The sequence below is a fragment of the Halichoerus grypus genome, chromosome 3, assembly GCF_964656455.1.
Source record: "Halichoerus grypus chromosome 3, mHalGry1.hap1.1, whole genome shotgun sequence".
Classification (NCBI taxonomy): Eukaryota; Metazoa; Chordata; class Mammalia; order Carnivora; family Phocidae; genus Halichoerus; species Halichoerus grypus.
In genome coordinates, this window is record NC_135714.1 from 117,331,949 (window position 1) to 117,404,037 (window position 72,089).

The 72,089-nt window shown below is 35.9% G+C and overlaps 1 protein-coding gene across 2 annotated transcripts; it reads right to left on the minus strand.

Annotated features, from left to right (window-relative positions):
- Nucleotides 1-13,374: 13,374 nt before the first annotated feature.
- Nucleotides 13,375-27,079, minus strand: PCDH18 (protocadherin 18). 2 transcript variants are annotated; one of them, XM_036100874.2, is made up of 4 exons: nt 24,080-27,079; nt 23,162-23,247; nt 22,909-23,072; nt 13,375-15,341 (listed from the first exon to the last, which is right to left on the minus strand). In XM_036100874.2, exons 1-4 carry the CDS (start codon nt 26,564-26,566, stop codon nt 14,674-14,676), a joined length of 3,405 nt encoding a protein of 1,134 aa, XP_035956767.1. In that variant the 5' UTR covers nt 26,567-27,079; the 3' UTR covers nt 13,375-14,673. The 2 variants fall into 2 exon arrangements, with proteins under 2 accessions (XP_035956767.1, XP_035956766.1); XM_036100873.2 differs by having other exon boundaries at nt 23,162-23,250.
- Between the last annotated feature and the right edge of the window lie 45,010 nt (nt 27,080-72,089).

Here is a 72,089-nt window from a genome sequence, read left to right on the forward strand (position 1 = left end):
CAGAAATCTCAGGGATTTATGGTGAGAATTCAAAAGAAAATAAAATATGAACAGGCAAAACGCAGGAGCAAACATAGATCCACATGTATACAAAACCATCAAGGAAATGAATCCTCATTGGATTTATCAACTAATGAATCAGACGCTGCTGAAAACACAATAACTGACATGGAGGATAGGATTGGAACAAACAAACAAACAAAAAACACAGATGAATGACAAGATGACAAAAGTTTTTTAAAAATAGAGAATAATGAATGATAGGAAAGAAAGGCATATGGTATTTCATTTCGAAAAGTTGGTGTCCCAAAAGAATACAAAATAATTACTAGACAAGAAAGCAGTACAACTATTCAGAAGTATAATAAAACAAAACCTTCCCAAATAAAATAAAAATAATATAAACTACAAAAATAAAAGATGTGAATATATAAAGAAAAGACCCCTATCACAAGAGAAATTGACACAGAACAATCATTATATGAACACTGAAATATAGTCTAGTAGATTTCACTACACTTTGAATAAACAGGAAAAAAAATATTTTGGAATCCAAGCAAAAAAGATCAAGTCATCTCTAAAGGGAACAAAATTATTCTGGGCTCCTGATGCCTTGTTGCATCATCCACCACCGGAAGCAGGACAGCAGTGTGTACAAAGCCTTGGAAGTAGGAATGGGTAATCTAAATATTCTACGTAAAATTTATTTAAGCATCAAGGACACTATGGCAAAAGAACTAACAATGGGCATTAAATTAATTTACCTAAAAAGCCAGGATAAAAACAATTGTGGCAAATATGATTATACATAAAATGAAAATATTACATGCCCTGAAAATGTAGGGATGACATGGCTAAAATTATAGTAGAAGGAAAACGATGGGAACTATGGTGAATAGGATGACTGTTTCATGTTTCATAAATACAAGTTAAATGATACCATTTAATGGTATAAATAAAGTTACATGTGTATTTTAATGCATAAAAATAATCAAGATAGGGAAATACAGGGAATAAAAAGAGAGGGAAAAGGAAATAGAAACACTGAATAATGCCTTAGCCTGTAGTAGGAAGTTAGTAGACATTGTCTAAAAAGGAGATTAAATTAAAAAAAATAAGAAAAAAATGAAACTAATATCAAAATCACAAAAGGAAACAATATATAGGATAATCTAAACATAGAATTTGAATAGCCATGGCAAAAACATATGTCAAACCACTAACTGTAGGGGTGCCTGGGTGGCTCAGTCGTTAAGCGTCTGCCTTTGGCTCAGGTCATGATCCCAGGGTCCTGGGATCGAGCCCCATATCAGGCTCCCTGCTCAGCGGGAAGCCTGCTTCTCCCTCCCCCACTCCCCCTGCTTGTGTTCCCTCTCTCGCTGTGTCTCTCTCTGTCAAATAAATAAATAAATAAATCTTTAAAAAAAAAAACATAACTGTAATTTAACTACACTTATTTATTAAAAGAATAACATTTTCGGGCACCTGGGTGGCTCAGTCGGTTAAGTGTCTGCCTTCAGCTCAGGTCATGATCCCAGGACCTTGGGAGAGACCCCCACAATGGGTTCCCGGCTAAGCATGGAGCCTGCTTCTCCCTCTGCCCCCTGCTCTTGCTCTCTCGTTATCTCTCTCTCTCAAATAAATAAAATCTTAAAAAAAAAAAAGAATAACATTTTCGTGTTGGACTACAAAGCACAATATTCTGTAAAAAACATTCTTAACACAAAGATATTTATATCGACTAAAAATTAATAAATGGGTAAAGGCATACCAGCCAATTATCTATGCACCAAAAAATCAAATTGGAAATGATTTAGAAAATTACATCAATTAAAATTTACATTTCTAAACTTAAGAAAAACACAGCTAAAATAGTGCACAGAGGAAACATAATACATAATATCAAAAGCAGCATGCAATCAGTTTTGAATGTTTGAAAAAAGATAAAACAATGGTAAGGAAAGAAGCAAAAAACAACAAAAAAAATAAATTTAAGCAGTTAAATGTTAGAACCAATAAATCAAGCCTATTGCTCTTTTTCATGAATAAAATTGATAACATGCATAAACAGGGCAGTTTTCTAACCTTATCAGTGACAATAAAGAAATAACAACAAACATTGTAGAAATTAATAGAATTCTAAACAACTAATCTTTTCAAATCTTTTCAAATTAGTTCAACAACATGAATGAAATGAATGCTTTTCTTGGAAAATAAAACCTACCAAAACTAACCAGAAAAAGTGCCTCTAGACAACTACATACATGATTCACCATTCAAGAAATAAAGTTGCCAAATAGCCATTATCCAGATGGTTTCACAAGGCAATTCTTCCAAAACTTCAAGTAATAAATAACTGCAATTAAACTTCAATTGTTCAGACCACAGGAAAAAAAGAAAAGAAAATTTCCTATCTCTTTTAGAATGTATGTATCACATTGATACCAAAATCCCATTTAAGATACACAAAAGCAAACCGCAGACCTTTCAAACATATTAAAATAAAGACATTTTAAAAATAAGTAGCAAAATTCAGCTGTTTATTTAATAAATAGTAAAGCAAGTGCAGTTTATTCCTGGAATGTTCATGTGGTTAAATATTAGGACAGCTATAAATATAAATCAATATATTTAGTGAGTCAAAAGAGACAGTCATATAAATCTCATTAGAGGTAAAAATTTTTAGTAAAATCCAACATCTATTATTGATTTAAAAGTCTTAATAATATAGGATAATTTTTATATGATGATGTCATATGTATATGCAAAAATAGTATATATATGCCAATTGAGGAAACATTAGAAGCATTCTCTTTAAAATCAGTAATAAAGTAACAAAATTTGTTATCAATATTTTGATTATAAATTTTTCTGGAGGTATTAGCCAATGATATTGGAGAATACATTGGGGGATGAATTTAGAAACAAAACTGGAAAGGAGAATTTACAATTATCAGTACTTGAGAATAATATTTTTTTTCCCCCTTGGAAAATCTAAAAGGACCAATTAGAAGACTATTATATGCAATAATTGTCTTACATTATTATAAATAATAAGACAAAACAGTTACAGGGCTCGGTATAAAATTGATACATAGGAATAAATGGGATTCTCATGGACAATAACTAGATAGAAGAGTAAAACATCAAAAAATAAAATATGAAACTTAACAAGAAACATATAAAATCTTATTTGAAGAAAACTACCCATGCCACTGAGAAACATAAACGAAGGCTTTAGCAGAAGGAAAGACACTTTTTTTTTTTTTTTTTTAGATTTTATTTATTTGTCAGAGAGAGAGAAAGCTAGAGAGAGAGAGCATGAGCAGAGGGAGGGGCAGAGGAGGAAGCGGGATCCCCACTGAGCAGGGAGCCTGATGTGGGACTCAATGCCAGGACCCTGGGATCATGACCTGAGCTGAAGGCAGAGGCTTAACCGACTGAGCCACCCAGGCGTCCCAAAAGACGCATTCTTAGAAAAGAATATGTGACACCATAAGTTCTTATGGTCTTATGGTCCAGTTTTCCCTGAAATTAATCTATAAATTTAATGTTATCCTAGTAAAAATACCAACAGAATATTTTTGGAAACTAGACAAATTGATTCCAAAGTTAAAATAGGAATAAAATTGCCAGAAATGTCCTGAAAATAGAGAGACGGAAAGAGAAAGAGGGATTATATTTTTCTAGCTCTATCATTTTAAACTTATAATAATTAAAACAGCATGATACTGAATAGAAAGGCAATTTCTGTACTGTTAAGCACTACACGCATTGATATTTTTATGTTATTGCTATTAGTTTTTCAAAATCTGAAACTAGTCAATCGCTCACCATCGTATGACTCATTTTTATGAGTTTTAGTCAAAAAGATTGTTCAAATGAAAAACACAGTTGAGAGCTTGATAGAAAAATATAAACTATACAAATTGAAGGAGAACATTTATCAGCAGCAGCTTTTTGCCTGAACTAGAATCAAATAAAATGAGGAAAGTGTGAAGAGTCAAGAAGAGATGTGATGAAATCAAATTTTCTTTTCATAGACAGGGGTGATACTCAGGATATGACATCCTGAACAGTGGTTCACTTTTTGAAGGCATGTTAGCAGGAAAAGAAAATTGAAAAGCACTCAGAATAAAAATTAATTTAAGAAACGTTGTTCTATCATGGACTAAACTGGATTATTCCGAGTTATATTCAAAACCACCATCTGGGGCGCCTGGGTGGCTCAGTCGTTAAGCGTCTACCTTCGGCTCAAGTCATGATCCCAGGACCCTGGGATCGAGCCCCGCATCGGGTTCCCTGCTCCGCAGGAAGCATGCTTCTCCCTCACCCACTCCCCCCTGCTTGTGTTCCCTCTCTTGCTGTGTCTCTCTCTGTCAAATAAATAAATAAAATATTAAAAAAAAAACCACCATCAAAAATATGTGCAATTAGTGCATTTGGATATTTTCACTGAAATTCAGAGAGTTAAATATCAGTAGAGATTTTTCGCACTAAATGAGCAGGAAGCATCTCTTCACATTAAAAGAAATTATGTAGTTGAGAGATTCTTTCTACTGAAGGCCAGATATTCTGTAAATCTGTTGCATTATATGTTCCTTTGTCTGGGACATTAGTTTAACGTATGGCATGTCTTTGCTTTTATGAGACTGCATGCATTATAATAAAAATGAAGGATATGGAAGAGATTATGCTTTTGTTTGGTTTTGCCAGTTTATTTGCTTCTTTGTTGTCACAATAGAGCTAATGCTGTGAATCACAAACCTTCAACAATGACTTACTCAATAGGAGAGGAAGTGGTCTGCAAACCACTTTTCAGTGGTGAGTGGCATTGTCATTAATTTCATGTGTATCCCCTAATCCTCTGGGGGATGCGGAGTGCATGGTGTAGGCTCTAAACTGACAAGCTGGGTCTATCTCTCATTCTGACAGCTTCTCTGGCTGTTTCATTGTTATAATTTTGGAGCAACAATCTTGTTACTTGCTGCTCAAAATCTTCATGAGATAGTTCTGGGTAAGTCTCATGTTTCTCTTATATTATAGCTGCCATGAAATGTTCCAAATGTACTTTCAGAAAACTTGGTAAGAATTCTATCTGTTAAATACATTATATACGCATACACAATATACTTGGTGGGGAGGGATATACCTACTTTTTCTCAATATTTGCTACCCTGGTGATGCACATAGATTTTGTGTGACAATCTGGGTTTCTGTCAAAATAAACAAAAAACCATAAGGTTTTTTCCTAAATGTGGGAGGGCTCCTTAAATGAAGTTTGATCTTCATTGTTCATGATGATTTCTTCAGCACTGCTGTCCTTGTCACAGCTGATGGTATAGAGATTAAGATGATTAGGTCTAATAGATCCTCTCTACCCTAAGAAACCTTAAGTTATAACAAGTACTTAAGTCATGGAACTGAGTACTGCCAATGCAACATTGTATAGAGTATCCTGCTGGGGACTTTCTACAAACTGACTTGTTGAATTAGAGAATATTTGATTGGATTCAGTGAGAAGTTTCCATATTCTTCTTAATTTTTGCTTCTTAGCCATATTTTTTAATTGTGATTTTTTTTTCAATTTTATTGAGGTATAATTTGAAAACAATAAAATGCACAGATGTTAAATGTACATTTAGATGAGTTTTGACAAAAGTAATCTACTACCCCCATTCAGAATAGAGAACATTTTCTTTACCATAAAGATTTTCCTCACTTGCTTTGCGGGCAGTCTCCACCAGCAACCCTCCCCACCCTCCTAATCAGGGAAGTAGTTTTTTGATATCTATCAGAATTTGGGAAAGAGTTCATATTTATTTTGAAGAAAGGTTGATTCTGTTAATAACTATATCCACTAACCCTTCCCATCACACTCCCTGCCCTCACCCCCAGCCATTAAGGATCACTATGTAAAGAGGAGCGCCTGGGTGTCTCAGTGGGTTAAGTGGTTTTGGCTCAGGTCATGATCTCACGGGTTGTGAGATAGAACCTGGGTCTGGTTCCCTGCTCAGTGTGGCGTCTGCTTGAGGATTCTCTCTCTCCCTCTCCTTCTGCCCCTCCCTCCATCCACGCACGTACACAGTCTCTCTCTCTAAAATAAATAAATCTTTAAAAAAGGATTACTGTGTAAGATTTAAATGCTGTTTTGTTTTATTATTTTATTTTACTTATTCATAAATTATCTTTGACAGGCCAAAAACAGTACTAGTCTCTGGAGACACAAAAGTAAATCAAAAATAAAAATCTACACTCCCTCTGTCAAGGCATTGAGATTCTACTGCAGGGATTAGAGGAATAAACTGGAAATTATCACAAAAATTATATGAATGACAAGTAGCGACATTCTGAGAGTGAAGAATTCCTAAAGATTGTGTGGTAGGCACTGTGCTGCTCATCAAAATACAGCGGGCAGCATTTAGTAGCCTCACTACGTAGCCATATGACTGTTTCTAGCCAATGATCTCTCAGTGGAAGTGACATATGACACTTTCAGGCTTGGTCCCTAATGACCTCTTCAGTGTACTACTCCATGGCTATTTCCTGTGTGTCTGGCTGGAAAGGAGATCCTTCCCCAGGTAACCCTGGAAATGATGGGTTAATGATGATAGTGTCTCCATGAGACTGGTCCTCAAATGAATTTCACTTAAGACTGTTTTATAAGAAGAAAGAAACTTCTGCTATATTTGAAAAGTTATTCATTTTGATTTTATTTTTGTAACTGTTCATCTTCCACAACTAAAAGTAACACTATAAATGATAGTTTCTCTTTCTCATATAAAATTATTTTTCATTACTATCCATCTGGTAAAATCACTTATTTAATTCTTCATATCTGCACTTGAGTTGATGAGCTCTCCTATAGAAAAATGACACAAGGAAATGGATTGTTCCTGTTTTAAATTCTTCTGTGTTTTCCTCATCTAATTTAAAGTTCATTATTTGTTTCAATTGAGGTGAATAGTGTTCTTATTATCAACATTGTAGTACAAGCGTGAAGACCCAATGGCTCATTTGTCATGTGACTTATTTCAAGTTATTCTGACAGAAAGAAGTAGCTCTGGAACATCAACTTTGAGATTTTGATTGCACCACCTGATCTAGAAAAAAATGCCCAAGGAAAAGGGCAAAATATCCCAAAATATCTAAGTGGTCCTGTGAAAAGTGAAAAATAAATAGACATCTGAAGTCATATCTAGTGTCAGTTTTTCTTGATTTCCAGTTCCTGCTGTGGGCAGAAAACACTGGATTTTATTTTATTTTATACTGCCTAAGTTTTTTGAGGCTTAATACCTAAGCATGGTTGGGTAATAACTCAGATTTTTATGGTAATAATGCAATATTTTTTTTCAGTCTTTCCCCCTGGGTAGCATTTGGGTTCAGGAAAAAATGTATAATCAACCATGTACTCAACAAATATTTATTGAGCATCTATAATGGTCCAGGTGCTGTTTCAGGCACTGGGGATGTACAGGTAAACAAAGCAGTGCCTCCGGTCATTTCACTGTCCTCTTGCTTATTACAGTGGATGGGAAGTATCTGCCTACAGGCTTTGGTCTTCATTTCTTCTCCCTCCACCCCACACTCTTTTTTTTTTTTTTTTTTTAAAGATTTTATTTATTTTTCAACAGAGGGAGAGAGACAGCGAGAGAGGGAACACAAGCAGGGGGAGTGGGAGAGGGAGAAGCAGGCTCCCCACTGAGCAGGGAGCCCGATGTGGGACTCGATCCCAGGACCCTGGGATCATGACCTGAGCCGAAGGCAGACGCTTAACGACTGAGCCACCCAGGCGCCCCACCCCACACTCTTTAAGACTTGATTATTTTAGAGCAATTTTAGATTGACAGCAAAAATGAGAGAAAAAAACAGAGATTTCCCCATGAACCCATACATGCAAAACCTCCCCCATTAGCAACATCCCCCACCAGAGTGGTACATTTGTTGCAATTGGTGAACCTACATTGACACATCAGAATTACCCAAAGTCTATTGTTTAAATTACTGTTCACCCTCTGTGCTTTACATTCTAGGGATTTGGACAAATGGGTAATGACATATGTGCATCAGTAAGGTATCATACAGAGTATTCTCACTGCTCTAATAATTCTCTGTGCTCTGCCTGTTCATCCCTCTCCCCACCCCGGCCTGATCCCTGATGAACACTGATCTTTTTATTTTCTCCATTATTTTGCCTTTTCCAGAATGTCTTATAGTTGGAATCATACAGTGGGTAGCCTTTCCAGATTGGCTGCTTTCATGTAGTAATATGCATTTAAGACTCCTCCATGTCTTCCCATGGCTTGATAGCTCATTTCTTTTTAGCACTAAACACTATTCCATTATCTAGATGGGACCCAGTATACATTTATTCATTCACTGACTGAAAGACATCTTAGTTGCTTCCAAGTATTAACAACTATGAATAAAGTTATTATAAACATCTTTCTGCAGGTTTTTGTGTGGATATGTTTTTAAAGCCCTTGGGTAAATACCAAGAAGCATGATTGTTGGATCATATGGTACAATTATGTTTTTTAAAGAAATCTTCAAACTATCTTCCAAAGTGCCTGTACCATTTTGCATTCTCATCAGCAGCATAGGAAGAGTTCTCGTATCTCTACACCCTTGCCAGCCTTTGGTATTGGATTTTGGCCTTTCTAATAGGTGTGTAGCAGTTTCCATCTCCTTTTTTGTCTTTTTTATTCATCGATTTATTTCAAATATCTAGAACAGTGTCTGATACATGGTATGTACACAATGATTGCTTGCTGACTGATTAAAGGAATGATTTGTATGCTGCCCCTCTGCTCAGTTGTCATCCAAGAAGAAAGTGAGGAGAAAGGAAAGGGAGAAAAGGCAGTGAAGAACTGAGTCAATTGTAGCAGTTGGTCCTTTGTAGACTTTTCCTACAATGACCCTGTGTTGTCAGATGATCTTCTTGTGTATTTGCCACCCTACACCCAGCAATTACCAAAATTCTGCAGAGGAAGTTCATGCAATCCACATGCACAGTCTCCGGGCATGAGTTTGCAGAACAGATCCAAATCACAACTCAGGGACAGGAAAATATTTTTCTAGTCAGAATTCATAAAATATTCTTAATTGCATTTTTTGGATGTTGCATCTCATGGAACAAGATCCACTGGAAATTGTGTAGATTTTTTGGAACCTAAAACTCTGGCTAACAAAAAGATCTACTTCCAAAGAAGCTATGTCTCTTCTGTCTAGAATATTGTGTGGTTAGTTCTTTTAGGCTGCAGATTTAACCTTTTAATAAAACAAGAATGTACCTGGCCTTTTAGAAAGCGTTCCTTCATTTAGATAAAAGCACTTTGAAATGTAGTACAGTTATACTCTCAGCCCCTCCCCGATTTGGGTAAGAAAGGAAATTGGAATCTTCTGCAGGCCAGCCAAAGGTAGTAAGGACGAAGGATGCTATGTCAGAGGCATGCACACCTTGACCTTGGCACCAGTTTTTCCACATCTGCCCTCCTGTGTGGGGAAAGTCCGGGAAAGGAGAAACATCTTCTCCCAAAGTTGTGCTTTGTTCTACAGGTTCTTTTAAAGATCACCGGAGGTGAGACTATAGAAAATGCTAACATCTGAGATTTTGCCTTTCTCAATTTATTCACCTTTAGGGCTCTATGCTCTCAACAGTTGCCTGAGTTATCTTTCTTTTTCGTGGCAATGGGTCTTTCTTACTTTCACATTTCTTTCCTTACACTTAACTTTGGCTCATACTAAGATTCCAAGCTTACCTTTCCTGGCCCAATCCTTAATACATAAAAAGAAGGGTTTTATATTTAGAAAAAAAAATTCCTCCTCAATAAATTAAGTTTTCTAAACTAATGTCTCCCTAGGCACTCAAACACATTTAATTTAAAACAGAACAACAGAAATGACCCCTTCATTCTTAACTGTATAAATTTACCCTTCCATTAAAATAGTGAGTTAAAGGAGCAAGGTTTACTGAGAATGAAAAGGTATTAGTTTCATATCTCAAAAATATGATCCCTGTTATATTAATAACAAAGAAAAGATGTGGAAAAATTTGATAAAATCTAAGTGGTTATATAAAGAGCTATATGCATGCAAAAATTTGGAAAAGATTGCTATAAAATGTGGACAGTAGGGTAAATTATCAAGGAAGAGTACCATAAAAAAAATAAATTGAAAAGATAAAATCTGAAAAAGCAAACAAGAATTAGGAGCAACTTGCAGAAGTCATAAAAGGAAATAGAAAACTATTATTTTAAAGTGCCAGAGTAGGATGTTATTGCAATTTTAAAAGTCAAGAAGCATGTAAATTTTGGTAGCAATTTTTGCAATGCCAAATCCTCATAAAATTCTTTTAACAGTTCCACAAGTTGTATAAGTTAGCGTATAATAAAAATATAAATTAATTAGAAGCATATACTATCACTTTCAGGTCTGTTATACAGTGTCTACCTATTCAATATATATCGAATATACATATATACATATATATGGGTTTAGAGTATATTAAAGGTCCTATTATTTCTGGTATACAGATTGTATATACTTGACTATGACTCCAGTTACACAGATGAAGACTGAACCACAACTTGGGCAATAAAGGTTTTTCAATTGCAATCTAGTACCTTCGATATCATTTACTTATTTCAAAAAAGTGACATATTGTTTGTTCTGGGAACTAAACTGAATGAGATGAATCTTCAATGGCTCAAATAGCTTCATTTATCAAATTAAAACTTTATGTAACCACATAAAGTTATTTCTATCCTTCACAGTTGGAAACATCCTGATACATTAAAAATGATTACAATCAGTAAGGTAACTCATACTTTCACAATATATAAGACAGCTTCTACATATAAGATAGCTTTGTTTTATGAATTTAACTTGCAATTGAGGAAATCAATATGCTGGGTCTTTTAAAATGCCTGTACTCTTTTTAAGACTCAACATATATCTTTAAAACTTTTGTATGGTTTGAATTTAATTTTACAAAGCAATATTTATTGCCTTTCAGAGTTCAGCGCATCCCCAATCTTTGATACTGTGATGATACATTCACAATATATTCAGTTGAAACGGGAACACCAAACCTTTTCACTAGTTTGGCTAATTACCTGAACTGTGTTCTACCAGTTTTATGATTTCGTGGGGGATTGAAAATTGCTATGTCAAGGAATACCTTTTTCACCCACACAACTAATTTGTAAATAGATTCACAATGTTTGAATTTTATTTTATTTTATTTATTTTTTTTAAGATTTTATTTATTTATTTGACAGAGAGAGACACAGCGAGAGAGGGAACACAAGCAGGGGGAGTGGGAGAGGGAGAAGCAGGCTTCCCGCTGAGCAGGGAGCCCGATGCGGGACTCGATCCCAGGACCCTGGGATCATGACCTGAGCTGAAGGCAGACACTTAACGACTGAGCCACCCAGGCGCCCCTCACAATGTTTGAATTTTAATGTGTCAATAATTCAAACTCAGTTTTGAAAATTTTCGGACATTAGCTGGTATCGAAACAATGAAACAAGGATTCTAAGATGATTTTCACAAATGAGACTTCTTCAGTAACTCCGGTAAGAGTAGTTTAACCATTTTTTGCCTGAATAGTTATCTATTGGCAAGTGGTAAATTTGATAGATGTATGACAGAAGGAGAAAGAAATTAAATGATTAATAAAGTCATAAGTCTCATCTGCTAAATACCAAGAAAGAAAGAAATGATAAATGAATAACAATGTTAATAACTTATAAGAATTTGAAGAAAGCCAATTCTAATCATCCTATAAATAAACATTTAAAAGGAAGATTTATTAAGCAACAGATTCAGTATTGAATTACATTTTTGGAAGATGATCCTATTAATAGAAGATTATCACTGGGGTGCCTGGGTGGCTCAGCCGGTTAAGCGTTTGACTTTGGCTCAGGTCAGGATCTCGGCTGGGATCTTGGGATCAAGCCCCAAGTCAGACGTCAGGCTCCCTGCTCAGTGGGGGATCAGTTTGTCCCTCTCCCTCTGTTTCTGCTCTCTCTCTCTCTCTCACTGAAGAACATTTAAAGGAACTGAATGGGGACAAAGGGATTAAGAAATCATGATTGGAGAAAAGAACCTCCTTGATTTAAGTGCTTTTCAGTTGTTTCAGTCTGAGGAGGGGCATGGTATCAAAGAAGAGAAAATGTAAATTGATGAAAGGTTAAATTGCTGTGATAGCACCAGAGAGTCGAGCTTTCACTGAGATTATTATTTTTTTTTTTTTTTAAAGATTTTATTTATTTATTTGACAGAGAGAGACACAGCGAGAGAGGGAACACAAGCAGGGGGAATGGGAGAGGGAGAAGCAGGCTTCCCGCGGAGCAAGGAGCCCGATGCGGGGCTCGATCCCAGGACCCTGGGATCATGACCTGAGCCGAAGGCAGACGCTTAACGACTGAGCCACCCAGGCGCCCCTCACTGAGATTATATTATCTGTGAAAGGAACAGGAGCGAAAAGTGAAAATCTTGCACTAATATCCCCTTTACCTGTGGGTCTGGAAAGCCATAATAAGTGGAAAAGGCTGGAGAGGCAAGGAGTCTGAAACATGGAAGCTTTACTATACAGACAATACACAAAAGTTTTGTATTTAGTATAATTTTGCATTTTATTTACTTCACATTATTTAAACATTGATTTCCAGCTTTGCTTCCTAATTACTAGTGGTGCTTTAAATTAAGAACAGCGCTCTTATGAAATTTTTTTTCTTAATGATAATATGTACTGAAAGGAAGTGAATTTGAAAAAAAAATGTTTTTAAATGTGATTAGCATTTGTGTGGGTAATCTACTGAAAAATAAATGGAAATTTCCCTTGTAACTGCAATCCTTCCTATAAAGGAAAATGTGCCCTTTAGAAGACATAACACATCTATTTGATGTGGTGCTCATTTGAGATTTAAAATATATGAGTTTAGCCTCTTTTAGGCTATTTAACTTTCTTCATATTTCAATTCCCTGCTAGTAAACCAAGGAAGATAATATTTTCACCTCTTGGAAACATTGTAAGGCACATTTTTTTGGACCCAACTTAATACAAAATGTTCTGAGAAAGAATTTTTTTTTTTAATTTGAAAAATGTTCAAGCGTTACTATTTGATTATTCTTTTTTTCTTTACACTTCAAATTCATTTAAATTCTTTAATCTACTGGGAATATGGTAGACTTCTTTCATCCCCATTACAGGCCTCAAATTCATTCCTTTTCCATTGTGTTTTTCTTGTTTGCCAAGCCAGCTGAATGTTCCCTCTTTATCATTCAAGACTCAAAACTGAATTATCCTCTCATGAAGGATATACTTCATGCAAAGCTTTTGAACATATATGTAGAACAGGACTCTGATTTATGGACAGTTCTTTAGCTTTACTTTAATTTTCCTTTTATTTTCATTGACAGCAAAATTTTCTGGAGAGTATAATCAAGATAGTGTATTCATAGAAATAACATTAATAGAAGCTTGGTCATAAATGAAAACAGTCATAATAAAGATCTTCTTTACCAAAGCATTCCACACAGAGAGATAACAGCACTATAATTAAAGAATTTGTTGTTTGTCACACAACAAATACAACAGAATTGCAATAACAAAATCATAATTTTATAAATGGTCTTATACTAAAAATAAAAGCAAAATATGAGATCATGCACTGGAGACAAAAGCTAAAAGTGAATAGTTATAGCAAAAACATTGCAAAAGATAAAAATGTTCAAGTATTGTGAGAGGAGAGGGAAGATTCAAATAAAACAGTTTCAGAATAAATCAATTACATTTACGACCCTAGGAGGGACACCGACATAATGGTTTTCATCCACTAATACTTTCTGCTGTTAGAATACATACTGTTACCCATTTAAAGGACAGATTCCATTTCCTTGGAGCGTGTCTACTGTTACAAGGATGGAATGAAATTCATTGTTTACCTTGATTACAAATAGACAATAATACTTCAGGAGAAATATTCTCAAGAAAGGGCCAGTGTGACGCCCCAGAATAGTAGGGCCCTGGGGGTTAGGAAGCATGGACTCTAGCCCTAGTTTCATCATTGTCTGTGAAAGGTACTTCCCAGTCCTGAAATGAAATTTCACCTCATGTTTCAATTTTGCTGTAATTGAACTATCAGAACTAGCAGAGAGCAGTAAAAATAATGATAATAATAAAATAGTTTAATATTTTTATTGATGCTTAATTTTATTTTTTAAGCATTGAAAAAAGAAACTGGATCACTTAACGAAACTAAGAGTCGTACAATGCTTTAGTGGGGTTGTTCCTACAGCATAGCAATTTCTTCCCCAACATAACTAATCTACACAGTGCCTTTATACTTTGTGGTTCACTACTATATCCTATTTGAACAGTGGCTAGTTTCTACATGATTAGGAAAGACATGTTTGTCATGGGAGTAAAAAAATAAAATTTGTCTGTTAAATTACACATAAATATAAGGTACAAATGTATTTTTAAAATACAGATTAAAATAATCACACTTGCATTGTGTACATACGAAAATACAGTATTTAATATTCAATATACACAGACACATTTATGATAAATGCAACTATTTGGCAATGCCAGTTCTTTCAGGGTTTTCTCTGTTCCCTATTTCCACATATACGGAAACAAAAATGCTTCGCTACAATCTCCTAGCTCTGGCGGACATCTTGAAGCAGTTTGTTAATCTCAGCCACTAGCTCACTGGCATCCATGAGTTCGTGTTTCCCGTCGTTGAGGTGGTTGAGCACATTGTCAAAATCATCTTCTTCATAATTTTCGGGGATCTCCTCCATGGCCGGCAGCCATTTCGAAGAAGGCTGCACGCTGGAGTGAGTTCCAAGTGGGGGACCAGAGTTGTTGGTGGGATTCTGAAAATGTGTACTGGCTGCCCAGGCGGCCACGCCTTGCGGGTAACCCGCCGTCTTGGCTGGCAAAGGTCCCTTGCGGCGTTCCAGGGAGTTGGACCGATCCACCTCGCTGCACTCAGCATAGGTGTCCAGGGAAGGGGGTAAGAGGCGCTGGAACACGCTGCTCATTTCCGAGAGCAGAGACGATGTGCTGGTATCCCCGGAGTCCTCCTCGTTTGGGGAGTCCTTCCCAAAGGTGGAAAAACTCTTCTTCTTCTCACCTGAATCTGCAGGCTGGGCGTCCTCCTCAAGACTCTGATGCGGATGCTGCTGCTGGGGTTGCGCTGGGAATTCCTCCCCCGGAATGAACATGTTACTCCGATAGTCGGAGGATGGCGAGGGCAGCGGTGGCATCCAGCACTGGTCAGAGTGTCCCAGGACCCTGCACTCCTCCGTGCAAAGCCTCATAGCTACCCCAAGGGAAACAATAGGGATTCATGATCATACTTAGCATAACTCAAAATGATAGAAAAAAAATGTAATTTCATTTTTTTAAAAAATAGAACGAGACAGTTTTAAACTATGACCACGATACTTAACCCATTATTTTACACAGTAAATGGACTACACTTACGGATTTAATTTGAGTATCAGTTTCATGGGCTTTTTTTTTCCTGTTTATCAAATAAGGAAAGGAGGGGTTATGACTCACACACTTCTCAGGAATATTATTTCTGTTACTCAGGTAATGAGAAAATGGTTTTATAACTTATACATGAGGATGACTGAAAAAGAGCAAAGGTATGGGCGATGAAATATTTGCCGAACATAAATTCTCAAAAACCCAGGGCTGTAAGGTGAAATCCATAATTTTAGAATGCCACCAGATAATTTTTGTAATACCTATGAGTAGCTTTCTAGATATTGAGGTCTACCTGACTAACTTTACCTTTAATGGAAGCATTGGAAATATAATAAGCTATCAGGTCATTATCCTTATTAATCTCTCTCCAAAGTATTCTGGATTTATTGATTTGTTACTTAAAATAGCAGTGCAAATTATCCTCAACTAATTAATTAATCCATTGGTTATCTCTTCCAGTTGTTATAATGCCCTATTGGAATGTGAGTGGCCACACTCATAGAAAATAATAGATGATATTAGAAAAGCAGAAAATAAAGAGGAGAACAATTTCTAAATTTGCCAAATACAATAACTAAACTACATAACAACAAAGGAATGCAAAAATGTAAAATATACTCCACAAACCATCTATCTCTTTCAGTGACAATATGGTCTGTTTGGTATAATGACCTTATTTTAGAGCAAGTGATAGAATGCAGAAAATGCAAAGTAATTATCTTACATTTGAATGAAAACTGGATTGATATCAACCATTCCTATCTATTCAGAGCTAATTCTCTAGATCTGGCCACTGAGGAAAGACTTCTCTTCTTCCCAAGTTATTGTGAAAAAGGATGATTCTTGAACAATGTCAAATCCTTTATAAGGGGAAGCAAGTAGTCTATTGTATTTATTGCTGTATCCCCAGCACCAGGTAAAGTGTCTGCATAGAATAAGCATTCACTATATATTTTCTAAACATCAGAAAAATGCAAATCAAAACCAAAATGAGATATCACTTCAAATCTGTCAGGATGGCTGTTATATTAAAAAAAAAAACCCACAAAAAAACCCCACAAAAAAAACAAGTGTTGGCAAATGTGGAGAAATTAGAATATTTGTACACTGTTGCTAAGAACACAAAGTGGTGCAGCCACTATGGAAAACAATATGGAAATTCCCCCCCAAAATAAAAATATAACTACCATAGGGGCACCTGGGTGGCTCAGTCGGTTAAGCGGCTGCCTTCAGCTTAGGTCATGATCCCAGGGTCCTGGATTTGAGCCCCATGTCAGGTTCCTTGCTCGGCGGAGAGCCTGCTTCTCCCTCTCCCTCTGCCTGCCTGCCGCTCCCCCTGCTTGTGCTTTCTCTCTCACTCACTATCTCTCTCTCTGTGTCAAATAAATAAAATCTTAAAATATATATATATGTATATATATATATATATATATATATATATATACATATAACTACCATATTATCCAGCAATCCCACTTCTGGGTATTTATTCAAAAGAATTGAAATCAAGATCTCAAAGAGATATTAGCACTCCCCTGTTCCCTGCAGCACTATTCACAATACCCAGATGTGAAAACAACCTGAATGCCCACCAACAGATGAATGGATAGAGAAAATGTAGTATATGCATACAATGGAATATTATTTAGCCTTAAAATAGGAAGAAAAGTCTACATTATGTGAAAACATGGATGAACCTTGAGGACATTATACTTAGTGAAATAAGCCAGGACAAATACTGCATGATCCTATGTATATAAGGTATCTAAAATGAACAAACTCATAGAATCCAAGAGTGGAATGGTGGTTGCTAGAAGGTGTGTGTGTGCAGGGGGTTGAGGAAATGGGGCACTGCTCATCAATGGGCATCAAGTTTTGGTTAAGCAAGATGAGTAAGTTCTGGAGATCTGCTATACAACATTGTACCTATGGTTAACAATACTGTATTGTACAATTAAAAATCTGTTAAGAGGGTAGATCTCATGTTCAGTGTTCTTATGCAATAAAATAACATTTTTAAAAATATTTAGATACAAAAAAAGGAAAGTGAAGAGTAACTGTTTCCTTTCAGAAAAAGAAAAATGGGGCACCTGGGTGGCTCAGTCTGTTAAGTGTCCAACTCTTGATTTCAGCTCAGGTCATGATCTCAGGGTTGTGAGATTGAGCCCCCTGTCAGGTTCCATGCCCAGCTTAAGATTCTCTCTCTCTCACTGCTTCTCCCTCTACCCCCACCCTCCATCCCTCTCTTAAAAAAAAAAAAAAAAGGAGAAATGGAGGAATTTGTTGAAAGGTGTAGAAGTCACTGCCCTTCATCACTTAAACTTTGAAGATAGTTCAGTTTTATACCTCATCAACTCTGGACCTCAGTTTTTAATAGAGAAGGGGTTAATCTGAGGAACAAAAATGATAGCAAGTATACCAGATGAGAACAAAAGTCTGATTGGCAGGAAAGCTAAAAATACAAAGAAAGTAGGGAAAATGCAGAGGTAGCGTTGAGTGTTAACTGTGGGTAAGACAAAGGGCAAATACTGGGAATCCTTGTGTACTTTTGCTGTGAAGAAAGGCTAAGTTTAAATAAGGATGGATGATTTAAGAATAAAAGCATGCTTAGATGTACTGACTTCATGCATTATTACTGCTTGGAAATATTTACCAAGTATTGCTCATCATTTAATGTGGACAAAACCAAAAGGAGTTGAAAGTAACTAGAATGCCTTAATAACAATGAGGTTTTCTCAGCAGTGAAATAATTCTCAAAGTGGTAATGAAGTTTTTTCCTAATACCCTGGGTCTCTGAAAATGGAAAAGAGATCTGTCTATCTTGTCTTACACACATCCTGTTAGATGGAAGGGAAACAGATCTGATGACACCTTTCATTTGTTTTCCGGCCTTTAACTCTGTGGGAAGGACTTAATTGTTTGATTGATTGTTTGATAGGCTTTGTTTTCTTTTAATATTTAGTGACAGGGGGAAGAAAAGGAAAAATTACATAGGCTTCTAAGAATCCTGCATATGATCAATTTTCTAGAGACCTGAATATAACGAACATATAACCAAAAATACAATCTGGATGATTAAAATGATAGCACATGTTCAAAAGTAATTTGGTTACAGGAATTTTTAAAACAGGGAATGCCATTTACAACTTTGCAGTAAATAAGTGGAGCTTTAATTATAAAATAATAAATTAACATACAATTTTTCAAATTCATAAAGTAGGAAATATTGATGAAGAAAAGCTAATGGAGAGAAGGTTGGGAAAAATTAATAGAGATGGGGGACAGTGGCACAGAATAAGGCATTTCTGTTTCATTGATATTTTCAAACTTTTCCCTGGAGACTCAACTATTTAAAAACATTCTCAGTGTACACGTAATTCAGTGCCACAGAGGTTTCATACCACGACCAATAAGTTAGAACTTACTGGCAAGTGGTGCATGTGGTTAATCTTTCTGTCTCTTCTTGAAAGCGGCCAGGTGGTTAGATTTCCTCTGGGAAGGGGAGGCTATGAGGAAGCAGAGACCTCTTCTTTCCCACCATATGACTATCAATTTTGTGACTGTACTATACTTTATAGGTAGACCCTAAGGTAAGAAGAAGAAATAAAAAACCTGGGCCTAACGTCTATCAAGCCATTAGTTACAGAGTAACCAATCGGTTATGTCTTCAGAGCCTGCCATATGTCAAGTGAGATGATAGCCTTCTGTCCTCAAATGGTTTCCAATCCAGTTCTGAGTCAAGTGTAACAAATGAAGCCCTAAATGCCCAGTTAAAGTGCCAGGCTATATGATGCTGAAGGCATGTCAAGAAAAGAGAAAAAGAGGGAAAGTGGAGGCTGCAGTAGTTAAAGGAAGAGAAACTTGAAACAGTTTTGAGAGATGAACAGGACTCAGATGGACACAGTGATGAGAAGCCAGATTTTTTTCAGGAAGAAAGGCAACATGAGCAAAGGACCGGTGTGTTATGTGAAGAGATGGCTCTGCCTATTGCAAAAGACACAAAAAAAGCCAAAATGGAGATTTAATAAGCTAGGAGTGGATTTTATTGGCCTTGGAATGCCAAGGGAAGTAGTTTTATTAGGTGTTGCTAGGCCACAAAAGTCAATTAGTGATTTTGAACCAAAAAAATGTAAATTAAAATGTTCTGAAAAAGCTGTTCGAGCTGCATAAAAGAAATACTTGACAAAGGGAGGAGGTGCTAGAGAGTGAATATCAGCTTGTGTGTGGGTACAGTAAACCAGCCGTGGAAGAAAGGCCAGAACTGGGATACCAGCCATGACAATGGACAGAACATGGAATTGAAGAGAAATGTTTGAGTTAAGTAATCACAGATGGCAGATTAATGAAAAGTGGAATGAGCTCAATAAAGGAGTATCACAAGAAACAAAATCAAACGCCTTTATAAATCATTCTGGTGCAGCTGATAGATTGGGAAAATGGAAATTTTGCAGGAATATGTGTAGCACTGTAGTTCAAAGTTGAATGAGTAAGGAAGAAAGTATGTTGACAAACATGAGCTAACAGACAAAAATGCTTGCTGATTTTACTGCTCAGAATGCAGGATATTTCTGTGGGAATTAATAGAATGAGTGACCAGAAATGACCTTGCTGGCAGGCAATGCAACATAACATAATCTATATTTGATCACAGTTTAGTGCAGAAAAATAGTTGGAATAAGACACTTAAGTCCTAAAAATATACATGCTTTTGAAAACTGCACTGATTCTGTTAATGGAATTCAGATGTGGACTTGCATTTTTTTTTTCTACTTGGGCTATTTCCTGGGAATATAAGTTTATAAAGCACAAGTTTTATACCATAACGTGCTGGCAGAAGCTGCCAGAATGAATAATAAACCAGAAAATGGTTGAAGTATCATCAGAATGATGGTCATAATTAAAGGATGGTTATCTCTGTATAGATTCTCAATATGCACATTTCTTTCCATACTAGCCAGACATGAATAAAGCTTAAAATACTTTATAAATCACTGGTAATATCCCGGTGCTCTATGCCACCAGAATGCTTTCCCCACATGGAGGCAAGTAGCCAGTAAGAAAGAAATGTATCTATTGTAAAACAACACCATAAACCTACAATATAGTTTTCCTGCTACACACCTAGATTAAGTATGATTGTGTAAATACGGAATTTTTTAAAGGACTATCTATGTAGTAAGTGGTGTTATTACCGATAATATAAAAGTGAACCTCTAACTTTGAAAAGAAATGTTAACTTATAAGGAGTCTAAAGCCACTCACTAAGCAAGACTCACTATTACCTAGACTTTATATCTACCCATTGTTTCCTCAATAGCTTTATTAGCATTTTTTAATGTAATCATTAGATAACTCTTCTGCCATGAACATATCTGGTCTTGGTAGCTTTGAAAGAGTGAAAGAGAAGTCTTGCCTTTTTCTAAAACAGGTTAGCTGTTACAATTATGCAATTTCAGAATTAAAAAGGATTTTAGGCATCATTTAGGCCCCCAAATGGAAAGGTTATCTAAATAGGGAAAGTTCTTTTCCCTTTAACTATGCCAAGAAATTAACATTTCAATGAATAGACTTTGTACAATTTAAAAAATAACTTACACATTATAATATTGATGTTATGCCCATTATACTACTTTTCTGTTTTATGAAATAATGTAATTTAGGAAATCACATTATCCAAAATTGGGGACCAATATTCCAAATTAGAGTTCCATCAGTATCGTTGAATCATAGAAATTTAGCCAGACGGTTCTTTCATTTCATTAGTAAAAATAATAAAAGTGACTCTCTTTGAGCAAGTTTTCTCAGGCTGTATATATCCCACTAGATTTTCAGAGATTTATTTTCTTCCTTTAAATAGGGAGTCTATGAATAAAACAAAGAAACAAAGACACTACTGTGCAAATGCTGGTTCTCGTGTACACTGTAGCCCTCAATGTTACTAGAAGTCCTTTCCACACGTTCATCCTGCCAGAGATGCAGTATCTAGTATTGTCATATCATAAGGAAATAGGCAGCATTCAATCATTTCATAGACAGTGGTGAGACTTAAAGAACATGAGAACAAATACATTACTAAACTTATCTTTTTAAAAAAACTGTTGCTTCAAGTTAGTGTTTAAGAGTGTGCGGATAGGTTCAAATACCACCTCTACCATGTATAAACTGCCTGATTTGGGACACGTTTTTTAACCTTTATAAGCTTCAGTTTTCAAACCTAAACAAAAACAACAACAACAACAAAAAAAAAAAACCAAGAACACTACCCTACTACCACCCCATTACTAATTCCTATGTCTGTCAAAGTGTTAGGAGACAGAATGCGGGTACCGACGTCCTCACGGGGCCTGGGTAAGTGCCGGGACCCTGTTGGTTACGACTGGTGGCAACTACTAGAACCTTCTATGCAGTGCTTCTGCCTGCATTTCCGTGGCTCTCTGAAGCTGCCCCGCGACTATTTCCTAAACTCTCTTACTTATCTGTGTTTAGAAAATGGATGTTTGATGGAATTCAAACGGGTCATAGTTTTGTTCTGCCTTTCTTTCATTTGTCAAATGGCAGTCATTGGATCAACATTCCCTGGAATTTAGAAACATAAGTAGCCAAAGCAACATTTATGTGTTCCTACGAGTTGATTTAATATTACAGTCTCTAGGAACAGGGTTGCAACAGTGATGTAGTCGGGCTTTACCCAGTTGGTTCACAGAGTTTCTACCGCACAACTAGAGAGGGGGACTCTAAGGAAAATGTGGCTCATAACTTACTAGGATCTCCTCCATGTAGCTATGTACTTATAAACTCCCCTCTTTAACTCCAGTTCCTTTTCCACTACAGTGCAGATAGAAAATGAAAGGTGGCAAAAATATTCTATGCTTACCACCTAAAAGATGCATTCTTTGTCCTATTTTTGGTGATAGAAGTGGACCATTTTCTAGTGTATTTTAATCTCTGATTCTGTGAGTTGGTTCCCATCACAGGAAATTTGCATCCTCCAAATTATAGTCTAGTTCACCACGAGGCACCAAAACAGGCTGTTTGAATAACAACCACCACCCAGTAATTTCATAAAGAGTTGCTCAAGAGTGTCCTGTGGCAGTCCTGTGGATGGGGCAGGAAGAGGAAAGAAGTGGTGTGGTTTTCTATCCTCCTCTCCCCACTCCTTCCTTCTTGTCCTGCTAGGCTCTCTTGCTTACTCCTTCTCTATCACCTGCTTCATATGAATTCTAAGAAAATGATTCTGAAAGTGTGCCAGGTCATGTTCATTGCTAATAGCATACAGATGTCAGATAACTTCCGTGCAAAGGACAAAGAAAAATCTAAGCATGGGAGAGACTGTTCACTTCATTGGTGGAGCAGATCTGAAAATAAGGATTTACCATCTATCACTACCCTCTTACCTGCTGGAATTCTTCCATCTGTAAGAAACAGGTCACTGAATCCTTCACCCAGCAGCCTATCTATTGGTGAATCTCGCCCCAAATCATAATCACTGTCTCCTGCTTCACTGTCACCACGGCCACTGTCTTTCAAGCTAAATTTGTCCATGTCTTGGAGGGCATATCTAGAAAGATGAATCAGAGAAAGTATGGTTTTTACTTGTCAGCATTCATGTCAGTGGGACTCAATAGGTAGCAGGAAGATAATTCATACCTATAGCTCCTGGAATATTTGTTTCCTCGAAAACTTGGCCTTGGCTGATATTGCCCCTGGTGAAGCATTGAAAGAAGCTGGGAGACCTGCTGGAAACCAAATAGACAGAACTGATTTCTGGAAACAAACCCCCAAATACTCACAAGCTTTAAGCAAGGAAAAACAGTTGCTCACTATTTCATCCTAATTAATTGAACATGTTATCTCTGGTTTAAAGATTTATACATGCTGGAATGTGGCAGACTACGCAGCCAGCCACCACACGTAACTGAATCTATCCCAGAGAGATTTGAATGATCTCATACACTGACTTTTTCTTTTGGAAAAAGAACTCCTTGATAAATAACAGATTGATTTCCTTTATTTTTTCAGTTCAGATTAAAGTGATCAGTTACAAAAATATGTGGAAAATGTTGTAAAATACAACATTCGAACACATGCAGCTAAAATCACGTCAGAAAAATTTCAAAAGCTGAACAAATGTGACGTGAATTCAGATGGCATTCTGGAGGCCTCAGTTATTTTGTTTGTTTGTTTATTTTGTTTTTTGGTTGTTTTGTTTTGTTTTTTGGGTAGGAACCACAACTATGAGAATAAAACAAGTCCTTTTATTTTTGGCTTCCAGTATCTTAATCTGGGAAGTAAGGGTATTCTAATTAGATAGTCATTTGGGAGCTTCACATTTATTTTTCAATATTCTACATAATACATGCAAGCAAATTCTTTAAGAAAAACAAAACAGCCCGCTAAGGTATGAATACTTGCTACATACACGTAATACAACTTGTATCCTATTTAATTTGAATATTGTTAATCTTGTTTACTTCTTAATGGAAACATTTAAGAACTAACACATACACAACTTCTGAACACTAACAGCTGACTTGCTCAGTGAATTGGAGCAGGGTATGATCTTACCTCAACAGCAGGAGTGGCATGGGTGAGTTCTAATGAGAAACTCTCTGGCACGTGGTTGGATGAGATTGTCACCAAACTGTTGAGGGACTGGTGACTGTGGTGACTCTGCCGGCTGCCCATCTGCCCTCTTTCCAAGGTGGGAGACGAAGATGGAGACGATCTGTGATGAGATCTGATGGGCAGAGTGCCATTCATGGTCGGCACCAATGTAATGTCCCCTTTGTGAATCTGCCTGGATGGCCTTTTTGGGTGGTGCTGGTAAGTGGACTCTGCTACCCTGCAGTTGTAGGATCTAGTGTCTTTCTTTTCTCGGTTACACCTAGTTGCAAACAGCACCATAATAACCAACAACACTGCACAAATTGCTCCTAAGGAAATAATTATAATCATGGAGACATCCAAAGATGCCTGGCTTACTGAGGTCATTGCTGTGCTCGTCACTGACTCTGCATATTCAAAGATCATACACTTCAGAAGGACTTTGGTATGCAGCTGAGGATTGCCTTTGTCCTGGATGATGACTGAGAGCTCCCATTCTGTGTAGGAAACAGATTCCATGCTCACGTTGGTATGGATGTCACATGATCGTGGATCAATTAAAAAGATATTCTCCTCATTACCTGCTACGATGGAGCAACTGAGTTCAGCATTCACACCAGAGTCTCTGTCAATTGCCCTTATTCTTGTGACATGAAAGCCACTTTCGGCCCCTTTGGGTATGGAGATTTCTGCAGTATTATTGCGCAGCGCAGGCCCTATAACCACAGGGACGTTGTCATTTTCATCAATGATGGTGAGCACAACTGTGGTATTGCTTGCTAGTTGCTTTGGACTTCCTCCATCTCTCGCTTCAACCGCAAAAGTGATCTGACTCACTTCCTCATGATCAAAGATTCTGAGGGCATAGATGGCTCCATTAGATGGGTCAATGGTTACATATGTAGTTATGGAACTTCCCAGGATAAAACTCTCCAAAATGGTATATGTAACCTGGCCGTTTTCTCCAAGATCAGGATCTGTGGCTGTAACAGTGGTGATATATGCCCCTGGCGAGTTATTCTCTGAGATTGCAAATTCATATCGACTTCTCTGGAAGTGGGGTGGATTGTCATTTATATCATTGATCTGAACAGTAAAATGTTTTACTGTAGAAAGACTGGGTGTCCCCTTGTCCTCAGCGATTACGGTCAAACTGTATTCAGATCTCTTTTCTCTATCCAGTGTGGCATTCGTCAAGATTAAATAATTGTTTTCGTAAGTCTTCTGAAGTTTAAAGTGACCATGTCCATGAAGCTTACAAACTATTTCTCCATTCAGCCCAGAATCCTTGTCCTGAACCCTGACCAAAGCAACAAATGTGTCAATAGGATCCCCTTCAAAGATATAAGATATTTCTTCTTTTCCGGGGGACATGAGGTTTATGTTAATTTCAGGCTTATTGTCATTAACATCCACAACCTTAATTATAATTTTGCAATGAGCTGGGATTGAATTTGGACCCAAATCTTGAGCCTGAACATCAATCTCATAGGATTTGGTGATTTCATAATCCACTTGCTTGAAAAGAGTCAAATGTCCTCTTTCTGAATCGATTTTAAAAGTCTCTATAATTTTGGGAGACACATGACTGCTGAAGGAATATACAATTTTCCCATTAGCGCCCTCATCTGGATCAGTGGCATTCAGATCAAGGAGCAAAGTGCCAACAGGGGAGTTTTCTAAGAGTTGTATTATATAAGACTGCTGCTCAAAAGCAGGGCTGTTGTCATTGGAGTCGGAAATGCTTATTTTTAGTAGGGATGAGCCAGACCTCTGAGGCACCCCCATGTCTGAGGCAGTGAGCTGAAGCTCATAGCTTGACTTCAGCTCCCGATCCAGCTCTCTGACCACTATGAGTTCTGCATACTTGGCTCCATCCGTCCTGGTCCGAACCTCAATATTAAAAAAATCATTGGCAGAGAGAGAGTACGTGTGGAGGGAATTTTCCCCAACATCTGGATCAAATGCACTGTCCAGAGGGATGTGAGTCCCAACTGCTGCACTCTCAGATATCTCAATAGGTATGACAGATCTTGAGAACTGGGGAGAATTGTCATTAATATCCAGCACTTCAACTTCAATATGGAAAAGCTGCAGATGCTCAGTGGGTAGAGTGATCACATCAAACTCTATGGAACAGTTCAAGTTTTTCTGGCATAGTTGTTCACGGTCGATTTTAGCCCCTATGCTGATTTCTCCGTTATCCTCATTTACTACAAGGAGAGGAGAATTTCCCCTTTGCATGGCTCGAAAGCGAACAGTGGAAGGATTAGGTAGCTTAACTAAAACATCAGCCACATCCTCTGATAGTCTTGCAATTACGGATCCAACCCTCTGCTCCTCATAAATCCTGTATTTCAAATTCTTGCCCAGTACATCATAGCTGAAAGATAGCATCAGGAGTGCAAAAACAAATCTAAAGTGCATTTTAGCATTCATTTGGCACATCGGTCAGTTTAGGAGATTCCTCACACAGACCAAGTTAAAACAGCAAAGCAATTCCCTCAACTTCCTTTGGCAACTTAAAGCTAAGCTACATTTGGTACTTGAAACTTGAAAGCGTCTCTTAATAATACAGCACAGCAATTAACAGCTCGCAAACTTTTGTTTTATACACACCGTGTCACGACTTCCAGATATTATTGGCGTCGAGTCCGATCCTTGCATTTGTTTGGCTGTCCTCTCTGCAGGCAGAGAAGAGTGTCACCTCCGCGTCTCCCCCCTCGTGTAGTCGGAATCCATCTATTGCAGGGTGCTGGCGGAGTCTGCAGTGAATCTTTCTCGAGCGATTCTTTCTCCCTTTCTCTGCTCGGCTGCAGACTAAACACACCCGTGATTGCTGACTCCAGTCTAAAATCTGTACAACTTCACTTCAACTCAGACAAAGCTCTCTTGCCCGGCGTGTGTTGAATCGCTTCCAGCCAATCAGCGTCCTTCCAAATCAAAAGCTGATGGAGTCCCCAAAGCGAGGGCGGTCGAGAGTGGAGGGTGGAGAGGGAGAGAGACCAGCTAGGAGGAAGGCGGGGGCTGGGGGCGCGGCGGGGAGAGCAGGGAGGAGGGCTGGTGGGGGCTGGGGGAGGAGGCTGGGAGCCGCTCCTTCCCTGCTCCTCCCTTCCTCCTCCCTACTCCCCCTCCTCCTTTCAATCTACTGCATTCACTTTCTCTGAGCGTGCCACGACAAAGGGGAGACAAATTACAGAAGAAAAACTTTAAATCAACTTCTGGTCGCCTTTATTTATATGGCATTTTAAATTGTTCTGGTTTTCTTAATTGCCCTTTCTTCTTCCACAAACATGCAATCATCTTGCTTTTCATAGTCTTTAAGTACTGGTTTAACTTAAAACACCTCTAAGTGCATTTTGTTGGTGAAGGAATTTAATAAAATTTGAAAACTTGCTTCTAATTATGCTTCTCAGACCGCTTCCTTCCCCTCCCCCTCTGTAAATACTTGGGTCTTTCTCCTGTGAGCACAAGCAGATTTTCTTGGAGCCCTGTTTGAAAGAACAGAGCAAGTAAGGAGGTTTCATTTTCTGCTTTTCTTTCATCTTTATTCTTTGAAGATAAGAAAAGGGCTATTTTCCACTCTTGATTTCTCTTAATTAGCAAGATTTAAAGGAGCACCTTAGGATTTGAAACTAATTACCAATATAATTCTACCATATAGCCCTTCTTTCTTTGAGTTGGGGCAAAATTGGCTATGATATTTCTTTGTCTCATACTTCAAAAAATCCTGTTTACCTTGAGTAGAAGACATTTCATGCTTTAGTGTGCCAGGTGAGTCTTCACAACGTATACTGGGGGGACATGGACTCAATAGTTTACAAGTCAAATTTTTATAACATATGTATTATTTATGAAAGCACTTTTCAGATATGTATTTTGAGAACCCAAAGCTTGTTTACATTGAAGAATAAAATGCCTGAGCTGAAAATTGCATTTTGTGTGCATCAAAATGCTAGGAAATATCATGGGAGGCTTGTGCTCTATCCAGGTCACAGAAACTGATGTATTCTTATTTGAAAATATGATTATTTATGATGTTCTTTCTGCTCTGCAATTCCTTTTAAGTTTATCATCATGGCTCTATTGCTGCCTTTTTTTTTTTTTTTTTGGTACCTCTTGCATTATTCCTCAGCTGTCTTCATCCACTTGCAGATTTGTTGTTTCACATAATCTCACTGTCACTATTTTCCATTTATTTTCTCCCACTCTCTATTTTGCCCCCCCCCCGGAAACATATAAAAAAGGTAATTTTCTGATTTTTCCACTTTGCTTACTCTCAGCAGAGTTCAGCTAAAGTCACTAAGAAGGTTCCTTCCAAGAAAGAAAGCAGAGTAGTCTCAGCGTGAACTCTCCTTCTTTTTAGGCATTCAAAAGCATTTTATAAGCCATTGTCTTTTTTCCCCCTCCAGAAACCAGCGCTGTGTGGCAAATTGTGCAGAATAGAAATGCCTATAATGAATGTATTTAGCACTGGGTCACGCTGATGAACATTCTGCCCCCATGAATAATACTGTTTTACAAGGTTGTAGCCTTTTCAAATTGCTGATCCCCAAACCCTATAGGCAAACTAGGGAAACTACCACAAGCAACAGGGACTTTAGAAATCCATAGCCATCTGGCCTAGATCTCTAACAATCTGAGCCAATAATTATATCAATTCAGGCTTTAGCGAACCCCTTTGCAAACACCAAAAGAGCAAAGAAAGGAATTAGTGACTATTCAAAGTTGGGGTGAGAATTCAAAGGTAATCTAATTCCACAAGTTCTAGGAAAGTCTTCCTTGTGGATTTGATAAGTCTACCCCCAAAATCTCTAAGAGCAATGGACTTGATTACCTTAATGTAGAGGACATTTTTCTCTAATGCTTAAAAAGAAAAAAGTAAATTTAAAAATCTTTCTTTTATTTCTGACAATGAGTTTGAACAGACTTAATCATTGTCAAAATAGCTTCAGACCACCTTACTGAAATATTTAGAAGAGCTGTAAATTAATACATACTCATAAATAATGTGTTTCTATGAATAAGTCTTTAAATAATTTGGAATTCTTTCATGGAGAATGGCTTGTTTTCACTTGTGATATCATCCTTATCAAATACCATTTCATGTTCAGCTTGTCAATCCCTCCCTGAGAAATTATATGTACCTACTTGATAGTATTGGGCTTTTAATTTCTCTTTAGTGTGCACTACTCTGTTTTTCAAACTCATTTTCAGAAAGTACAAAGTAGAAAATAAATCTTTCCTTTGCACTTTTGATTAGCTCCAGCAATTCAAAATGTCCTTATTTGGTAGCCCTGCAAAGAAAATACCAAAACAAACAAACAAACAAACAAAAACCCTCTCTCATATCATATGCCATGTGTGAAATGGTTTGTATTAGGGGAGAATAACTGATAAATGTCTGTTAATTGTCATCTAATGGTGATTTGATTGAACTTGCTCGGTCTTCTAGAATTTTACAAAGTCATGAATAAGTAGTCATGAAGAAGTTTAGACCCTCTAAAATTACTTTCAGCTACCCAATGAAGGAGGATCGAATGCTCCTTAAAGTCCATCCACCTTCCGTAGGGCAGCCTTTGTTGACAAAGAAAGAGATGGCCGCACCTCTTGAGGCATTCTGAGTGATGTTACACAGGAGAGCAACATGCTCCTAACCACCTGGAAGAGAATCTTGGCTATTTCCATCCTGTAGTGTGTATTTTATCCACAAAGCTCCTTTTACCGCTTTAGCCTAAGTTGGCTGAAAATTGCTAAACTAGAGAAAAGATACTCGTTGACATTGGCAATACATCCTGTCACCTCTAGTAATAGTTTTATTATGCCATTTATTTTGATTACTTTTGCTTTAAAGAAAATGAAGCTTGGTAATTCTAAATCTTTAATGTTTTCCTTCTTACTGAAGAGGAACGGGAATGTAAGTTTCAACTACAGAGCTCAAATGTCTTCCCATTACATGAATAGTGTCTTTTTTGATACTGAAATAGAAAATTAAAGTCACTAAAATTTCTTATAAGCAGATATGGAGTTCTTAAAAAAAATTCTTAGTTGTTTGTATGTTATTAGAGCATATGAAATGCAAAAAAAAACTAGGTAGGTGGATAAATATTCACTTCTGTATGACCATATAATATCTTTTCCATCATCAAAAGAATAATAGGAATCTCACAATCTTCTTGTAGGTTGAGATAACATTATAGTCTTTCCTCTAGCATTTATTGTGAAATACTTTGTAGGAGGAATTCCTAGTCCTGTTTGATACCACATGTCCTTAACAAGCCTAAAAAATTACTCTACTGTGTATCTTGGGAAATTAGATAAGACCAAAAGTTTTACCAGACAATAGTTAGTAGAGTTAAGGAATCCCAGTACTTTGGAACTGTTTAGGATAAAGAGTTTGACTTTTATATGAGCCCAATATATGTGTGAATCCAGGTACCACCAATTGGTAGCTGTATAATCCTGAACAAATTATTTAACTTCCCTGAGTCTGTCTAAACCTCTGGAAATAATAATAATAATATGCCATAAAGAATTCTTGTGAGAATTAAATAATCAGAGCTTCCCACAGAGGCTGGCCAACAGTAAATATACAGCAAAGATTAGTTTCTTTTTCTTAGACTATGTGGGTCTGTTTTCTTCCTAACATGCACTGAAGAAAAAAAAAAGTGGATTATAGTCACAGTCCTTGTTGCTTTTAAACTTGGTTTAGATGCTTATATAGTTTTATGCTGGAAAGGTGAAGCTCTCTCCATTTTTGATTTATGAATGTCACCTTTGAAACATAATCGACAAAACTAATAGTACTGATCTATGATGTTTTTGAAAACTTGCTGGCTCACTGAAGAAAATTTTGAAAGATCCATCGAATATACCGAAATGTACCTCCAGACCTTGACTATAGAAATATATCTAATAATACAGTTGAAAGAACCCTATCAGGTGCTTAATTATCTCCTTTATTTGGCAGGATACACATCTAGTATTTCCCTGTTCTCAAATAGTTTGAAATGAACGTTTTGTTTTGTTTTTTTTTTTAAATCATATCACACTATACTGGGAAGGCAAAAGAATATAATTTGATATGGTATCTCGGCAATGACAAAGAAAGATAAACTTATCAAATAAGATTTTCATTTAGAAAGCACCATTAGACCTTTTATCAATCATATTACATCTCTTTATGTTGTTTTCCTTGTATTCCATTTACTAATCTGTTCAATATTATACTAATAAAAAAATCACTGAACAATATGACCTCTTTATTGGAACAAAGTTATCAACATAAGATCAAGGGTTGGGAAATGAGAACGGGCCCTAAACTCACATTAGACTTGTAGAATAGAAATAGACTTCATAGAATTCTGACCAAAACTGAATGGATTAAATGCCCACAGGAGGGTCACACACCTGGAGGCATAGCCCTGCAAGCGCCAGGAGCGGGCCATCAGCAGAGGGCCAGGGAGAGCTGGAGCCCGTGAAGTGCAGTGACAGATGCCACGTCAATTTTGTCTGAGTAAGCAATCAGTACTTGGGACGTCCTGCCAAAGGCAGCATGCCAAGTTCCAGCAAGTGACTTAGGGCCTGGCAACAGGTCATCAACTAAGTCTGGACGTGAGCCACGTAGGTGAGCTACTGCTCGTCTTCGGACGTCAGGCCTTCCCAGCCAGACAGGTTACAGAATTAGACATTAAAATGAGAGAATAAGACAGGCACCCAAGATCCAGTGTTCTGAAAATGGGCACATATTAGGAGCCAAGTCAAAATCCGAGACCAGGTCACAAAGTTAAACGAGATGGCAGCAAGGTTGATTTTAGAATTAACCGTGTGAGCTGTTACAGTCTCTTAAATTCCTTCTCCTCAGGGCAGAATCCTGAGGCAGAAAACTAAGCCTATAAATTGTGTTCCAAAATCTGCTGCTGATGTGAGGGACTTCGCAGGGAGGTGGGTTAAGCCCTTAAGTGAGCTGAGTCTCAGTTCTTAGTGGGAAGCATTGCCACAGTGTAGGGTCCAGGGAGCCGCAGCATGGGCGTTATCCCGAAGTTTGTTAGAAATGCAGAATCTCAGACAGCACCCCAGACCTACTCAACCAGATTCTGCGTATTAGTAAGATCCTCTGCTGATTCCTATGCACATTAAAGTTTGAGACACATTGTTACAAAGAGTAATTTATTGTCTGAAGTGGTAGAAATCCTGAAGTACAAGATGGTACTCCCATCCTATGTGCTGCGAAGTTTTGCTGCTCCAGAGAGTTTGAGCAATTAGCGTATGGTGAAGATTACCACAGAAAAGGCCAGGTTTAAATACCATTTATTCAAGAACATGAGTGGAAGTGATAGAAGAAAACTTCTTTATCTGGCTAAATTCATAGAGAAGGGAAATGAAGCTTTCCTCTGGATCCAATGTTTTATATCACTTATCACCCTGTCCTCAACCATTTAGGCAGGAAATACTCAGAAAAAGAGATCTAGTTCTTTTTGAAGAGTTATTCCTGAAGGCAAAAATATTTCCAATGCCATTACATACATGTGCATTTGTGTATATATATATATATATACGCTTAGGCATCACTGGTTGTATGTTTTTGCATCGAGCAAGTACATATGAATGACAAGTTTACATTATATTTTCTTCATGCCAGTATTCCTTCACCCTTCAGTGGTGTGGGAAAACAAATCTTGGCACATCCGTTTATTTATCCTTAAGTATTTCTAGCTCAGGAGTAAGAAAAGAAATTGAAGCGTGACAAAAAGTTTCTTTTCAATGCTTCCATTTCATGTACAATACTTCTGGATGCCTCCAATAAATATCAAATATATCCAGCTTGTTTTTCAACTAGGAGCATCCCACTATCCATAGACTGGTGTCTACTCTTAAAATTTCTGAAAGGGTAAAAGAGAACTAATATGAATTAGAACTATAAGTATCCGTTTAAGTGATGCAAATCAAATGAATGCCATTTTGGATATATAGATTAGATTAAAACTTTTTGAAAGGAGGCTTTAAATAGTATATTAGGCCTAAATAAATGTCTATTGAATATTAGCTTCAATTATGTACAAAAATGTACTATTAGTAAATTCAGCTAGGTTAAGTGTGACTTCGGTGTCCAATTATTTATTCACATAGAAGTTGTGGGAAATTATTTAGTTTCTCGTTACTACCCACCAGCTGAACCACTTTCAATGAGGATTTGTAGTGTATGAGGAGCAATGTTTATTACATTGTGGGATGCTTAATTTTACAAGGAAGAAAAAAGTTTCCAGGTATTCTCTCAAATAGCAACTTTTATCAAGAATAATTAAAATTTTACAAAATGAAGGAAACACTTGATTTATAGATTTAGAACATAGATGCCTAGCTATACTATACTATCATCTCAACAATGAAATGTTTGTAATTGAAACATATGCGATACAAGTGACTAGAACCTAAAGTGTCAACAAAGAGTTTATCATCCCAAAACACAAATCCACAGAGATAGGACATTTCTGACAGAGAATAATTAAGCAGGGCAGTAATGCCATCATGAACCTGGTTTCTCCCATCCTTCTGCCCTTTTTTCTTCAACGTGCTGCCTTATCCTCCTCACATGGGTTCCTTCACCCTCCCACGATGGTTGTTACAATTCTAGGAACTGTCTCCCCACTCAGCTGAATAGAGTTACCAAAAAGCAGTATTTCCTTCATAGATCTTCTTTCATCAAGAAAAAAAGGATAGACCTAGAAGGTATTACGTTAAGTGAAATAAGTCGGACTGAGAAAGACAAATACCATAGGATTCCACGCAAAGTGGAATCTTAAAAAAAAAGAAAAAGAAAAAGAAAAAAAAGAATAAACAAGCAAAAAGCAGAATTAGACCTATAAATACAGAGAACAAGCTGATGGTTGTCAGAGGGGAGGGGAATGGGGGGATGGGTGAAATGGGTGAGGGGAGGGGGGATACAGCCTTCCAGTTATGGAATGCATAAGTCAGCGGGATAAAAAGCACAGCATAAGGACTACAGCCAATGATACTGTAATACCTTATATGGTGACAGACAGCAGCCCCACTTGTGGTGAACACAGCATAACGTATCTACTTATCAAATCATTAAGTTGTACACCTGAAACTAATTTACCATTGTGTGTCAATGATATTCAAATTAAAAAAAAAAAGAAGAAGACAAAAATAAATATGTTCTAGGAACCTTCTACTGATACCTTTTTAATGCTCATTGGTCAGATTTTTATCACATGACCATTCTTTAACCTCCAGCAAGGAGAGTGGAATTGCTGTGATTGGCCTAGATTAATAAAGCTCTAAGCCTGGGTTATAGGAATAGCTCCTTCACTTCACACAAAATGCTAAAATATTGGGGTCCAGTTAACAAAGTACAGTGGAGAGTGGATACTGAGTGGAGAGCAGAGGAAGTATTTTCTGCCACAGTAATCCTAGAACAATTTTATGATAAAGAAACCAAGACTCACAAGTTTAAGTAAATTTTCCCAAAGCTAAAATATAGTTGATATTGAATTATATATCTATGTCTGGCTCCAAAATCTTCCTGTCCAGTAATAACTACTTGTTTTTTAGGCATTAAATGAAAAAGCCTGTCCCATTTTAGAATTCTTTCTTTTTTCAAAACTATGGAAAAGGTATCAGTACACATCAAGGTGAATTGCCTCATGGAAAAATATTTTCACCCATGCAACAACAACAAAAAAAAAAATGATCACTGCTTTGTCCTTCGGAAATTATCCTTAAAAATTATCAATGCTACAAGATTAATTGAAGTGATTCTTAGGCGGGGCTGGGGAAAACAGAGGAAACAGGCGCCTGGGTGGCTCAGTTGGTTAAGCGACTGCCTTCGGCTCAGGTCATGATCCTGGAGTCCCGGGATCGAGTCCCGCATCGGGCTCCCTGCTCAGCGAGGAGCCTGCTTCTCCCTCTGACCCTCCCCCCTCTCATGTACTCTCTCTCATTCTCGCTCTCTCAAATAAATAAATAAATCTTTAAAAAAAAAAAAAAGAAAAAAGAAAACAGAGGAAACAAAGGCAGAGGTGATATTTTTCTGACTCTAAAAATTTCAGATCCCTTAGGGCATTTTCACCTACCAGGTGATATTTCTTTAAGACCAGGCTCGGCTAGAAGGAAACACAATTGAATTATCTGTAGATTAAAAAGTGTAAATAGAAAGTCTGGGAAACTGAGAAAAGGAGAGTAGACATTCAGATTCATATATGTTATAATCAGAAACATTTCAGTGTTTGAGCAAAAGCTAACCAGGGGACTGACACAAGGGAGTAGCATAATGCAGTACAAGAGATACTGAACTGAGATCAAAGAAACCCACTTCCCACTCAACAGCTCTTTGATGTTGCATCATTGTTCATACAATCACCAGTCTTCCTAGCGGTAAGTCTCCACAAATTTCTTTCTTTCTTTTCTTTTCTTCTTTTTTTTTTTTTTTTGGTGTAATGTAATGAATCCTAAATTTGGGAGGAAGACATAAAAAGTGCACCTGGGTATCCTGCTTACATTGAGTACTCGAGTGTATTTTTTATTTTGACAAACTTTTCTAGAAACTCTGCTTTCTGTTGTGAGGCTAAATGAAAGACACTAACATTCCTGGTAAAGAAAATAACATAATTTAAGGCAAGCAAATGTGCTTTATGCTGCTCGGCCAAAAGCATTGAATTTCACCATCCAAGTAAACAACAATAAAAAATCTTTCTTTAAATTTTAAGAAGCATATATGGTCTGCACATCAATTCTGCACATCAGATTTCTGAATTTCTAACATTAACTTAAGGAAATAATAAAATAATATTCAATTTCTTCATGACCTCCACTACAAACTTTCTTAGACAAAATGGCTGTACATTTCTTTTTAATGGATTTTTCTAGTAATAGGAATATAGAAAAGCAAATCTCATCTCCCCCCATATTTATCCATCCAAAACACAATGAAGTTGTTTGAAATTTTTCTGGATAGTGTTAAACTTATAGAAATCCCTGATGTACAAAAAAGTAAACATATTTGAGCTTTTTCACAAATAATCAGCAACTACAACACTTGCTGTGGTTCTTTCTGTTTCGCTGTAACTCTACGATGTTTTAAATTCAAGAGGTTTCTGCTAGAATTGGATTATGATTATTATGCAGGAGCATATCCCAGTATAAACAGCTTGCTTGGCATTTACATATTGCTCCCACATGCTTCCATATCTTACTTCTCAGTAAGTCAGAAGCACATATTTTATTGTTATGAAAAGAACACAGTTTTTTTTTTATTTACTATAGAATCTTGGGTTTTTACAAACAGAATAATCCAGCACCATAGAGTTTATAGAGTCAAAACCTGAACTGATAATGATGATACAAATGTACAGAGCATGCAAATATTTCAATCTAAAATCTGTATTGTTAATGCAAGATCAACAAAGTTTATCCACAATGAATGCAGACATTCCAGCCTAACTGCTTTTATAGTAATGAGGGTCAACCAGCTGAACAAAAAGTGAGAACCTAAGCAGGTTTGTTGAACCTCCACAGAGACATTGAGCCCCTCTCTTCCGGCAGTATAAACGTGACAAATCTGCCAGATCTGCGGTCCCCGTTGAAACAAACCCTATGTCCCACTACTGGAAATAAGTCCACTTTTTCTTACAAGAAATATAATACCGATAGTTCTGCCAAGCAGGTATATACATCTTCAAAAGTGAAAGCAACTAATGCATAATAGAGTTTCTTACTGTCTCATGCTGTTCTGCTGTCCTCATGGAGAATTCTAAATGGCCATATGGAAAATACGGCCACACAAACCTAAAAGCCCAGTATGTGAGAGTCCCTTCTAATTTTGCTCCCCTCCATTCTGATCATTTATTTTCCTAAGACAGGGCATGCTGGCCTTCCTAGTCTTAGATATCTAACAACAACAAAAAAATTACTAAATGATTGGTGAACGACAACACTAACTCAATAAAAACAGAACATGTTGGCTAAGGCTATTCAAAAGGTCAAGTGTTTTTATTTTTTTTAAGAAATGAATATTTATAAAAATTCTACTCCCTAACCTTTTTCTCTTTTGATTTTTCTGTAGGGACAAAAATGGCTCCTTTTCTTAATGTCATCAAAAACCACGTGGCCTTGTAAATCTGCTGCAGAATCAACAGCCTCGGGGGAGTTGCAGGAGGAAAAGGCAGGCAGGGTTTATTAGAAGAATATGCATCATATACTGACTATCAGTCTTTCCATGTGAGTCATTAAACTGTTTTGGGTGCAAATGTTTTCCTATAAAGAATCAGATGTTCCTTTTCCTTCCATCCCTCCAGCATGGTAAAACCAGCGCCACAAAGTCATTGCAAAAGACAGCAAACAACTTTGTTATTGTAATGGGCCTTTATTTTTTTTTTTTTTAACAATAGGTTTAGCAGGTGGCATGTGGCTATGGCTGGGTCTATCTCCATCTCCAGGGTGCCAAGATGTCCCTCAAAGTTTCTGTGGGAGGAATTTGTTGGTGGGATTTGGATTGTAAAGGCACGCGAGCATCTGCTGCCTCCCTGGTCTCATTACCATTCACACAATTAACTCCTGTGGCTCTCGGCTCAGCAGCCAGAACCAAGGACTCAATTTTACTGCCTCTTTGACAATGCTCATTATCATTCATCTGAACTTAAGAGTTCTCAGGCTTTGAGCTCCCTGGAAAGTTTTCTCAGGAAAATAGATCACACAGGAAAGCATTAGGAATGGAGAGTGAAGGAGCAGAGAAATGGCTAAGGACCCAAAGAAACACCTGGAAGGAGCTGAGGTTCTGGAATGTGGATTTTTTTTTTCACTTCATAACAGCATGTCACATCTTTCAAGACTGTATCGTATTTCAAAGGCCTATGTTTGATCTAATATTTTCAGTTAAGGAACTGTGATTAGTTAACAACAGTTGTGTCAACTGCTCCCACTGATCCCAGCTCCAATTTTGCATCCTGCAGAAGCCTTGGTCAAGACTAAAACTCTGTCTCCAGAAGGGTTTTGGGGAATTTTCAGTAGAGATTAAACAGAGTGTCTTGAAATGCAAGGAGGGAAAGATTTTCACAAGAGATATGACAAAATCAGGCCTGTCCATCTTTTTAAAGCCTCAGTCCATCTGATTAATCGGTGTTAAGTCGCATAATTATCAGGAATGCTACCTGAAAATTAAAACTGTACTGTCTCTTTAACCACTTGTCTCACGATAAATATTCTTAAACTGCAGTTATTAACAAGTTTATGTTGGGCCAGATCGAGGTGATAATGTATGACTTTTTTTCTAGCTTAAATAGCAGAAATCTGTCATTTATTGACACGTGGACTACAAAGAGGTTAAAAGAAAATCTCCTTCCTTGTGACTAAATAAGTGATATAAAACCTGCACCTTCTCTTAAAGATAAAACTTAATTTTGAAGAAGCATTAAAACAATCTGGTTCAAATGGAATAAGGCTCCTTTGTTTGAAACAACAAAAGAATGATAAGGCTGTTAAAAGCGAGCGAAGCTGTGTTATGTGGTGAAAGCTGTGAAGCTTTATTTGTACTTTTATGAAAAAATTAGGTTGTGAGAGATAAAGTTTACAAGGCGGTCTTTTGCAATAAGTAAAACTTTATTCCAGTGACTACAATTGGGAAAAATCATAATATTCATGATATCGCTAAAAAATTTTGCATTTATTGAGCTTTATATTGTCTTAGAAATGGGAAACCATCTTATTGATCCTGATTATACTGCTTTTCCCTTTGAATTTCATAAGTCAAAACGTACAATTTCATCTCTCTCTGTATATGTATTTAATTTGGCCTTAGGAATAAAGACATTTCCTTTAAGATTATAAATTTATTATTATAAATTTAAGTTACCTAACTTGACATACCATTTTATATTGTCTCCAAAATACCCATTTTCTCAAGTAAAACACAGGAGAAAATAAATGTTTAGGGTGTGATATAATTCAAACTCACCATCATGTGAATGGAGAAAAAAACCCTCACATTAGGAATTCTAATGCTTCTGTTTGTTATGATTCAGTTCATGTTTGGGGGATAGGTAATATATAGTGGAATCTGGAGAAAATGCATTGCCCCCAGGCTGCTTAGACAAAATAAAAGTATCTGAATTCCTTCTGTCTTGTCTTGATATAAGTGATAACACTCTACAAAGAAACTTCATGCACCTAGAGTTTCTTCACAGCTTAGAATAAAATGCTTGAAGTTATTTCTGTATGCTAGGGGTCTAGCATAAATCTCTGGTACTTACAGAGTCCACATAGGCTCTCATGGTAAGGCTGTAGACTCCAATCCCGACTCTATTCTGTAGAAGCATGGCTGCAGGTTGTTTTAAAACTTGCATCTATGGGAATGAAATTTATGTTATTTGTTTATTGAATTCTGGTACCCATATGAAATGTTGTTTGGTTCACAACTTTTTTATTTATCTTGTTGCACATCCCCGCCATTTGAGCTCTGTCGTTGTACCCCCCAGAGCTCTGCCCCAGTGTATCTGGAACCAATCTTGTCCTGAGTCAGGATGGATGTATGAATGTTGGTGTCCACCAATAACTGATGCTCTCTTGAGTCTGACCCTAAGCCTGGTCCCTGGCTCTGACTAAACTTCTTTCTTATACCTGATGTGTCCTCTACACTTACTGTTCCAATTCTGAAGCTGACCTTTGGATGCTTCTTAGTTTTATTCTCGTGCCATTCCAAATCCATATTACTCATTCTTGCTCCAAACTTTTTTGGTTGTTGCCTTTTTATCAGCTGGTGAAATTCTGTGACGCTGACATTCCTTCGGGAATCTTCCCTGGAACTCTCATTGTTTGCACCACCTACCCATGAAAGTACTAATGATCTCATGTGATGCTGCCAAGTGCTCATACAATGGCAGTTCGTGGGCCACTGCCAGACTGACTGATGTTCTGCCCACTGCACTGGATCTTCGTGCTCTGGATGAGACTCCTAGAATTTCCTATGCTCCAGTAAGAGGTTCTGTATATAGATTCTCTCCCCTCGTGGTCTTGGGCTGTGTGGTTAACCAAGCCTTAGTTGTCATGCTTGCCTATGTCCATAACATCAATGAGATTTTAGTCATATTTCTATTTGTTAACGCATTAGAGAAAATGTGAACTTTAGAGAAACTGAACACATGCCAACTACTTATATTCTATTTTAGGTATTACAGAAGTCTATAGTATGGAATAATGTTAAGAATAATGGAACACAGGCATGTATTAATTCAAAATTAATTCAAAATTCAAAAGCAACAAATTATACCTTATCTTTGTGAATCATGTTAGTGAATTTCAGGTATCATTTTCTTGTTGTAACTCAAATAAAACAAACGTATATCAATAAGCCAGGGTATATCAATTAGGTCAATTTCAGTAGTTGGTTAAATTATTATGCTAAAGGAAATAAGAATCAGGTGTCACCGTAATAGCAAAAATACCATATTTTCTCTAAGGATTTTAATATGAATGTAAACATACACATATAGATATGTGTGTATACACATATATTTTTATAATTTACTTTTATAATTGTCATATATCAGTGTAACTCTTAAAGGAAATGTAATGACATGCAGCCACATACTAAAATATAATTAAAATAATAGAGCGCACTTTCTCTCCAGAGTTATAAGTATGACAACATCCAAATGTTTACTAAAATGTTTTCTAAAAAGCATATGCTCCCAGGCACATGAGTTAAATCCCTGAGCAGATACAATGCATAATAAAGCAGCTGGTATCACCTCTCACAAATTAAAAATATACAAATTTTAAAAGTTTCATGATAAGAATTGGAAGTAACCGAATTTTCAAACTCTAGCACATATACAGATATAAACAAATGTTACCTTTTCTTTATGTGTGAAAAAATCACTTTCCTTATAAAAAACAAAATATTAACATTTACTCGGGAAAAATCTGTGTACTCCACTAACAAAATTGATGTGCTGAATTTCATTTTTACATGGAATATCTACATTATACTCATGTTGCTAATCAGTGTTGAAATATCATATTCACATTTTGCCTTTGAGTGCCCTTTTAAAACTATCATGTTATTAAGATATTGTTTGACTGTTTTGCCCTTACAAAAGTCCCCTTAAATCATGGAATAAGGCTGTTAAGCAAATGTAAAATAAGTCAACCATGCATTGTATGGCATATGGGCAATTTCCATTAAAGACGTTTGTATGAAAAAAAAAAAAAGACGTTTGTACGTGGATTAAAGCAAAACTCTATAAAATGGGATATCTGGGTATAAATGGATTTGGAGGATAACTATTATAAATGCTACACTAGTCAAGTTCCTTGAGTAAGCTGAATATTATTCTTAAAGTTTGTATTTTGTATCTTGAAGACGTAGTTTAAATATTAGCACTTAACTCTTTTTTTTAAATCACAACATAGAGGTATTTTATATTTTACTCTTCAAAATAGTATTTTACCATAGCTATTTTTAAGTATAATATATATATATATATTTTAAGTATATATATAGAAGATTGGTCCATGGAGGTTTTTGATGACTGTTGTTTTATAGAATGGATAACATTGATTCACACACCTTTCTCTCCTCAGAGTCATGATTACCTTCCTTATTTAACTTGGCTTTTCAACTGTGAGTGTATGAGCCTCGGAGTGGGCATCTGGTAAGCGGTTCTCTTGTTGGTTCGACACTGGAATCACCTGAAGAGCTTTACAAACTACTGATGCCTGGATCTCACCCTCAGAGATCCTGATTTAATTGGTTTGCCTGGCTTCCTTGGTATTTTGAAAAATGTCCCAGCTAATAGTAATATGCAGTCAAAGTTGAGAACTATTTCATTCGACTTTTTCTAATAACAAGCAATTTGACTATAACAAAGATTATGTCTGTATTATGCATGAAATATTGAAACAAGTAAACTTATTCCTGATTTGATGGCAAATTTGTGTTACTTATCTCTCTGCAGATTTGAGTATAGCAATGGAGGAAGCACACAAGTGATGCTGGTTCTGGTAAGGAAACAGGGGATGAGGCATGAGCATCGTCGGAAGCAGAAAGGGAAAGCGAGCAGGTGTGTAATGCAGGGAGACAGATATGGGGAAGTAAAGCATTTCTCTCAAATTTTTTCTACCTTACAATTCTCTGTCTTCTTACGATTCACATAAGAGTACAAATTATGTATAAATGATCGTATACTGGAAAGAGAAAAACAACAAAACACCAGTATTAAACGACATTAAACGTCTATAGAAAAAAAAAAAAGGCTAAATTGGAAACAGAACCTGGCTTTAGTGATTCTCTAGAAATGAGTTGCTTTTTTGACTGAGGAGAAGTCAGGACTCACAGATTCATAGCTGATGTCGCACATTTCCACGCAAGCCTTCTAGCAGTATGAAAATCAGATCCTTGAATCTGGCTTAAAAGTCACCTTCACTCTGCCTGAAAAATGAACTGTCAATTCAGAGGCAATCCTGGAGAGGAATGGTGATAAATGTGTTACAATACAAATGTTACACTTTAAATAATTTAAAATGTTATGAAATGGGGACAAATAAAGACTCTCTGAGACAAACTGGGAAGCCACATGTCCCTATCAAACATGTGCAAACAAGTGCAGTGGTTTTCTGAGGAAACTGAATTAGGCAGTCCGTGTGAGGGAGATAGACTATCTAGTTAGGCCAGGTGAATGGGGTGGGGTGGCGGAGGGTAGAGTTTTAAAAGTTAAAGAGATTTCTTTTTTCCCATCACTATGGGGAAGTGCCTGGAAGACTATTTAATACATTTAATGTGTGCCAGGTTACTTGAGTAATGTGAAATTGATACTTCACTCTAATAGCTCAAGTACTAAAATTATTAAACATTAATTTTTCTCTTAAATGATGTATTATAGACAATTGGCAGAAAAGAGAAAGGGCAAGTGTTTAAAAAAGGAAAAAAAAATAGATGAGCACAATGAAAGTAGAGGCATGGTTTGAGAGAACTAGAGACGAGAGTCTGAGCAGGGAAGACTTGTGATAGACACTGTGCTGAGGGTGGTCTGAGTTACCACAAGCTTTGCCACTGATTGGAGATATGACCTTGAGGCAAATTAAATGTGGACAGATCTGACTTTCTTTCTGTCCTAATTTCTTTTACCAGGCTGCATTAAATTATTTGACTAGATCAGTCAATCTATCAATTGGTCAGTCAATTCTCAGCACTTTGTTTTCTGGCCAATAGTTATCTTTCTTTATTAAATGAAGTAATTACCTACCTTAAAAAATTATTATAAAAATCAAGTCATTAAATGACAATAATACAAAATAAATTATTTGGACAAAGCCATTTATTGTAGCACTATTATAATCACACATACACACAAAAATCAATTTAAAGTAGAAATAACACAAATACCTACCAATAGTGTGCTGTTTGAGTAATCTGTGGAAAAAATTCATCTTGTGTGAGACTACATAGTTGGAATAAGTAGCCATTCTTTGAAGAGACCAATAGGATATGGAGAAAACTAGATAGACTATGTTGCAGGTCATTTCAGAGGTATAATCCACACAATTTTAGAAAGCTTAGTGATGGAGGAGGGAGAGAAGAAGGTGAAGGTGAGAAGGATATCAGCTGAATTTCTTTGCATTCATCCTTTTTATTTATTAAACTTTAAATCATGTAAATATGCTTTATCATTATAAAACAGAAGTAAATTTTTAAAATATTTTAAAATAAAAACATGAAACAGATGACATAAATATATATTTACTATTTCCAAAATTACACACATTCATACATATATTTCCAATTTCTCTTTTTTAAGATTTCATTTACTTATTTGAGAGAGAGGGAGTGCATGAGCAGGGTGGAGGGGCAGAGGGAGAGAGGCTGAGCAGGGAGCCTGATGCAGGGCTTGATCCCAGGACCCTGGGATCATGACCTGAGCCAAAGGCAGTTGCTTAACCCACTGAGCCACCCAGGCATCCCATATTTCCTATTTCTTGTCACTGAAAAGACCCAGAATCACTGACCAGTCCAATAGGGATGAATTCCTTTAGTTCCCTAATTGTGATCTTTAATTAGTGTTTTTCTATTGAAACAATCTAGGCTTCCTTGAAGAAATGGTTACTTCTTGGACTGAGAAGTGTGTAGGATGAGCCTGGCCATCTTACCGTAACAGAAAGTAAAAGTGTCAGCAAAGCCTTGAAGGATAATGTCTTTACCACTCAGGAGCAAACTGGAAGAGACACCCACTAGCCAAAGATGGAATCATTTGAGCATTATTAAGGATAATAATTTTGATGTATTGAAATACATAAAAAACGCTAAACCCATAAATTCATAATGACAATTAAAGAAAAAACTTTATTGGTCACCTTTTAAACATGCTAAGGAACCAAATAGCTTGTACCTAAAGGGAAACAATTGGGATTTTTTTCCTCCTTTTTCTAAATAACCTCTAATTCTTATTAATCAGAGTTGATTTAGGAACTGTTTTAAGGAGCTATTCTATCTGGTAAGAGAAGATAAATGTGAAAACTAAAATATCATCATTTTGCAATCTATAATGAAATAAGGGATCTAAGCAATAATCATTAATGACCAGTAATAGTACAAAGAGACAACCAGAGCCATTATGTCCTTCTTGATGGGAATATACACCACCACCTAGGAAACAGACTTGCCAAAAACACCTAAAAGGAATCTGATCAATCCTCTGGATTACCAAATTACAGGAAATACAGGAAAGACACTAAAGACACTGTTGGGATGCAATCAACAAATCCCAGGATGTGGGAAACCATAGAAAAGAAAACCTGGATCTTCAACGAAAAATTTGGTAAAATTAAAGAGATGAGGTGATGAACTTCATATTAAAAGACATTTCAATTAATCATAAAATGTGGCCCTTCTTTTTATTCACATTTCAAGGAAACAGATTAAACGTAAAAAAAAAAGAGAGAAAACAATTGGAAAATTTTTATAATATTAAGCAATTTTTTTTAAATGTGATAATAGCATTATGGCTAAGTTTGATTAAAGAATCCTCATGAAAAAAAGTCAATTCAGTAAAAAAGCATCACTTCAACCCTTAAGAGTTTTTTTTTTATAAGCACCCTAAAAGATAATTTTTACAAAGTTAATTAAGTGTGTGGTCATAATTTGATATTAAAAAAAACTACTTGCACAATTAGTAGCACAAAAAATCACTCACTTATTTCAGATGCCACTTAAGCTTGTAGATTATTGTTGTTGTTTTAATCAATAAATCAATACGGCAATATGCAGTGCCAGTAATTCAGAATTTGTTCCAAGCAGTGTGGCTTTCTGGCAACTGTCCTTCCTGAATCTGACATACAATCTGAAAGTACTAGGAATTTATAATCTCTTATTGATTTATATGCCAACAAGTGATTTTTATGCTGTTGGTACTAATATTTGTGTTTTGGTTGGTAAAGTACAAACATTTGATACTGTGTAATTAATAGGTGGGAAATAGATCCCAGAATAATTAGAATACAAGAAAGTAAAATGATAAATGATCACTGAGGCATAATCATTATCAATTAAGCTCCTTTTTTATTTATTTTATTTATTTTTTATTTATTTATTTATTTTTTTAAAGATTTTATTTATTTGACAGAGAGAGACACAGCGAGAGAGGGAACACAAGCGGGGGCAGTGGGAGAGGGAGAAGCAGGCTTCCCGCGGAGCAGAGAGCCCGATGTGGGGCTCGATCCCAGGACCCTGAGATCATGACCTGAGCTGAAGGCAGAGAGAGACTATGAATGCATGGAGGAAAGGGTTAAATTCAGAAGAGACTCTTGTCAGTATTGTTACTTTCTGTGCTTGGGTTATCTTTATGGAGCCTGAAAAACTCCATTTCAAACCACTAGTCCTGAAAAAAAATGTCTAGAATCTGTGAACACTCCCTCCATCCCCAACTAAAAGTAGCTACTTAATGATGACACTTGCTCTTTGGGTTTGTCATAAACCAGGACCCTCAGATTAGAACTCCCTCAAATATTTCCATAGGAATATACTTGTTATGCAACAAAGTGTCTCTGAGAACACAAAGATCGATATCTGGTCCTATATCTCATATCTCATAAGATAAACAAGATTTTTTAAAAATATAGACATTCTATATTTTCAAATGATTTAAAATATTTTAAAATTGTGTGAGCATTACTGTTATTATTTGTTTTATTTTCCTTAGGCAAATTTGATTGATTATAATGAAAATTCCAAATTTAATGATAAGCAATCTCTAAAAAGCTTAATCTTTCCTTAAAAGAAAAACAAACGTGTTAGACTAAAGCAATGTTTCATAAATTGTGGTCTTCTTGCATCACCTGTAGGTTTTTATTCTATCTTAGTACTACCTATATTATTTTCACAAAATTAAATTTTCTTCAAACTGACTGAATATTTTCACTTAAAAATTTTAAAAAGGAAAATTTGTATTTTTACTCTAAAAAGTGATAAAAGAAAACAAATGGAAAACCAAATCATTTGCCACGTGAAAAAGTATATCCAACAAAAATAATCCGTTATTTTAAAATAAAAGTAAGATAATGATTAAATCAATATCCTTTCATTATGGACTTTTATAAGACCTTGTATACTTCCATACCTTAGTTACCCTTCTAGCTTCTCTTATCATACTTATCCTCACTCTCTTTTGAAGGACACTAAATGTCATTCAATCCATTGTACTCTTTATGATTCCTTGTCATAGGGCCTTTACTTATCATTACCTCTATCCAGATACTCTTCCCTCTTCTCTATATCTAGTTCATGGTGGTTTATTCTTTACACTTTAGTCAGAGGCTTGCTCTTTAAAGTCTTTTCTGACCTCTCTGATCAAGTCAAATCACCCTATTACAGCTTCACATCCTATGTTAGCTCTTGTCAAAATAGTGATTATTTTTGTTTTTGTGACTATTTGACTAATGTCTGTCCTATTAGCTTCAAAATTTTAAGAGGTCTGTGATTATGAATGGCTTTGCATCTCATTTTGCCTCTAGCAAGTAGTACCATGCCCAGCCCACAATACAGAATTTTATTTTGTTAAATAAATGTATTTCTACCATATTTTTTAAGACATAAGGAAGCAAAATTATATATATTCAAAATTATATATTATATAATACATATATTTAGAAATAACCACCCCCTTTACTTCTCTTACTCTCTATTTTTTTTCACTCCTAACCATATTGAGTTTGGATTTGATTGCCAAATGACAATTAGATATGGCTCTTGAGATATTGCTATATTTTTCCAGTGGAAGGCTGTGTTTGCTGTCTCAGGTAGGAGAGGAATTGTTCAAGCTGGTTTTGTTATTCAGCATTTTGATTTTCAGAATTCTCGAGTCTGCCAAATCCACGCAGGCAGTGCCATTTCAATACTAGTGAACCATTATTTTCAGATTAGAATTCTAATTTTGACATAAAAGGTCTAGTTTATGCATTCAACACATAAATCACATAATCATTGATATAAAAATCGAAGTTCCTCCATGGACCACCTAAAATCATATACTTCTACGATGGTGACTATTGGACTAAAGGATAGTTTTCAAAGTCAAATTACTTTATATTCATGAGGATTTCATAGTGTACAAGGTATTTTCACATGTTATGTGCTCTGATCGTCCCACAAGTACTAAAAGTTGGGGAGAGCAAATATCCATATTCCCATTTAATAAATGCGAAGCCTTAGTGAAATGGCCAAGATATTACTGATATTTTATGGTAAGTGGTCCCTTCTAAGAATTATAACTATCTTAGAGTTAGAAGGGACTGGTTATTAAATGGAATAGCTCTTAATGAAAGTCAAGGAACTTTGAAGTTGATATTGGGAGGACCTCCATATAGACAAAAATTTTGTGTAGTAGTGGAAGGAGTTTGATTACAAAAGAATTCAAAGTTCAGTGTACCAAAGCTTTCAGTGAATGATGGAGAGTGATTGGAATACTTGTAGATAGAAACAAAGAAGAGAGACAATAATATAATAATTAATAATATAATCAAATGAAGTAAGCTTCAAAGAGGAAAAGGTTTCTCAGAAGAGGGAGATTAGTGATGAGGAAGTGTCCGTAGGATCTAAAAGAGTATCGAGATTACATCCTAATCAAATGTACATGAGACACAGGAAAATTATGATTTTAGACTCATGGGATTTATAAAAAATATCAACAATTTTAAGGGAAAAGCCAGTATTAGTTATGCCAAGAGAGTTCAGGGATTATCCAATGAGATATCTGAGGCTATTTCCCTGTGAACTGGGAAAGGACTAGAATAAAGAGGGTCATAGAGAAAACAACTTCCAGCCATCGGAAAGATGTGGAAGAGTGTGTGGAGGATGAGGACGTCCACAACATAAAGTGATGAGATTGAGAAGGAGATGGTTTGGGAGACCGGCATCATGTGGGGAGAAGGACATTGCTGACTTAGCAAGAGTCTGTAGCTTTTGCAGAATAGTCTTCACATCTGTGGAGGAAGAAAAGTCCAGAAATTTGGAGATAGCACATGTAGAAATACGTAGTTGGAAAGAAGACCTTTCATGTCATCTTTGTGGCCATGAAAGTGATAGGAAAGTAACAAATGGGTGAGAACCTCTGTACTTTTTTTTTTTTTTTTTTGTATTTTCACATCTATTGAGATTCTGAAATAAAATCAACAAAACCATACATGGCATGTTCAATTTTGTAATTATATATTTGAATTCAGGGAATAAAAAATATTGCCAAATGTTAAGTTTCTATGAAATAAATTATTGTGTTGTTCCATACAAGATACTAGAAGATAGCAGAAAGTAATGGAATTCAACAAAATTTGCTCTCCAATACTATCACTGAAAGAAGAAAGTAGCAGAATGGAAAAAAAGAAAAAAGTAATTCCCGATGAAGACAGAAAAAAAAAAAAGAATGAGAAAGTAGGGTAAACAAGGATTGCTCAGGTTAAATGGTCATTTTACTCCTTTTCTTCCTCTGACTTCATCATGGAATGCATGAAGAGTGAACGGTTTGAAATAAACTGGGAACACAACTTGAATTCTCTCTATATGTGTTCAAGGCTCAGGACCAGACTTTTGAAGATACAAAATAAACAAGGCTCCATAAGCATTCGCTATATAGCAAAAGGGGATGAGATGTGCATAAGAGAGAAACCCAAACCAGGAATGCTGAACTGGGCCATGGTCGGATGAGGCCATAGGAGCATAGAGGTTTAATTTTTCCTAGGAATATCACAGACTAATGGGGGAGATTGTACATAAATTGGGCCAGGAGGATTGTATAGAGTATTTACAGTTGGAGATGGAGCAGAAGGGAATCAGCAGAAGCCCAGGAATATTAAGGTGGGGGACAACTTCCAGGGAAGGTACATTTTGTGGAGGATAAAAGTGGCAATTCAGGTCAAAGAGAAAATATGGAAGTTCTTAAAACCTTCTAAAGGTCCAGTTAAAAGACATTTGCTTTATATTGTTTACAAACTTCTTTGCAGATCCATTGAAAACTTTCACTTCTCAGGTACATGTGCCCATTTATGTGACAGTTTGCACACGGTTTCAGGGTTTCACAGGGGGCCTTGAGCCATTAATAAGTTCTGATTGTAGGCAATGGGAACTAAATGAGAATACGAAAGTAAGATGATAAAATGCAAACAATTTCTCTATTCCATGTGAATCCCATCATCACCAATTAGAACTTTGAATACAACGTGGACTTAAAATTCTGATGGCACTGCCTAGGTGTGGAAGGATTAAAACCCTTCTCTGAAAAGGGCTATACAACTCCCAGGGTAGATGCTTTCAGGAGGTAAACATCACCTATGTGAGCATATATCCTTGATAGTGTGTATGTAGAAATAACCCCCCCCCCCGACAAGTGTACTGCTTAAAACAAAAGAATATATCTATTTTGAAAGCTGAGAAAAATGACTGGGTTTTGTTCCTCCCATGTTATTTGCATAAAGGGATTTTTATCACTCAGACATTTCTTGAATTAGAAAACAGCTTTCACAGATTTTACCCTTTGAAAATGACAATATCTAATCTCTTTGCTTTCATGAGCCAGGCCTGCATTGCCAAATACCTCAAAAGGGGAATAGTAAACTATTTTTCACAGATCCTCCATAATAGATGAGATATGAAATGAATTTCATGGAAGTTGAGCACCCTGGAGGTTATTAGTTTGCCATGATATATAACATTATTCTGGCATCATATCATTATCATTATTATTTTCTTGTGCAACCAACCTAAAACATTTGAAAAATTTATCAATTTTATCATTTATGGATCTTAATAAAGAATGTGTGTCCTTTTCTTAAAACCATTAAGCTTTGAAAGACATTTATATTTTATTTTAAGTTATACATACATGCACTGAATATTTAACATATCAACTTAAAGTATATTGGGAAACTAATTTACCAATATTTAGTTACAACAAGATACAATTTTCTTAGAGGACAACATGTATTCGATTAAGACACTAAATCACTGATATATAAAAGTGTTTAATAATATATATCTGTGGTATTAAGGGTTTAAAAAATGAGTAGAACTTTAAAGTCAAATGTAATAATAATCAGTGATCATTTTCTAAGTATTATGCTGCAGTGCCACTAACATATATTTTAATGTTAGTATGCATTTTTGCATTTTTCTTCACCCCGGTTCTCTGAGAGGACTGCTTATGTATATTCAGTCTCTTAAAGGTTCAATTTTGAAATTCTCTTAAGCATTTTTGAGCAAGCTTCAGTCAATTTTTAAAAGTTGGGAATTTAGGATCTCATCTTTTATTGACAATTTTCTCCCCCAAAGACTCTAGAAATCGGTATTAAAATGTTAATAAAACACAACTGTACATGTTATTAAAACTAATAGAACTATGCACATAAAAGGGTGAAAGTAGTATCAATTAAACTTTAATAAATCTGACTTTAGAAAATACTGTGCATAAGAAAAGGGCTAATGTAAAACTTTTCATGTATTTTATTTAAAAAATAGATAGTAATATTGTTTATAATTGACAGTAAAACCATGAACTTAAGACAATTTTCTCATTTAAAAAGCATCTTTCCTAAAGAGCACCATTAGAAAAACCTCAAAGTTCTCCATTGTTTGTAATATTTTTCTTATTCTTTTTTTTAAATGTTAACTTAGCGTTAATCTCACTACAAAAGCAAAACCCCCCAGCACATTAAAAATTAAACAAATACCTCTTTTTAGGTTTCTGGTAGGAGATGTCAAAGAGTTTTCTTGATATATATACTACATTTTCTTGTTTTTATCATTTAAAAGATTGATGGTTATTTGTCTATTTAGCTAGCAGATGGGAAGTGATTTTGTGATGTTCTATATTCATCACGGAGTGACTGCTCATTCCTATTTTCCTTCTATTTCAGAGGAAACCAAAAGAAAAATAACTTCCATTATATTGGTGCTAGTTTCATTACTGTGCTGTTGTCAGAACTTTTACGTTAATCCTCGATATGAGTCTCAGCACTAGGTAGCCCCTAAAATAAAATACATAGCCTCATATGGTATCCAGGAGTCTGGTTGTGATCCTATGCTCTTACTCCAGCGAACCGGCTACACATAACTCAATAGTCATCGCTCTGTAATGGGTCCAAGGAATGCCGTTCTTTTCAAAAGGAAAATAATGAGTTCTCTCTCTTTCTCCAAACTTGTCATAAAAAGGATGTGCATGATCCAGGCATCTAAATCTGATGTGAGATGTTCACAAACTTTCCATGACCCTCTCTAACTGTGGAGAGAGTAAGAGAGATAACTACCAGCATTTAAATAACTAAATATCCAATTCTCCCAATTCAGCTAGGAATAGCATGAGATTGCTCCCCAACTCATGAATAGGCATGAGAGCCTGATTTTCTCCATCTCGTGTGTTTCTTGGCTTGAGCTCCAAGAGACAATTCTCCCACAATTCTCTTCTCCCCAGTCCAAAGCATAACCTATCCCACCTTTAAGTGAAGAAGGTCCTATTCCTTTCCAAAGAACATCTTATGAAACATTATAATTACTCAGGCAAATTAATGTCCTCTATTTAAAGGAAGAAAAACTCTTCACAGTGTATGTAAGGACAGTCTACAAAGGAAGAGCCCAAATTAGAGTGTGCCATTGTTCAGGTTTGCCTGTTGCGTCATTCTTTTTCAGGGCCATGCATTTCATATTAGTTGAGACTATACTACCTTTGGTCCTGGAAGTAACCTTTATATCAGTTCCAGAACAAGTATTATTTAATGGTATTCTTTTTTGTTCCATGTGTTAGAAAATATTTTCTAGTTGCATTGTTAATAAATATATTGTTAAATCCCAGCAGGTTCTGTTTAGCTATTCTTTTTTTTAAGATGTTATTTATTTGGGGGGGGGGGGTGGAGAGCCGGAGTGGGGGTGGCAGGGGCAGAGGGAGAAGGAGAAGCAGACTCCCCGCTGAACAGGGAGCCCAGCACAGGGCTGGATCCCAGGACCCTGAGACCATGACCTGAGCCAAAGGCAGACGCTTAACGGACTGAGCCACCCAGGCACTCCTCTGTTTAGCTCTTCTTAAAATACCATATTCAATAGCTTTAATTTGCATTTAATTTGAATCCATATGAAGAGACATGTTTTGAGTATGTGATCTCACAATGGAATAAATCACAATATACCAGTTTTTCATTAGCTCATCATTCATTCCAGTGTAAAGATAACACTTCTAAAAATATGTTAGACCTTCATCTAGTAACTTTACATGTATTATATTACTTGTTCCTTACCAAAACTTCATTTATTTATTTATTTTTTATTATGTTATGTTAATCACCATACCTTACATCATCAGTTTTTGATGTAGTGTTCCATGATTCATTGTTTGCATATAACACCCAGTGCTCCATTCACTACGTGCCCTCTTTAATACCCATCACCAGCTAACCCATCCCCCACTCCCCCCCCTAGAACCCTGTTTGTTTCTCAGAGTCCACAGTCTCTCATGGTTCATCTCCCCCTCCAATTTCCGCCCCTTCATTTTTCCCTTCCTACTATCTTCTTTTTTTTTTAAACATATAATATATTATTTGTTTCAGAGGTACGGGTCTATGATTCCACAGTCTTACCAAAACATTATGAAGTAAGTGCTATTGTTCATGTCCATTTTAGTGTTCAAGAGAATGAGGTGGAGTTCTATTAAGTTACTTGCTCAAGGACAAGCAGACAGTAAATACAGATAGTATTTGGATTTGAATCCAGAGCTCTTGCTCTTAACCATACCCAAATTCACTTTAGCATATGTCCGTTTTAACTGAGGCTCTTTCTACTTTTTGTTAGACAGCTGAGCAGATGGTTACGACTCACAGTTTTAGCAGAGCCAACCAACTCTTGCTACCTATCCTATTGTCATCTTCCTCGCCCATGAGGTTTGAAATAGATAGATCCCACCAAAAGATTTCCTGCCAAAATGTAAGGGCGTAGGAGAATTTATCAATTATTGGATGGCTAGAAAACTGCCAAAGACTCACTGCAGGATAGAAACAAGATTTTGAATTATTAAATTTTTCAAATTCCCAATCAGAAGCATGTACATCCGTAAGATTTAATATAGGCCTTCTGAAATTTTGTCCCTCATTCCTGAAAGAGAGCTCATTGATCTTTTATCTACTTGTCATCACATACTTCAGAAATTATACATAAGAACTGCGAGTTTGCAAAATATCTAGGTTTTAAAACTTACTATCTTCCTCCGTATTACAACTTCTGAAAAGCAATATCACATTTCCAAAGGTGAGTTACATCAAAGAGCAGTTATTTATAGAGACCATCCCTCATGCCATTCTTACAGATTACAGCTTCCAGAGAAAGTAAAAGCTTTTATCCCTTGTAGTTTAGGAAACTACTTTCTGTATATTCCTGAATCTTTTTATCTGATCCCTTTCAGAATTTTTGTAATTTGTTGTTGTTGTTGTTGTATACACCACCTCCTCCATCATCAATAGGATATGTATCTCTTTATTATCTTAATCCTGGGTTTGAACAGGATAATTCTTTGTCAAAGGAGCCTGTCTTCAGTATTATAGGATGTTTAGCAGTATCTCTAGCCTCTATCCTCCAAGTGCTAATAGCAACTCTTTCTTTCCTTACACTTGTTCTGACAACTAAGCATGTTTCTACATGTTGCCAAGTGTCCCCCGGGAGACCCCTTCATGCTCCTATCCTAGGTTGTAAACTTCTGTCTTAGAGCATGAAAAAATGTTCTAAGTTTCCTCCATGAATATAGGGTCATCTACATAGTTTTTAGCTTTAAATTTTACACAAGGGGAATGTAATGTATTAAGATACACCAGTAATGAGGGGCAGTTATACAATCTATCATAGACTTTGGATCCAGAATCTGCCTCTAGTATTTGGTAATTATATGAAATCTCTTACCACAGTGTCCTCATCTATAAACCTGAGCTAATGATCTTCTTCGGTCCCTCCAGATTGTCTCTGCCCTTGTCTTCCCTGCTTGGGAGGCTGACCTCCCAGGACTGAGCCCATTTTTCCGAAGCGGAATCTGAGATTCTATGACCTTAATAAGCAATTTGCCTGAAACTATAAAGCTTGTATATAAATGATGGGGCCTTCACAACTAGGTGCACTGTCTAAAATTAAACCATTGCACATAACACTAATGCAATACGCACTTCCTATTTTAACAATTCTACTAATTAGGAGAGTTTTGCAACCTGTATTGAATGTTTACTATGCCTCTGGAACTATACTTAGTTGCATAGGCTTTCTGTTATTTAATTCTCAAAAATGTTTCTATAAAATAGATTATCATCATCCCCCTTTAATAGATGAAGAAACTCAAGTCACAAGGCTTTTTGTACACCATTCTACCCCTTGAACACTCTTATCTCAATCTGTTTAATTTGTTTCCTCCCAACAATGGGATCTCAGCATAGATAATCACTTCATCTGAGAGGACTCTTGTGGCTACCATGTCATCTAAAGCAAGTCTCCTTTATTCCAACTTATTTCCTGTGTAGCACTTATCTATAATTTCTAACTATTTTACTTCTGTATTTGTTTAGTTGGCATTTGCCTGTCTCTCCACTAGGATTAGAGGATATAGCTGTCTTGTTCACCTTTGTCTCTCCAATGCCTAACACATCAACAGACATCAGTTTGCTTAACAAGTGTCGAACGAATAAATAAAGAGTTGTGAATCTAAGAAATGGTAGAGTTAGGAATTGAACTCAGACATTTCTAAATTGAAAGCAAACCTTTAAATCATTATGGCCGTTTCTTTTTGGAGTCCAGGTAATTCTAATCCCGAGAACAGAAGAGCAGCCTGGGCACACAAGGTTCTCCCACAGTTTTAGCACATGTTTTATCTTTGAAATTTCTCTTAACACTGACCATCCCTTCCCTCCACACCCCCAACCATTTGTCAGTTTTCATTATACCTTTTTCCAAGACATATAGTTAATCTGATTACTTATTAGAATATCCATTGCTACCTTACTCTGTGCAATATCTTTCTTTCCCATGTCACAACATGGTATCCTTGTCGGTCTTCTTGCTCCACTCTTTCTTTCTTGATAGAGTCTCCATAGAGCAGTTAGTAGGAATTAAAAAGAAAATACTATAACATTGTGTTATTGGAAATGTTCCAACCATTTTCCTTCAAAATTAGAATATGAACTCATGAGAATAGCCTAAAACACCCTAGCCCCCAGCATCATTGGCTACTGCTCTCCAACTCATTCCCTGTGTCTCAATGTACTGACCTTCTTTAAGTCTCTTGAGCAAGACAAGCTCATTTTTTTCTTTATTCTCCTCTATTATTGTGTGTTAAACTGCCTCATCATTAAAGGTTCTATTCAGAGAAGCTTTCCCTAACTCCCCATTTCTTAATAGCCCATAGACATTGGTATTTTTTTCCTGTGTAGCATTTATTACTATTTGAAATTATTTATGAGTTTAATGTATACCACTCCACACTAAAGGTTTCAGAATCTTTATCTGAGGGATAACTGTACTTGCATTTCCTAGAACAGCATCTGGCCCAATGGAAACACTCAATAAAAAAAAAAAAAAATGTTGAATAAATGAATACATACCAGATGATACTCATTATGGACTTGCAGAGGACTTTTAGAGTAATGGCTCAGTATCATGTTCCCTGTTCTTCTTATCCCTGAATATTCCTAAGAAAAACTCAAACTAAATCTGATATGCTTGCCAAAAGGTAGTTTTTCAACTGCAAATGGCCTATACTCAACTCAAACTACCTTAGACTGAAATGTAATTTGTTAACTTCTGTATCTGAGAAAGGGACAGTGTTCAAGCTAGAACCTGAGTTCAAAATACTACTGGTTGCTTTCTCTCTCTCTGCTTTTCATTTTCTGTTGGCTTCATTTTCAGAAAGTATCTTTATAATTTATATCAGTATGACTCCAGTCACACCAGGCTTACAATTACTGATCTCAGGAGGGGGGAAAAAAAAGGTAGCCCTCTGTTTCACAGTGTATATATAAGTCTTTTCAAATTATTTTTTTGTCCCACCCCAGGATATGAACCCACCATGGTAGTGGGGAAGAAGGTATATCTTTGTGTTACAATCCCATGAACCACATGGAGTGAAAGAGGAGGAATAACCCTCAAAAATCAAAGCTCAGAAAAGAAGAAAGAGCTCTTAATGGCCACCATGCCACAATATGCCCTTTTAATGAAATAGAATTACTGAAGGAGATATGCCACCCCTTCAAAGACACTCAGAGCAAGCAGATCTGCATTTAAAACAATCCTAGAAGGATAGATCCAGGTTTATTTGGCCTTCCTTTTGAACCTGGATGGTGATATAATTGGTCCAGTCTCGAGAACATCAGTTCATTTGGGTGAACTTAGCCATGAGACAAAAAAGTATGGGAATCTTCTCTCTTGATGCACTCTTCGTAAAACAGGTGTGCTCTATTACTTACTCAGTGATGCTAAATGAAAGGTTGAAGATAATGCATTTGTTTCTTCATTAAACCATTGCTATTTTTAACTTATATAGGTTATGGTGCTTCTCTATGTATGTGAGTACTTGCATATTGTTTCTGAGATTGGCATGGAATAACTAAATATCCCTAATGGTGAAGATATGTTTCTTCATTTAAAGATATCAATCACTTATTTACGTACCTTGGATCAACACCGAGTTTGCCAACATTTACTGGAGCAATTTTTAAAGAATTCTAATAATTTGGGAACAAGTACAGCTGGAAATATATTCCTAGTGTTTAATGTTCCCATATAAACCAAGGGATTATAGTTAAAATAACCATAATTTTGCAAAATGCTTAGCTAAAAAACTATTTCTCTAAACTGTTTATCTGAACTATCCCTCAAGTGTTAATAACATGGTGGGACAAATTAAAAGCAATAACTTCCTGAAAGAAACCATGTTTGGGGGACTCTTTTGGAAGATTTGTTTTTTTGTTTTGTTTTGTTTTTCTTTTGGAATATTTGTAAAACTTAAGTATCATGAGAAAAAAAAAAATCCTCCTAAGCAACCAAAGCAATGGAGTAGAATGAAATAATTTTAATAATTGACTAAGTTTATATAAACCTTGAGTCTTTACAACAACAACAAGGAAAAAAAAGCTTACATTGGATGCCAGGTTTAACTATGAGGAGATGTATTAAAGGTTCAAGTGACTATTATTTTAACAATGACTAACACTGTAATTTTAACTAAGTGTTTCTCCTGATTTTGAGTTGTCTTACTACTCTTTTTTTTTTTCTATTTTAAGGTATTATGTTGAAAAAACTGTCATAAACATAGGATTCAATCCATAATAAATTAATATAAAAATACCAGTGGATTCACACTAACAGTTATTATTCTATATATGTGAAATATCCTTCTCCCTGAAGTTTTCCTAAAGTTCCTGGAAGTTAGATTAATGAAAGTAAGTAGGATGTACTCTATTAATCCCCCTCTACTAAGGAAACGTATTTTAAAAAGCCTCTAATAAAGATGATTATTTACTCTTTGCTTTTTGCAAACATCACTGAATCTCCCTCATATTGATATGTTTAATAATTTAAACTGTATGAGGTAAGCAGCAAAAATTGAGTACCATATAATGAACAAAAATACATTGCCAAATCCAACAGTGCTTTTTTTACTTTTTAATTTCTTAGAATTCTCTAGTCTTTAATTAACTTTAATAACAATCCTTTCTTTTTTACCCTTCCTTCCTTCATTCTTTCTTTTTCTTATTACTCCTCTCTTTCTCTTTTGCTGGCTTCCCTTTATGCTTCTTTCTTCAGAGTGCAAATATTCCTCCAGTTTAGATTCCATCTTTAGTTTTTAAAATCTATCTACTTATTTATTATCTATCCTCATGTCTATCTATCTACCTCTCAATCAATCATCTATTTCTCCCATGGGACTCCCATTTAGCACGTAACCATTTTTCAAGCAGCATTAAAATTTTTATTTCTAGATCAAACTCCAGATGGGCTTTTTGTAAATTTACATCATTTATCTCATGTGGATAGTCCAACATGTACAGAACTAAGCTCAGCATCCTCCCTAAAACCTCTCATCTTCTCAGTTCCCTCTCTCCATTAATGATTCCACCATTTTTCCTATTCTCAGGTACAAAACCTCAATCACATTTCATTCCTTATTCTCTCAAATCAACCACAATGAATTAGTATTTAAATAATGTAATTCTAAATTCCAAATATCTTTCCCACCCTTACGCTATCATTTCTTTTCAATACTACCCTAGTAGTAAACACCCTATAGATTATCAGCTCACTGACGGATTTACATCTTGGGGAATCGTGTACAGCGCTCTATACCAATTAGGCATGACACATATAGTTGGTGAATAAATGGTAGACAGGGTCTGTATAGTTTATAATTTGTGCCCTTTGTTTTCTAAAGAAATGTAAGCTAAAATTGGAGCTTCCCTTCAAATAAATCACATAACTAGAAATCAATATTAAAGTTAAATTTTACATACTATAAAAGAAACACCTCTACATGATATATTTTCTACCACCCCAAATTTAGACTTTATATTAACGATGGTATAGATTGAAGAAACCTGCTTTTCAGTTGATATAACAAAATAGTAGCCACTCAAGAAAAGTAATAGCTTCAATTCAGAAATCGGACAAGGGAAAGGATAGTAACATTTATTGATGCTCAATATTGGAAGGTACTGTGATAGAGACCATACATAGGAGATTCAATTTAAACCTTACAATAAGCTGGTGGAGAGATATTTTATGGCATTTTACACATGGGAAAACTTTCATATTTTTGTTTCTCCATGATCACACATCTAGTAAATATCTCCCCTGAAACTCAAAACTAACTTTTTACTTTTAAATCACATTTGCGGGAGACACCAAATAATATGTAACAGCCTTCTGTCTTACCTGCACTGTAGATAAAATTTAAGAGGAAAAAATGTGTTGTATTACATTTGGGAATTTTTAAATAGGAAATAAAAGTTTTGGTTAAGCTAAAGCACTTTTAGATCTCTAAAAGCATCAATCATGCTTTACTTAGCCTCCTGGCATTTATATAAACCGTTTTCTCTGCCTAGTAAAATAAAAGCATAATATAGCAATAAATGAATGGCATTGGAATCATTCATGCATTAATTAATTTGACAATCAAAAATTAAGTGCATACTGTTTATAGTAGTTCCCTCGTTTCTGGAAATTATAATCCAACAAATGATAAAGGTAATCATCAGATGGATAATCTACTTATTAGCTGTGTGATCATGGATATTCCACTTATAACTCGGAGCCTTGATTTCCTTACCTGTAAACTGTAAGAATTCTTACTATATTGGAGTGTTGTGATGAATAAATGCAGAAACATTGCAATTTGCTTAGCACAGTTACAGAACAGTCATGTTAGATTTGAGTTTCGGTCACGTGTTTGGCTCTTTTTTTTGCGATACTCCTTCACTTTCCTAATCCTTGCTCATCACTTAGTGATCCAATTGTGCATCATTCTTTCCAGGAAAGCTTCCCAGAAATGCCAGCACAAAATGAGGCATCATTTTCATGTATATTCACATATCCATCTGTCTATATCATTATCACATTACATTATTTTGTAATAACCTACCTACATTTTGCATCCCAAATTAGACTATAAATTTCCTAAAGGTAAGGTAAGCTCTGTGCTGTTCACTGGTGTGTTCTTAGCACCTACAACATTCCGGGACCACAGCGGACTTCTAATAAGTGTTTCAGAATGAGGAGTACAGGAACTAGTGGGGAGGTTGGATGGGGGAAACTTTGTATCAGTGTTTCAGTATTTCAGCATGACCTGAGTCTATGATGGATATCACATGAAGTCCATTACCAACCCACTAGCTATTGGAATGCTTTAACTGTGGCTGCCTTTCAGTTTGGTAGTTCTGTTGTGGGAATGGCAAAACAAGTTACAAGGACTGTCTTTCTGGGATGTTCTTTAAAAAGTCCACATATTAGGGGCGCCTGGGTGGCTCAGTTGGTTAAGCGACTGCCTTCGGCTCAGGTCATGATCCTGGAGTCCTGGGATCGAGTCCCGCATCGGGCTCCCTGCTCGGCAGGGAGTCTGCTTCTCCCTCTGACCCTCCTCCCTCTCATGCTATCTGTCTCTCATTCTCTCTCTCTCAAATAAATAAATAAATAAATCTTTAAAAAAATAAAAAAGTCCACATATTAGAGGGACTGTTGTTGAACTCAAGAAAATTCACAGATACCAAATTGAAATTTATTAGTTTGATCTTGCTTAGGAAAATTCCATTGCTGGTAAATAAAACCTGAAGACATACCATTTATTGTGTCATTATATATAAAACTTGAATAACCTTAATACTTGGACAGAACTTGTGAACGCAGGTAATATTTGTTATAATGTGTCATGAGTCACATTATTGCATTAATCTGGCTGTAAAGATTAACAATTTAAAGCTACTAACTTATTTTCATATCTTCCAAATAACTGAATAAATACATTTGGGGGATGATTTTTTCAAAGTATTTTTATTCTAACAGTGGCCCCTTTATGATAAACTGAGAGAGCTTCATCCTTCATTGATGGATGTGGGCTGCTCTGCTGAGGTGACAGATTTATTTTTTTGTAAAGTTTTCCTTTAAGAAATAGTTGCTGCTCCTGTTTTAACAATTAGGCATAGACTGTAAGAAGAGAAACTATCATTTATAATCCTCTTCCCAACACAGAAATCTAGAAAGGGTGTTCCTTATTCAGAGGAAAGAAAAAACAAAACAAGGAAAGTAAAAAGAACAGCAACAAAAACAACAAAAGAAAAAGGTTGAGAAAGCTTTCAAAACTTGTAAAGCTTTAATACAGTGTATTTGACATATCCCGGTGGAGTGTGCATCAGAGGGGAAAAAAAGCATGTCATTGCTCCGAAACTGTCTTTTCTAATTCAGTGCATCCATGTATTGTTATAAATCTGTTTCCCAATCTTGCTTTTTCACTGAAAGATGTAGACGCAAGGGAACAAGCTTCACTGCTATCTATCAGCTCAGATAAGGAAAAGTTCCTTTCAGCCTGACACTGACAGCTTAATGAAATGGAGGCCGAGATGCATGCAAATGAGAGAAAGACTGGTAAGGTAATGACCACACGTGGTACTTAAAATGCTCAAGAGGTAGAAGGACTTGTACCTATGTTTTTATTCCCTTAGGCAAGGGCAATGAGACTAAGGTAAAAAGTCCGCTTTCTATGGATGGTTTAATGGAAAGTACTTCTTTAATTTTATATACACAACTTAAATATAGCTTACCGAAGTAATTGAAGCTATAGAACTTTTAAGAAAAAAAAGCTACAGTTATTTTTTTCCATTTGATAAATGAAGAAGATAATAGAATCTCAGGTCCCATCCTGTAAATTTGCGCTGTGTATTGTGATTCCATAGCATTCCTCGCAGTTGAATTATTTAAAGCTAAGGATCAGTGGGACTTGTGTAGAATGAACTAAAAATTGATCCAATTCTTTACTCAGAACATAGCAAATATTTATTAACATTCATTTCCCCATGAGTTTTGTTCTGTTTTGTTTCCCACAAGTTTTTGTTTTCATATGCCTCCACCCTTCCTTAGCTTTTACAGGAGATGGAGAATAAGAGGAAAACACTGGGAAGAACTTCCTATTACACACTCCAGATTAAAACTGTGAGCAGGAAATACTCAAAATCTCATGAGAAGATCAGAACTGTGAGTGAATGACAGCTTGACTTTGGTAAAAGGAGTGATGGTTGTGGTGCAATGTTTTGAATAAGAATAAAAAATTTAGTCTTTACTCATCTTGAACCCAATCACTAATCCTTAAAAGGATAACCTATCAGTGATTTCATTCTTGATTTGTAGGCATTTACCCTGGCTATTTGGGAACTGTGTTTCTGTATTTGTTTTAAGTGACTAGTATCCTCGAAATGCACGAATCAACTTGTAAAACTTATGTTAGACAAAAGTAACATAAAGATATTGCTGTTTCCAGGATTTCTACTCATTATTTAAATGTCTGTAATACCATTAGGATTGCTAGTAGTAGAAAAAACTGATTTTTCACCAATTACTAGCTAGATTTGTACCTAATGTCACTCTATATCCTCAGGGCATTTCAGAGCTTACACCAAAGATACAGTTGAAATCAGAATTAGCAGAAAGATTAATGCTACAGCTTTAAAGTATAGGGAAAACATTCCTGAAATTATGCTCTTAAATCAGTTTAAAGAGGTGCTTCATCTTCATATGTGGGAGGGTTTTTGACCTCCATTCTATTCTTCATCATTTTTTTCTTGTGGCTTTAGTGAAGAGAAATAAATTAGTTTATGGTTTTATTTAAGCTGAAGGAGCACCCAATACCTCATGGCCATTGGATATTTATCAAAAGCCAAGACGAGAGACATAATACCAAGAGAAGGTTACTATAAAAATAGTCCATGAAATCTTCCATACATTTAAAGTATATTCTTAAATTGTACCAGATCACCAGAAATCTCGGTACCTCTTAATCTTATTGGTGCTTCAGGAACAAAAACTGCATTTTATTTTACCATTACCTTATGGTAAAAGTTATTATAAAAACAAAAATCCTGGGGCTCCTGGGTGATTCAGTTGGTTAAGCGTCTGCCTTCAGCTCAGGTCATGATCCCAAGGTCCTGAGATCAAGCCCCTGCATCGGGCTCCCCGCTCAGTGGGGAGTCTGCTTCTCCCTCTTCCTCTGCCTCTTCCCTAGCTTGTGCATGTGCTCTCTCTTTCTCAAATAAATAAATAACAAATCTTAAAAAAATATATCCTAAGGAACCCATTGAAAGATCTACTTTGACAATTTTTTTTTTTTTTATCTAGAATTGGCTAATGGCTACAAGATTTAAAAAAACACACACGCAATTTCTAGCTACTGAACACCATAAAAGCTCATTTATGTCTTCCATCTCAGTCTAGTTGGGTAGCCTTCTGTCTGGTAAATTGAGATACTTGGGGTCATTCTAGTGGCTTTCTCACTGTGAGGTCCTCAAGATCTCCCACTGAGTGTTCCCCATCTGGACTAGAGAAGACAGAGGAGAATAGGCATGAGATACCTCATCAGAGGGATCTTAGAGGCCATGCCTAGATTGGATAAACTTTAATGCTTTCCATATTACATTGAACAGAGCTCAGATGGCTCCATCTAATTGCTGTGCAATATAGAATAGTGGGGGTTCTATTAAACTTAACATAGGTTTTCAACAATGGTATTGAAGATGGTGTTCTTTATTAATTTCAGTATTTCTGAGCTCCAGGAGAATTCTTACTGAGCAATTTGATAATATTGATTTTCTTATGGACAATGTCTAGTGTGTAAAGAACAAATCATAATGCAGGTATATAAGTCATTATGGTAGGTTCAATAAAGTCTAACTTTCCTTGTTTATTCCCTTTTACATAGCTGATAAATTTATTATATGTATTTTATGTAATTATATGAACTAATTGATGCTTACTATAATAGGTCCAGGAACATATAAATAAAGAACTGCACAAATAAATAAATGCATAGACAATTACCTAAGTAAATGAATAGATAAGTAACTAGGTAATGATAGAGAGACAAAATCAATGTACAGTCCTTATGAATAATACAGTGTGCTAGGTGCTGAAGATGTAGAGATAAAAGGCTCTTCTTTCCAACTTTCTTAAAGAAAATTACAATATGATGGGAAAGATGTTAAAATGAGGTATATATAATGATAGATATAAGAATAAGCAGCATTAAGGGCATTAAATTCATACAAGGGTAGAAAAGGAGAGATGGGAGTTGATGGTCAACGGAAACTTCTGGAAGCAGGAGAATCTTGAAAAATTAATTAAATAAAGGTGGAAATATTCCAGGTTTCTGGAGAGTTATATACAAAGGCAATACAATATGATGCAATGTTTCTTCAACAGAAATTCAGTATGGTATAACATCATATTTAAGGAGAGTAGAAGCCAATAGAAATGGGCCTTACATTTAATGCAAAGTAAATGAGAATTCCAACATACAATGCAGTGTTATATAATAATTGCCTTTGAGAGATTCATTTTTAGCAAACGTCACAGGTAATTCTCATGCAAATAATTAGAGAAGACTTGCTAGACCACTGCTTAGTAATAGGAATCCCTTGAAAGCATCCACCAGGTGGTAATCGGGGACAGTTTCTTTTAAAAATAATAAACTCTGGTAGTTGGGTGTCAAAATGGGTTAGAATAAGTTGCTAGTAGGCTATAATACAAATTAGGAGGTTGTTGAGTGATTTAGGTGAGAGATGAAAGTCTGATTTACAGCACTATGAGGAGTGGATACAAGATGTGAGAAAAGATAAGGAAGAATCAACTGGACAATACAAAAGCTGTCACTTGTGTATACTAAATTCCTTACATAATTTAAATAATTTAGTCTAGTCCTCACATATCCATAAAGAGAATGTGTTATCTCCTTTTATAGATGTAAAAACTTTCAAAGCCAGCTTAAACAACTTGCCCAATGCCATATAGCAAGAAAGAGTCTAGCCCACACTGACCTCAAGGCTCATTATTGTCCAACCCCATGATGGACTGCTTTTTCTGTAAATCACAGAATACGAACTCCAGTTTGGAAAAGTTTGCCTGGGAATGGAGGGAAAGAGACCGGCCTATAATTAGAGTGAAAATTATAGACTGGAGAGGTATTTCTGTGTTTGTTGCTATGCTTTTTAAGAGGAAGTGACTCTAAGAATGTTTATTTGTGAAGGGTAATATGTTAGTAGAGATGGAGATAAGGAAGAGTAAGAAAATTTATGTGACACCATTATGGAGAAGCAGGAGGAGACGGCATCTAAAGCATAGTTAGGAAACAGCCTGTAAACCTCAGATGGATGCATTCTTTTTGGGTCAGAAGAACAACATGTAAGAATCGGTATAAAGAAACCAAATGTCAAAATTGGGGGAAAGGATAGAATCATGGAGAAGAAAGCTGACTTTCCTGAAAGCCTCTATTCTCTGTGGCATAATTATGTTTGAAATGAGAGATCATAGCATCTAAGCTACAGAGGAAAAACAAGAACTTCATGGAGGGTTGGTAAGTGGAATAAAATAATGGCATCAAGATGTAGAGTCTCCATGAGTTCAAAGAAGAATTACATTAGATATAAAGATATAACTGATTGAGAGCTGTAGAGAATGGTTAAGATGGATACATTACATTTTTTGAAGGCAGAGGAGTTCCAGGTAATAAAAACTTCCAGGATGGGGCCATACATGTAGGTGAATGAACTGTTCCCTTGAAATGAACCAACAAATATTTGAAGGCACAGAGAAAAGCACCAATGAAAAGAAGGAATTGAAAATATGTGGCAAATACAGAATTCTTTTTAATAGAAACTGATCATATGTAGTTTACTTTCTATATAGTAAATAATTCTAAACTTAACTTTATATCAGAAATGGCAAATCTGAAGTAGCAGTGCTATAACTTCTCTCCCATAGCAGCTATTGCTTATCAATCTTAGTGCTCATTCAATAATAATAATAAAAAAAAAAGACAGCCTCGCATTCCATTTTAACTTAGCACTCTAGGCAACCACATTAGTTGTTACATTGCCTTAAATCTATTTACTATATTTGATATGTGGTAAATAGCTTACATTGACAATTTTATAATAATAGCATTGCTCACTTGACTCCCCTGGCTTATGGTTTCCAAACAGTGTCATTAATATAAAATATGCTGATGATTAGAATTATTTTTAAGGTTATTTGGACATCATCCTAATTATGAAGGCTATTTAAAGGATACAAAAGACTATTTAATAATTAAAATTTATGTCAGGTTTAATTAGTTAATATTTAATATTATGTCAGATTATTTTCTGTACATATCTCAATATATTTTTAATTGGCCTATTAGAGTATTTGGAAATATGTAGAATAGAAAGGAATTAGGAAAATTAGAAAAATCATGAGATTACTTAATATACAGAAAAACCCCTGCATTTTTAAAAGTGCCTTTACTTTGTAAGTTTCCTGACATTTAGAATCTCTCTGAACTCTTATTTCCAGCTGCAAAAATGGATCAATTTGTTCTGTAAACACGCTATTGTGAAGACATATTGTGCTCCATGCTCTCCATTAAGTTTTCATTTGCTAAACTTGAGTCAACTAAGGCAGGAGAAATATATTTTGAGAACAAGACAGGGAAGAAAAAAAAACATTTCATAGAACAAATTTTAACTGGCTTTCAACAGATTCTTGTGTTATCAGTTTTATCTTTTCTGTATATAAAACTTAATTAATGACTCCTGGAGAATGATGTATCCTAAGACTGAAAGAGAAAGAAGTTTCCAATTTCTGATGAGTCATTAAAATGCTCTTAATGGCCTAGGTTAGTAGCTTCTCCCCTCTCTTATATGGTCTTGCTTATTCTTTCCCTTAAAGAAATGTCTTGGTGAGTACGTCCCTTCAATACAAAAGAAACACATGATTTAATATTTTAAAATTCCCATCTATCTATAACCCATAATTGAAAATGTCAAGTAAATCTACGTAAAGAAGAAGATACATCCACGGACACATGAAAACCCCCACATTTGAATAGCAATATTATCATTTTAAGGATTGTCAATGTTCAACTTTGGAAAAACTAGAATAGATAAAAACCAAATAAAGCTGGAGACTATTGTAAAGAAATGAAGGAAGGTGGGTGTCATCAAATCTGAAAGAATAAACAATGAGAGTGTGTATTAGTCTGTTTTCTTTTTAATAAAATAATTTCATGTAAATCGGTCCCTTTAGCTTTTTCCTTTGACCTTAAGTTGTTCAAGCCTAGGGGAATTGGCAAAATTCCTCTTCTTTCATTGAACTCTATGTGAACATAGATGTTTTGTAGTTCGCACAGCTCACAGACTTTTGATCTAAATATATGAAGAACAGAGAAGAGAGAGTCAGGAATTTCTAATAGAAATGTAAGATGACATCCTCAGAGATAAGGTCGCATTTAGATATACTTGTAGATAGTGTTATAAAAACTAGTGCTTCAGAGTATAAATCTGTGCTTTTGAGTATTCCTTCTGTGTTATTTCTGCCAATTCCTACTTAATAATCTTCATTACTTCACTCCCATTATCATATCAGACCACACAACATTTTTTCTTTTTCTTTTTCTTTCAAAACAGGGTCGGCGTGCCTGGGTGGCTCAGTTGTTAAGCGTCTACCTTCCGCTCACCGAGCCCCACATCAGGCTCCCTGTTCAGTGGGAAGCCTGCTTCTCCCTCTCACTCTCCCCCTGCTGTGTTCCCTCTCTTGCTGTGTCTCTCTCTGTCAAATAAATAAATAAAATCTTAAAAAAAAAAAATACAGGGTCATACATAATATATCTGCATATCAAACAAATTGATGCCAGGTTCTACCTGTGCAATGTGATGATATCACTTGGTGATGAAACTGTAGTTTCTACTCAGGTTATAGTCATTTGCCATCAGTGTTATTTCTCTGTGTCAGTGGCAAAAAGACCAGTTCAAAATGGTTATTGAGCTGTCTTGCCTCTACATCACTGTATAGACCAAACATTCACTGGTCTGTGGTGAAATTAGAAAAGTAAGAACAATGTGTGTCATTTTAAATTAAGTTACATGCATTCATTTTTGAAATCTATATCTATCTATCATCTATCTATCTATTATCTATCTATCTATCTTCCTACTCATGTTGCAGAAATGCCCCTCTTTTAGGATAAGAGTGTATGACAAGAACTCAGTTTTGCTCCTCGTGCTCTCATCTGACAACCTCCCCCCACATACTCATGCACACAAACTCACAAAGACCCCAGGCAACATAGCATAATGGTAGCTCCCTCATCCACCCTCACCAATTTTTAAAATAATTTTAATTAGTGGTTGCAAAGAAAATCTGGGCATTTTTGCCATTATGATTAAGAAGGGCAACCAAGCCCAAATTTCATCTAAAACTATTAAGCCATGTCTTATTATGGTTCTCTTTGGTCAACTCTTGTATGAGACAATTTAGAAATAAGGTGGGATTAAACAATAGTTTATCAACAGGTCTTGACCATTTTAAAGTATGGAAATCCAGAACTTGAAATATCCAACAACTGAGATCATATCCAAGATGATAAATACACAGAAAACAAGGATCTTGAGGAGATTTTTTACGTGATGATGTAATGATGTTTCACTTAACTTCATGACCATATATGTAACTAGGCAAAACCGAACTTCCCAGCATGCTCATTGTTGAAACTAATTCATGTCAAGTTTAGATGTATTTTAAGCAAAATTGAGATTTGTGTTATGCTCTGATCTCAGAAGTAAAAACAAAATTTATCACAATTTTCCACTTTGTTTTATATTTTATATTAAACTTTATGTATTTCTTACTTGAATTTTGATGGTTGGAGAGGTGTCCTGGGTTATCTGTTACTTCTTGACTCTGCTCAGTTCATGTGATGAAATAATGGACTATTTTCTCTTGTATATATTCCATATCAATGAATTATTGTCAACTCAGATGAGTCCTGTTTCCTTTTAATTCTTTCAATTTCAGTAACAGGAGATATTGGTTCTGCATTTTCATATATACTCAGACCTAATTTGGGGTGAATATCAATGTGAGTTCTTATGAATGCCATTCTTCAACATTTTTGCAACAAAATAAGAAGAATATTTTCAATTCTGCCTTTGATGTATATAGAATTACATATAGCAATAGAGATTATCTTTTATTTTCTTTCAATACAAATAATACGTATGTTAGTTGAATTCAGGCATCCACTGTAACTTACAGGAGTAAGGATCTCATTAAACATAAGGAAACAAATATTCATGGTTCTTTACATTGGTTTCACAGGAAATCACAGGTTAGCAGAGACATTGCAACATAGTGCAGTCAGTCCCATTGCTTTAAGTTTCTCTTTTTGTAACTAGGCAATAACAAATTGCAAAGTGTTATTTGTGGAAGATCATTGGCCATTTTAAGAATTTGTATAAGATCAATTTGAATAATTTGGACTACCAAATATGGATAAGTTAAAGATGAGAGAGATTGGAAGTGGTTTTTAATACATAGATACATATATGCACATGGGGTCTGGGGCTCACAATGTGATTGGAAATGGGTGAGGGTGGACAGAGAAATCACTCTTTCTATTCCACAAAGTCTATGTGAGGACTTAGGGAGAAAATGTGAACCATGGAAATTAGCTGATTTGTCATGAACTTGTATGTTCCTGTGCTTACTGAGATTGAAGCCTTCTTTATGTGTTTGAGGGGGGACTGAAGGAAATTGTGGGGCTGATAAACTTGAAGTTGTTAATACATTCTCATAAAATGCAGAATCACTAAACATTTTTATCCTCGCTTAATGACTGTGTTGTTAGCTTACTTATCTCTTGTTGTAATGTCTGTTTCACAAAGAAGGAGAAAAGGGTTTACTTTAAATGATAATCTTTGCTCCATCAAAGTACAGTGATTTACTTGGGCACATTTACATCACACTATACTTAAAAGTTTTATCCTCTAGTTAAATGAGACTTTGAAACCTAACTTTGTTTTTTTAAATGATACATTTGAATTTCCAGTCATGTATTTTCTTCCCATATACTCCTCAGATAAAAGAAAAAGTTCTATTTTTACAATCTTAAAAGAAGTATTTTCCTTGGATAACAACTATAATCCGTGCATTCATGTACAAACACCAGCTTATTAATTCAGAATCATATATTTCAGTATACGTGATACTGAAATTAGAGTCTAGGCTAAAATTTACTTTTGCGTGTGGAACTCTTTCTTTATAAGATTTCTGCACAAGTCCAGGCCCAGAAAAATTTGGCAATTCTCACACCAAAAATACTTTATACACACTCATGATATAAATAAATAAATATATATATATATATATATATATATATATTTACTCTTAAAAGGCTATAATGAAAGAAAGCATACCCATTGTACTCCTCAGTCCCACTCCCCAAAAGCTAATTCATTTTAGCTTTTATTTCTTTTAGTTGGCCACCCCTTTGTTATATAGATTTAGTGATGATTTAGTGGTGTAAAGTAAAAACAGAAACATTAACAATTATTGAAATTTTTCTCTAGGCTATAGATTGGCACTGAATTTCTCAATAGCAATATTGAACCTTAAAGGACAATGAAAGGCGAATTTTACATTTATGACTAATATATGATTTCCAACCCAGAATTATATAAGATAGCCAGCCAAATTTTCAAACTATGTGAGGATAGAATAGATATTGATATCCACAGGGATTAAGAAAATTTAATCTCTTTGATTAGGAATCTAATTGAGAATATGCTTCTCATGTTCTAAAAGAGGAAACCCGCTTGATTTTATCCATGGCCTAATCAATTACCATGCCCTTTGGCAATATGCTCTCAAGAGAATTCTATCCTTGGCCATGTTACTTGCTTTGAACACTGGGATAAATTTGATGCAAGCAGGGATTTGAAAGAGTGCCTTCACATTTTCCCTTCCTTTTTTGCTTCTGTAAATTGTTATGAGAATTTGTGAAGAGAGCAGGTCTAGCTCGCTGGAGGACTGTAAGAGACTTGCGTATGTGAGAAACCCATGAAGTGTAGCTGAGACCACACTAGATCAGAATGTCCCAGGCTGACACAGACAGATAACATAAATATACATGTAAGCCCAGCCAAGATCTACCCAGTCCTACCCAGTCAGCTGAACCCCCGTAGCCCTCAACCAATATATGTCAAAGCTATATGTGTACACACACACACACACACACACACACACACACACACACCCATACACACATATATATTTGTTGTTGTGTCCCATGCATCCCTACATCCTTAATTGCCTATTATGGTCCTTAGGCTTTGAAGTTTTAGAGTCTCTTTTCTTTTTATTTTTTTTTAAGATTTTATTTATTTATTTCACAGAGAGACACAGCGAGAGAGGGAACACAAGTAGGAGGAGTGGGAGAGGGAGAAGCAGACATCCTGCGGAACAGGGAGCCCGATGCGGGGCTCGATGCCGGGCTCGATCCCAGGACCCTGGGATCATGACCTGAGCCGAAGGCAGAGGCTTAATGACTGAGCCACCCAGGCACCCCATAGATTCCCTTTTAAACCTCTCCTCTTCTTTCTCAATTTGAAATAGCTAATAAATAAATTCTTTAACTGCAACGTAACCTGCTGTTTTTCTTGTTTACATTGTCTTTATCTCTCATTTAGATTATTCCAAGTGTCTCTTAAATGCGTTCCTTTTCCACAGTGTCTCATTCAATTGACCTGTAGGGTCTCCAGAATGGTAATTCTGAAGTATAATTCTGACAATTAACTTTCCTGTTCTAAAATTTTTGAATCCATACTATGTATAGAAATTCATATATTATTATTGAATTTACTGAAGCTTTTCCTCATATCCTTACAACCTGATAGGAAC

What these genes read in the sequence shown, in the direction of transcription:
- PCDH18 (XM_036100873.2), bottom strand. Translation starts at nt 26,566, where the DNA reads ATGTGCCAAATGAATGCTAAAATGCACTTTAGATTTGTTTTTGCACTC. An exon ending in ATGCCACTCCTGCTGTTGAG is followed by an intron (nt 23,251 to 24,079) that starts GTAAGATCATAC and finishes TTTGGTTTCCAG; the next exon opens with CAGGTCTCCCAGCTTCTTTC. An exon ending in AGATGGAAGAATTCCAGCAG is followed by an intron (nt 15,342 to 22,908) that starts GTAAGAGGGTAG and finishes CCCTTGGGGTAG; the next exon opens with CTATGAGGCTTTGCACGGAG.